Source organism: Canis aureus, chromosome 30 (genome assembly GCF_053574225.1).
Source record: "Canis aureus isolate CA01 chromosome 30, VMU_Caureus_v.1.0, whole genome shotgun sequence".
Taxonomy (NCBI): domain Eukaryota; kingdom Metazoa; phylum Chordata; class Mammalia; order Carnivora; family Canidae; genus Canis; species Canis aureus.
In genome coordinates, this window is record NC_135640.1 from 24,979,545 (window position 1) to 25,051,633 (window position 72,089).

A 72,089-nucleotide genomic window follows, 5' to 3' on the forward strand; every position below is an offset into this window, starting at 1 on the left:
CTGAACACCCATGGCCATGAATTCCCCTCATCAGGGATGCAAGGACAAAGACGGGCTGATGCCATTTTCCCCACCCCGACCAGCACGGTTGGGCCTCAGAGAGAAATACTACATCTGCAGTGGAGGCTGGAGTCTCCTACACCAAACCGTGCACCTCTGTGCCTGGCAGAGGAATCCTTGTAAGGGCAGGTCTGAGCCACCAACACAAGCCCCCCACATGTGCCACGTCTACTGGTATGGAGTGCTCCAAAGCATCAGTCTCAGTTCTGGTGGAAATAGGACCAGGGTTCCTTCCTTTTTTTTCTTATTTATTTATTTGTTTTTATTATTTCTTCTTTTTTTTCTTTGATATAAGACATTACAGTTTTTTGTTCTTTTGTTTATTTGTTTATAGGTCTCCTTTTCTGGATAAGGCTGCTGCTGTGCTGCTGCTGTTGCTGCTTCTACTGCTGCTGCTGTTCTTCTTCTTTTTCTTTTTCTTCTTCTTCTTCTTCTTCTTCTTCTTCTTCTTCTTCTTCTTCTTCTTCTTCTTCTTCTTCTTCTTCTTCTTCTTTTTCCCTCTTTCTTATTCTTTGGAATCAGGCTTATAGTTTTTTTGTTTGCCTGTTGGTTTTTTGGTTCCTTTTCCTTTTCTCTTTTCTTGGACCAGGCTTTCCTTTTTTGTTGTTATTATTGTTTGCTTTTCTTTCAGGCTTATCTTAACTAACAAATCAAAGCACACCTGGTTAAAGGTCCAAACACTCCAGAGTGCTGTGTGCATTCTGCTATTGTCTTTTGACTGCACACAGCATATGCCAGAAACACTTTCTGAAGCACCAGGCCCTTGACAGAATATGACCCCTTCTTGATATATAGTATTACTCTCAGTAGCAGGAAACATAACAAGCTTTCATAATATGCAGACAGAAATCTAGACATAATGACAAGATGGAGGACTTCTCTCCAAAAGAAGGATCAAGGCAAAATCACAGCCATTTATTTGCTCAAAACAAATATAAGCAATATATCTGAACAAGAATTTAGAACAACAGTCATAAAAATACTAGCAGGGACTGAAAGAAGCGTAGAAGACAACAGAGAAACCCTAACTGCTGAGATAAAAGACATAAAAACTAGTCAGGCCAAAATTTTAAAAATGCTATAACTGAGATGTAAAACTGACTGGATGTAATTAGAGGAATGGAAGAAGCAGAGGATGAAATAAGTGATGAAGATGAAATTATGGAAAATATTGAAGCTGAAGAGGGAAAGAAAACTATTAAATCACAAATACAGGCTTAGGGAACTCAGAGATTTCACAAAGCACAATAATATTCAAACTCCCCTCAAAATCAACAAATATCCACTGACTGATGAAGGGATATACATATGTATAATGTGTGCACACATACACGCACACACATGGGCATATTACTTGGAAATCAAAAAGAATGAAATCTTGCCATTTGAAACCACATGGATGGAACTAGAGGATATTATGCTAAGCAAAATAAGTCAGTTAGAGAAAGACAAATAACATATAATTTCATATGGTATAAATTCCATTCACATGTGGAATTTAAGAAACAAAACAAATGAACATAGGGGAAGGGAAGAAATAGGGCTCTAAGAGTGTCTATTATTATTATTATTATTGTCATTGTTTTAACATAAATGGAAAAAAAGATAATTACAAAGTGCTTGCAACTGCTAGATATTTTTAATATCTTGTAATTGATCTCAATGACCATGTGCAATAGGTAATATACTCAGTCCACAGAATAGGAAATTATGTCAGAATTTTTTCTGTAATAAATAATTAATAGCAATGCCAGATACTGCTCTTCTTATTTTACCTATGCTGCACTGTAAAATCTCAATATTAATGATTAAGTACTCCTTTCTTAGCCGAGGTATCTATGTATAATAGATGTAGGAGATAATGATGTATTAGTAAAGGTTTAACCCCCAGATCCACCCTCCAAAAATAGATACATATTTTTTTTACAAACTTTACTAATACAAATGATATACAGCATATAATTTACAAATGATGATAAAATAAATAATGCATTTTGTCAGAAATTCCATAAAGCTACTTGAATCTCATGGAATGCTTCGACTTTGTGTGTGTGTGTGTGTGTGTGTGTGTGTGTGTGTGTGTGAACTCATATACTCAATCATCCACTGGTCATATTAGTTGATATTTGTGTTTACATTAAAGACTGTGACAAAAGTGAATCAATTTTTTTAATTTTTTAATTAAAAACTTCCTTAATTCTCTAGTGACATAAATGATTTTCTTCTGCTGGATCAGAAGTTTATTTCTTCAATTTTTGTGCCATTCATAATGTAATGGGTACATTTTTTTTAATTTAATCTGCAGTGTTAATATTTTCTTGGTTCACTAAACCAAGCAATTAATTGAGCTCTGACTTGTAGCCAATTTCCATGGTGCACATACAGTAACCATAGCTGATTTTAAACTGTCAACATGACATCACTAGGTGTGAAGTAGCATTTCCACCATAGAGATTTAAGACTGTAGCAAAATGAGATCACTGCCATACTGTTTATGATACTCACACTGATCCAGGTCTATATTTTCCCAACCTAAATGGTCTTGGCTACTGCCTGTGTGATCAAAAACCCAAACTCAGAATAACTTGTGGCACATTTTGATCAGTTGGTAAGTATTTTATTATTTTAAAGGGTGTATTTATTTATTTGGGGGAACAGTGGAAGGGTGGAGGAAGAGGGAGAGAGAGAATCTTAAGTAGATTCTGTGCTGAACTCAGAGCCCTATAGGACCCTGAGATCAAGATGTGAGCTGAAACCAAGAGTCCACCCAGGTGCCCCGCCCCAACCTCGGATAAGTATTTTAAAAAGTGAATCCTGCATAGGTACAGAATTAAATTGTCACCAGAAACATTTCAAAAAACGCAGCTATTGAGCTAGAGACACGGAAGCCTTGTTTTTGAGCTCCCATATGACCTCCTAGGCAATTGCGTTCAGAGTGTGCCTTTGGCAGGCGACCCTCTGGGCATGTCATCAGGGCCGTAACAAACTAAGAGACATTTGGTTCTAACAAAGAGAGCCACGTCCATCTGCTGCTAGGAAAGGAGTTTTAGCTCCAAAAGCATTCTTGAGTTATGACAGTTAACCAGACAATTATAATTGTCTTCCACAGGCCCATTTCCAGCCTGCAAACACCTAAACTGGTATATCTAAATTGATCTATAGAAGCTTTCTTCTTCATCTTCTTTTTTAAAATAGTAACCTTTAGAATTTTAGTATTTTTTAATCTTATAATACACAGAAAATATGAATGGATAGTTCCAACTTCAGAATGACTTAATTTTAAAAGTACATTAATTTGATGTTTTGTGGAAACTAGAAAATATTTTTAGCATTAAAAGTATTAAAAACTACCATAATATTTCCCAAACTTGCTTGCCACAGTATATTTAAGCCAAAGCATTCTGGATTTTAATTTTATAAGTAAATGTTGAGTTCTTGGAAGCCTAGTTTTGTTTAGCTTCATTTATTTAAAAAAATAATATTTTTCTTAAAATTAAGTTCCACGAAATAAAATTGCCATTACCCTTCCTTTGTATATTTAACTGAGTCTATTTTTCTTTTGCTTATATACAACAGATACACTGCATTTATCTAAAGAGAGGCATCTCAGATGCCTGGGTGGTTCAGTGGTTGAGCGTCTGCCTTTGGCTCAGGGCGTGGTCCCGGAGTTCCGGGATCAAGTCCCACATCGGGCTCCTTGCATTGGAGCCTGCTTCTCCCTCTGCCTGTGTCTCTGCCTCTCTCTCTCTCTTTCTCTCTCTGTTTGTGTGTCTCTCATGAATAAATAAATAAAGTATTTTTTAAAAAGAAAGACATTAAAAAATAAATAAAAAGAGAGACATCATATGTTTTTAATTTATTTAATACAGATATTTTGAAGAATGTCCTTTAAATTTGGATGTATCATATATGTTCTCATAATCATATTCAGATGAGGCCCACCCCCCCACACACATAAACATGCAACAAGCATTGACTCCTGCCTTGCTTACCCCCATCCAGTGCATTTTGAGCTGAATTGTTATGGAAGTAAGGAAGAAGTGATGGAGAAGGGGAAAGAAGGAAGCCAATCCTATAGGTTTTAATTGGCTCATTAGGCAGACCTTTCCTTCATCAATTTCTTAGCAAATCCAGAGTCTAGATAGTTAACTCTAGCTTGTGCATTACATTACTTTTTAAAAAAGATTTCTCTAACCCAATTTAATGTTGACTTTTAAGCAAACCTTGTATCAGATTTATGATCTATTCGACCTCAATCATTATTGGAATTCTCTTTGCCTGTCTTTTCCAGACATATCTAAAAATACTATTCACATGTTTATGTCTTTAAACCGACACTGTCATTCATATATGTGATGGATTTTCACCATAAAATAAAATTACTACAAAATGATAATGATCCTAATATAGATTATTTCTAAGCATTGACCTTTTTAATCCTTAGTTTTGTGTCTTTGCTCCAGGTGGGAAAAGACTTTGTATATAAACAGAACATCACATTCTTTATGTGTTCCAGCTTGTGAATTTTGCTTGAAGTTATGTGTTTTAGATGCCATCAATTATTTTTATTTTTATGTTTGGGGTAAAATAAGCTTTTAGCTATATTTAGCAGTACTCTCTAACACATCTCCTGCAAAGACAATATCTTCTCCTTGTACTCCCTGCAAGGGTCAAATGAGCTGAAACCTAACTAAATTAGCAAGCAATGTAGAGCTTTGTGTCAATATCAACCATCTAATGCTTTCCTTTTCCTAATAGGTCTTTTAGGCTTCTATATTTTTCCGGCTTTTTGTAATAATACCTGCTTTTTATTGTTTAGCAAAGAAAGTTAAAAATTGCAGACTTAAGTACTCACTCTTCTTCCTCTCTTGGCTAACTTCAAGTGATTAAGTTTTCTACTAAAATGCTGGTGTATACATTTTCTCCCTCAAGCTCTGTTTTCAGCCACCAATCATAAGATATAGAGGTTTAGTGGCTAATTTCCAAACTCTCTAAATGATAAGAAAAGAGAGCTCAGAATTCCTCAGCCCAGAAGATCAGTGACACTGTGTAATATTTGAAATTAACTATCTTACTATTCCCATCTTCACAACCATACTACTTCAATCCCACCCTATTCCCAAATGTTTCCTGATATCTCTGTGTGTCCATCAAGAAAAATATCGTACATAGTCCATTTTCAGACCATTATATTCTTTAGCAGCTGTGTGGAATTTCATGATACATATCATCTCTACTTAGGCTGACTTTTTTTTTTAAAGATTTATTTAAAAATCCTTAAGGAGACTCCCTGCTGTGGACAGAGCTGGATCCATCCCAGGATATTGAAATCATGACGTTAGCCGGAAATAAGAGCCAGATGCTTAACTGACTGAGCCACCCAGGTGCCCTTAGGCTGACATTTTTGAGGATGGATTTGGTCTTCTACCTCACCAGAATTCCTGGGGCTGTTCTGTCTTGCCATTGCTTTATTATTGATTCATTCATGTTTTACTGCTCCACTAAATACTCCTGCGATGTCTCATGCATAAATGGGGATAGAGACCCATTCCAAAAACAACACTTCCTGTGATTTTAATCACATGATGCTTATGTAGCTGAAATTTCTCTTCAAAAAAAAAAAATGGTGTGTTCAACTGCTGTCTCTCTACATTCTTTCTAAAAGATTTGGGTCCGTTGGGATTTGGTTCGCCTGAGAAGGATGACAAAGGCTAAGTCATCTGACTTCAAAAATAGAGAATTCACCTTTATCTCATATAAAAGAGGTCTGGAGGACATGTCCAAGGGCAAGTAGATCCTTGTATCCTGTTCTGCCACCTTCATTCTCAGCAATGCATTTTGAAGCTCACACAGTCCAAGGTAACTCCCTGAATTTGAGCTGTCATACCCACACACCCCCCCACCAGGAAGAAAGCCTGAATAAGGGTGTGACAATTTGAAGAATTGTTTAGCAAATGTTCATTTGATATTCTTTCTTACTTTAGGCTGTCTATACTGCCTACCACATTGATGCTAGGCTGGGCCATATAACTTGCTTGGGTCAATGGAACACTAAGTAGATGCAAAAGGCAGATACCAGGTGCCTTCTTTTTTTTGGAACTGCATTTCTTTTCTATGCTATTAATGGATATTTCTGGATAATGAGATTAAAGACGATTGTACTTTCTCATTTATATACTTTTTTTTCTGTAAATCACTGCATTTTTTACAATGCAAATGTATTGCATGTTATTTAAAAACAAAAAAAGTTATCAAGTGACCTGGATAAAACACAAACCAGTTTTGTCTTCCCTCTTTGTAGAGATCATAAAGCAATTAATGAAATTACTTTGCTAGCATTAACAGCCAAATTGATTGAGTCTTTAAAACAGCTTTTTCGAAATCTGTTACTGTATTTAAACACTTTTAGATAAAAATATAGAACCCAATATAATCAGTACAAATTATAGGGATTTTAAGTTTTAGTATCATCAAATTTGCTAAGGGCAAATTGGAAAGCCCATTTAAAATCCTGACCCTTTAAGTGTTAGTAAAGATATATTAATTAAGAATTTCCAGTTCTTGACCCATTAATGCTGTTCTTTATAAATACATTGGGAAATATTCATTTAATACTTCAGTGGTTTTATTGTCCTTTCTATCTCATTTCTCATTTCATGCCAAAGAGCTCTAATTTCTTCCTTGATTAAACATTTGCTGTGATAATAATGAAAATTTATTTTAATTATGAGAAATCCTTATCCACAAGGATTTGATATCTTTCTTACTTGGGTTTTTATTGTCCCTTCAAGTTCACACCATCACTTTATTTCCATATCTTATTACATGTTATTTTCTTTTTCTAAAATGAGAATTAACATCTTTAGCCTATTTTAACTTATTTAGTGAAGCTCATATATTAATTTTCCTTTTCATTAAAATCAAGTCTACAGTAATTCATTGATTTAATTCCTAATTCATAAGTCTATATGGGGGGATCCCTGGGTGGCCAGCGGTTTGGCGCCTGCCTTTGGCCCAGGGCGCGATCCTGGAGACCCGGGATCGAATCTCACGTCGGGCTCCCTGCATGGAGCCTGCTTCTCCCTCTGCCTGTGTCTCTGCCTCTCCCTCTCTCTCTGTGACTATCATAAATAAATAAAAATTAAAAAAAATTAAAAAAAAGAATCTTAAAAAAAAAGTCTATATGGTGATGTACAGAACCAGAAATCCAAGTTGTATAGTTGCACATAATAAGGATTTTTCAGTATTTCTACTTTATTCTTCAATAATATTATCAGATTATCTATATCTACATAAATGTGTTTCTTTTTATAGTACATTTTGTGTCAAATGTGCTAAAAGTAGAGAAATATCTATGAGTCAGTATAGGCACAGAATATTCTCACATTATTTATTAGTAACCATCAAGACATATAATGAAGTAGAAAAAATTATTTATTTATTTATTTATTTATTTATTTATTTATTTATTTATTTATTTCTATTTCCTGGCTCTTACACTAGCCTTTTCTGTCCTCCCTCCAGGTCTCACTACTGGACACAGTTCTTCACTCTTTTTATTTATTTTTTTTCTTCACTCTTTTTAAAAGATTTTATTTATTTAGTTGAGAGAGAGTGAGTGAGAGAGAAAAAGAGAGAACACAAGTGAGGAAGGGTAGGTGCAGAGGAAAAGGGAGAAATGGACTCCCTGCTCAGTAGAATGATCCTGAGATCATGACCTGAGTGGAAGGCAGCTACTTAACCATCTGAGCCACCCAGATGCTCACTTCTCTTTTTAATATAGGAATTAAGCGATAGTCACTTTAATATGTATTTTGTCTTCCATTCTTCCTGCTTTTTTTCATTCTGTTTTCTCCAAATCACCTGCTCAGTTTTGTTGTTCAATGTTCATTCTTTCTTCATTCCATACTGTCCTCTTGGGTGGTTCTCTTCCATAACTATGGCTTCCAATACTATACACCAATGACTCCACTGCAGTCTAGAGCATGTCTCTTCTTATATAGTGAAGTGCCATAAAATCACCTTAACTCAATGAAATTTGTTCTCCACCTCTGTATTCTCAGTGCCACTGAATGGCAGCACATCCAAATTTTGTGTAGTGTTATAGGTTTCTCTTTCAGACATCTATTTCCAATCCATAATATCCTTTCAAGTGTGCCTCCCCAAACTTTTCAACCTATCCATTTTTTTCAAACTTAACCTAAATACTATCATATCAAACTTATATGCATGAACATTCTCCTTCAATCCTCTATTCTCACTGCAGAAAGACTTTTCTTATTCGCAGTCAAACCTGATTAAGATTCACCCCAGGTTTAAATAACATTATTGGCTTCTCAGACTTCATAGATTTAGAAGCAACATTTCTGCCATAGCTCCAAAGACTTTAGTAGATTTTCCCTGTGCCATGCTGGACAGCCATTCTACAACTCTTTATATACCAGCCCCAGTGAGCTTTTAATCTATGTTTCAACATGCCACAAAGATACAGATGCAATGAAATGCAGGGACACCTGTACCCCGATGTTTATAGCCGCAATGTCCACAATAGCCAAACTGTGGAAGGAGCCTCGGTGTCCATCAAAAGATGAATGGATAAAGAAGATGTGGTTTATGTATACAATGGAATATTACTCAGCCATTAGAAATGACAAATACCCACTATTTGCTTCGACGTGGATGGAACTGGAGGGTATTATGCTGAGTGAAGTAAGTCAATCGGAGAAGGACAAACATTATATGGTCTCATTAATTTGGGGAATATAAAAAATAGTGAAAGGGAATAAAGGGAAAGGAGAAAAATGAGTGGGAAATATCAGAATGGGAGACAGAACATGAGAGACTCCTAACTCTGGGAAACGAACTAGGGATGAGGGGAGGGGAGGTGGGCGGGGGGTGGGGGTGACTGGATGAGGGGCACGGAGGGGGACACTTGATGGGATGAACACTGGGTATTATTCTATATGTTGGTAAATTGAACACCAATAAAAAATAAATTTATTGTTAAAAAAAAAAAAACATGCCACACACCCTGTAGCTTCAAGTACTCCCATGGTTAAGTTTTACATAGTTAATTTGTATTTGTTCAAAAACTCTCAGCTCAAAGGTCACTAACTTAGGGAACATGAGATATGCAAGGGCATTGCTATCATAACGTAGTACTGAAATATCAAAGCTATGACATAATTTAATCATTCTGTTAATAACATCATACTAATAATGACAAGAACAACAGCTAACATTTATGGAACAGTGTCTGTGTATCAGGCACTTCTTTATGTGCTAACCAAACTTCATAAAAACCCATAAGGTAGTTACAAGTATCCTCATATTATACACATAAAAAAACTGAGGCTTAGAGATAGTAACTTGCCCAAGGTTCACACATTGAGCAAGTAGTAAAGCAGAGAAGCAAAACCAAATAACTGGACAATAGGGTGTGTATGTGTCTCACTACCATATAGCCTCAGAATCTAAATTCTATTGCAACTTTAAAAGCAAGAAAATGGGGCACCAGGGTGGCACGGTTGGTTAAGTGTCCTACTCTTGGTTTCATCTCGGGTCATGATCTCAGGGTTGTGAGATTGAGCCCTGCGTCAAGCTCTGCACACAGTGGAGTGTCTGTGTAAGACTCTTTCTCTCTCTTCCCTGCCCTTACCTCTTCTCTCTTTCTCTGTCTCTAAAACTCATTAATAAATCTTTTTTTAAAAAATCAATAAAATATGATCTGTATCACAATACATGTTAAATTAATTTAAAACTATTGAAACTGACAGAGCTAAAATGCACTGTAAACATTTAAAAAATCATCTCTATTTCTATATGTAATGTGATTTTGATTAGCTAATCTTTCACAGTGAAGATTTATCATTATCTTTGTGTTCTGGAGTAGTAAAAATCATGTCAACTTACATCTGAGAAAAGGCATTCCATTTGCATAAGAGCATGCTCAGCTTTTCTTTTAATATTCCTTGTTAAGTGATAGAAAAAATTGCAGTTTTTCTTTAGACCTTATGTATCAGTTTCTGTTGCTGTTTAGCCTCTAACTTACAAATTACTTAAAATTGGGGTACCTGGATGGCTCACTGATAGAGCAACCGCCTTTGGCTCAGGTCATGGTCCCAGGGTCTTGGGATTGAGTCCCACATCAGGTTTCTCACAGGGAGCCTGCCTGTGTCTCTGCCTTTCTCTCTGTGTCATTCATGAATACATTTTTAAAATATTTTAAAAGATAAAAATGAAAAGTACTATATTTTTAAAAATTACTTAAAATTAACTAAAATATTTTATTTAAAGGACATTTGGTAATGGGGATTTGGTTGCTCCTAGTATTCAAAATATATAATACTAAATGTAGTGTTATTATAGAGGACAATAATGTTCCTTAATAATCAAGTGATTATTGATAGCCTCCCATTCCTCAGGTCATGCAATAAAAGAAAGTAACTGTGATTGAAATTTGGTTACTGATGAGGAGAACGTGCATAGATGTTGGAGAGATGGAAAAAACCTAGATGTGCAGAATCAAACAAGCCACATGGTGTTATTTTATATTTAATGCTTGAAAAAAATATATAACACACAGATTCAGAGTTAAAAAGGAGAGAAATAGAGAAAGCTAGAGACAAGTATAGAAAGAGATAGCTATAGATAAGTGGATCTTCAAACCTGCAACGTAGTTTGTCATACATACATATGCCTGTATGTAGATGTGATTTCTAATAAGCTTTTACAGTTAATGTCATATTGTGTATATCTTCACTTAGCTTCATATTTTTTGTTGGTTTTCCCATTACTATTATATTTCAGTGAGGCATTTCATATATATCAATGTATGTTTTTAAGCTGTTTTTTGATATAATGCTAATAACCAGTGATCTAATGGCACCTATCTGTAACCTACAGAACAAAATCTTAGCCTCAAGTTAAAAATGGCACATTCCCCCCAAAATGGAGTACCAGTTTGTTGAGAAGGTAACACATTCATTCAGAGTAACCAAGAAAATATGATTTCCTGGGCCATCATCCCTAAGGACCCAGCTATATGCACCATTAAATTCTGTCAAATACTTGATAAGAAGTCATAAAGATACATTTCTTGATTTAGAATACCTATATACGAGCATGGATGGTGTCCAATGTTCTAGCAATGCCATCAACACTATGGTGAACATTGATGAAATTGCTTATCAGAGAGAAAGAATGGTGACTATTTGAACGTGAAATAAAAGCTTCTCCTTCAGGCTTCTAACATTTCACAGTTGAAATTCAGCATACATAAAGAACTCCTACAACGAAAGAAAATTTTAAAAAGCATAAGTTGGCAAGTTATTTGAAGAAACACTTTATAAAATTAAAAAAGATCAACAACACTAAATATTGGAAAGATGGTAGGACAACTAGAACTCTCAAACATGTGAAAATAGCACACCTGCTTAGAAAATAGGAATTTTTGACGGGAGAGGTATGATCCAGCAATTTCACTCTCAAGTATTTATCCAAGAGGCATAAAAACACAAGCAAAAGCAAAATAAAAATATATTTTCATAAAATAAGTTGTACACACAGGGAAATTGAAAATGTATCCATATTCAAAAACTAAAAGACCAGGTGTCCATCAATGGATAAACAAACTATATTCTATTCATATAGTGAAATCCCATACAGAAGTCATGAGTTATATATACATGCAAAAATATGTATGAATTTTAAAAATCATAATGGTAAAAGAAGAAACTTAAATAAAGGGTGCATTCCATGTGACTGTAATTTAATAAAATTCTAGAATATACAATACCAATCAATGGTGAGAAAATGAAAAAAAAAATGTTTGTATCCTGCAGTGTAGACACAGGCGTACATGAACTTCTCTAACTCCTTATGGGTTTGGATTATATTGTTATATTTGTCAAAATACACAACAAAAGGACATTTTAAGGTTAGTATTATAGATGCTTACTGAAAAATAAACACTGAACTATTTTTGTAAAAAGGATTTTATTTATTTATTTGAGAAAGAGAGAGTAGAGAGGGAGAGTGAGAAGGAGATTCCTCAATGCTGGGGTCAATCCCAGAACCTGGCTCATGACCTGAGCCAAAGGCAGACAATCGACTGAGCCATCCAGTCTCCCCAATGCTGAACTCTTATTAATGTAAAATATATACAGAGAAGAGTATGATCTTATCAACTTAAAATGTGTTGAAAGATGTATAAGTTAGATGAAAGGCTAGAAAGACAGATATGTAATCATATAGATATAGTAAAAATTGTAATGGTAATTCTAAAAGGTAAGCATATGGATATTTATTATAAAATTATTTTATCTTTGCTGCATATTTGAAAACATTTCAAAACCAAATGTTGAATAAATGAATTATTAGGAAAATGCCGTAAATGGGGCACCTTGTAGCTCAGTCTGTTGAGCACTGAACTCTTGATTTTGGCTCAGATATTGATCTCACGGTCATCAGATTGAGCCCCATGTCAGGCTCTGTGCTGGGCATGGAGTCTGCTTAAGATTCCCTCACTCTCTCTCCCTCTGCTCTTCCTCTGCCATAAAATAAATAAAAAGAAAAAGAAAATAAATTAGAAAAATGACACAAAAGACACACAATATTGTTTAACTAGTTTAATCTGGCATAAAATTTACATTTTAGTGAATATAACAGAACAAGAAACTTATAGGGAAATGATAATTATTACGAAAACTTTACCTGCAGAACGTTTTAGATAAATAAATGAATTTGGCTATTTTACTTATTTAAGAAGTTAGGACAAAATTGTCTCAAATTTTACAGAACAGAAAAGCTAAGTCTATCTATAGTTCATATATTGTCTAAAAAATTTACCTTTTGATAACCATTAACCCTCAGTAGGCGATTATAGTTGTTTGTAGTCAGCAACCATATTATTATATAGCAAAAAGAATGATTTCACCCTTAACATTAATCTTTACATAGTTCACAATTTTTACATTACCAAACTCACTCTTTAGTTCAGCTAACATTTTGTTTTTCATTCTAAGCTTTTCTTGATTAAAAAGCAATGTGTTAGTTCAAATTCTCACATAAATTCCTTATGGTGGGTGATTAATCTGGAAGGTTTCCTTGTTGTGGCTAAGACATTTAACTAAAAACTTAAACTCCAAACCACATTTGTTGATGATACCATCCTTCAGAATATGATATAGTTCAGGGTAGCCCGGGTGGTTCAGTGGTTTTGCACCACCTTCGGCCCAGGGTGCAATCCTGGAGTCCTGGAATCGAGTCCCGCGTCGGGCTCCCTGCATGGAGCCTGCTTCTGTTTCTCTCTCTCTCTCTCTCTCTCTCTCAAATTAAAAAAAAAAAAAAAAAAAAGAAAGATTATATAGTTCAGGGACACCTGGGAGGCACAAATTGTTAAGCAACAGACTCTACTTCAGCTGAAGTCATGAGCTCAGAATCCTGAGATTGAGCATTGCCATGAAAAGTTTCAAATTGCATAATATTGTTTTTGTTTTTGTTTTAACTTAACATGTTCCATTGTGATAACCAAGCACATTTCAAGTAGCATTGGCTTAGATGTTTGTGGAGGTAAATCTGCTGGTGGCATAACACTTAAGGGAGGCTACAAGTAACTTTTTACCCTGAAAACATTAAATAACTAGCACATTTTGGGAAGAACATATTAGCATTAGAATGTATATTAAAACCTTGTAAAAAATAAAAGTAAAAAGCTTTGCATTTTCAGATATTAGACACATTTCTCTGATCAAAACATTAGAAACAGTGGAATCCCATCTCTCAAAAAGCCAGTGCAGTTAATTTATGGATTGGGATAAGTGAGGGACACTCTACAGTAGTAAGTTTAGTAAAGTCATGTGGTCCTCATTTCCAACAGAGTCACATTGTGCAATGAAAAAAACAAAAACAAAACAAAAAAAAAAAAACAAGGAGAACCAGAGTTTGTGATTTGTAAGGAGATTGATAATATACTTAATTTTTCTCTTCTCTGACATTTGCTCATAAAGTGACCCTTTAGTGTTGGGTAAATATATGGGTTCTTGAAATATTAAAGTGAGGGAACTGGAGAAATAGAGGAGAAGAGAGGAGAGACTCCTGCTTTAAGTTCTGTTAACGTGAACAGAAGGGTCTCCAACAAATAATTTGGGCAAAAATGTTTTTACATTTTGATATTAATTAGATTTGATATTCTATTTGACCTTATATATCATCAAGTTACCTTTACATTACTTACTACTATAGATTGTGAGTAATAAATTATTGCATAAAACAGGATTTAAACACTTTGACAGTTCAATGGAGTTGGTTTCTATTTACAACTAGAAAACACTTGACCTCGTGACAGTAAACATGGCACAGATGGGAACTGATCCTGATGAAGAACAAACTACACCAAAACAAAACACAAACAAACAAAAAATATTCCAAGGATGTCAGCCCGATAGGAAGTATCTCTGGATATCGCCATTGCAAGCAGTGTGAACATGCTCTTTTAAGATATATTACAAATAGTGCCTGAGTTTAAATTTATATGAACCAATAAATGTAGGATCTAAGTTAGACACCATTCTATTCAGTTTTTTTACTATAATCTGTGTCAAACTGGATTATCAACATGTCAAAAATACTCATAACTTTAGCAGAGGTACTTGAAAAAATATAAGCTCTTTAAATGAATAGCTTAATGTTACTCAAAATTCCAGATATTTTAAATCATATTTTAAATATAAGAAGCCTTTAAAAAATATTTTAATATGTTTAATGTTGTAATAATTATATCACATATGGTCATATTGTAAGAAATAGTAAGAACTAAAGAGTTATTCCAATTTGGGAGAGTAGGTCTCCCTGAACTTTCAGCTTAATCTGTGTAACAGTATAGCATGAATAAATGTTTCTGTATTGCAACAGCCTAGGCATACAAAAGAGGTAACATTAAAGAGTAAGGAAAATATTTTGCTTTTTCTTGTCCCATTTATTCTTTTTAAATTTATCATCTATTTCTAAGTTTAGAAGTAGGTGAACTCACTCCTTTGCTCACTGTTCAAAGCCCAGACCTTTGTGTCATGGGCATTGTTGCCTACTGCTTCCAAAATTGCTGCTCTCCTACTTTGATTTGGCCAATGCTGCTTTTCCAGGCTCCTCAAACTTGTGGCACTAAGTGATACTGTTCTTGGAACTGTAGCTGACCTTTGTCACAGACTTTACAAGCATTAGCTCTAGATATGGAAGGCCTGGAGTATTCTTAACTAATACCAATGAGACCTAACATATTAACCAACTGGATTCAGTTCCTTGGAACTACTGTGCAGTTTTTTGTTTTGTTTTGTTTTGTTTCGTATTGTTTCTTTTTCTTTCTTTCTTTTTTTTTTTTTTGTGCTTAAGAGAGTGTAATCCCATTCTGTTTTATATATGTTTCTCTATGATATGGTTCTCAAAGCAATCCTACACATCAATCCTAAAATTTTTAAGTAATCCTGTCAATTTTTGGTACTTTTTCACGGAGCCCCAACCCTTGATTTCATTACCATGCCAGATAAAAGTCCACCAAGGCTGGTCTTGAGAACAATGTTAGTGACACATTGCTATATTTAAATATGTCTCTTCCTTCTGTTGATTAAGCTAATGTTACTGAATAAGTAGATATGCCTTACTCTTTTATCATAAGATGGATTATTACCCAGGAAACTTTTTCTTAAAGGCATAGACATGTCATGGAATCCCTCATGGAATCCCTCATGAATTCTCCAGCTGTTTGCATATATATATATATATATATATATATATATATAAAATAAGTGACTATAAATTAAAAAAATAAAATTTCTAGGAAGTATTGAGTTTCAGCTAAAGTGTTTGGCCATAATAAAACGAAGAATTAATGTTTGTTTCATTCAGTTTTTCTTCATTAGCCTATCACTAATTGTTTTTACACAAACATAAAGCACTTACTTTGGTTAATCCAGGCTTGGGATTTTTGCCAGATAGTTTTGACAAGGAAATAGGAAAAGCATTTGGTTGTTGCAAGATTTTAAAGTATGAATCATGGAATCTAAAACATCAAATGTGTTAAACATAAGAAAGTGAATTAAATTTATAAAAAAGGAGAAAGAAAGAAAGACCAAGAAACAGGCTCTTAACTCTAGGAAACAAACTGAGGGTTGCTGGAGGGGAGGTGTAGGGTGAGGATGGGGTAACAGGGTGATGGGCATTAAAGAGGGCACTTGATGTCATGAGCACTGGGTGTTCTACGTAAGTGATGAATCACTAAGTTCTACACTTGAAACTAATATTGCACTATATGTTAACTAGCTGTAATTTAAATAGAAACTTGGAAGAAAAAAATTAAAAAAATAAAAGAGTGAATTAAGAATTGTGTTGCTAGGGACGCCTGGGTGGCTCAGTGGTTGGGCGCCTGCCTTCAGCTCAGGGTGTGATCCCGCGGTCCTGGGAGGGAGTCCCACATAGGGCTTCCTGCATGGAGCCTGCTTTTTTCCTCTCCCTCTGCTTCTGCCTCTCTCTCTCTCTCTCTCTCTCTCTGTCTATCATGAATAAATAAATAAAATCTTTAAAAAAAATGAAATGAACCACCGAGATGAGTGTGATGAATATTAGTTTCAGAAGACCTCTGACAAAAGCTTCTCAGCTGAGTCTTACATGTATCTCTGATCCAATTGGGAGGTGAAAATCATTCATAAATACACTGAGTCTGGGTGTCAAGAGAGGAGTTCTGGCTTTTAAATAGTTCATCATGAGTCATTAGTTAGTTAACCCACTTACCTTCTTGGTCAAAAGCCAGAGGTAGACTCCCCTGGCTTCCTTAGAGATAAGGATAAATATCTCCCAATCCAACTGTAAAACAACCCTGGCTCCTGTACAGAGTGACCTTGTTAAAGTCACTTGCATTATGACATAGAGTTGGTGGTTGTGTAAGTTGCTAATTTCTATAAGGAATTTTCAAGGATTTGACGATAAAAACAGTGAGGATACTTTATAATTAACAGAGTAGAATCAAAAGTGCCAGTTTGTGGTATTCTGTTGTTGGTTTGTTTTGTTTTTTTGCTGTTGCTTTGTTTTACAATTATTTTATTTATTTATTTATTTTTTAATATTTTATTTATTTATTCATGATAGTCACAGAGAGAGAGAGAGAGAGAGAGGCAGAGACACAGGCAGAGGGAGAAGCAGGCTCCATGCAACGGGAGCCCGACGTGGGATTCGATCCCAGGTCTCCAGGATCGTGCCCTGGGCCAAAGGCAGGCGCTAAACCGCTGCGCCACCCAGGGATCCCTGTTTTACAATTATTTAAAAACCTCCCTAATTATATTTCTTAGTCTGTTCAGGCTTCCAAAACAGAAATACCGTAGGTCAGATGGCTTAAAGACAACTGAAATTTATTTCTTATGGTTCTGGAGGTTGGTGCAAGTCCATTTTCTGGTTCATAAATGGTGCTTTCATGCTGTGACTTTACATGGTAGGAGGAAACCCTGTGAGTGGTGAGGGGTCCCAAGAGACTCCTCTGTAAGGGCATTAATTCCAAACATGAGAGTTCCACCCTCATGACCTAATCACTTCCAAAAATCCCGCCTCTTAGTATCATTGCCTTGGGAATTAGAATTCGAACATATGAATTTGGGAGGTGAATTGGGGACACAAATATTCAGTCAATAGTATTATCCATTCAGATATATTTCATATCACCTTTTTAAAATTATTTTTAAAAAATTCCGTAGGAAAATTTGCTATTTACATACACACCATGCATGGATTACAGTTAGAAATTACTAAGCTATTCCTAACCAGTTATTGTATATAAACTATTAATACTACATTGAGTTCTCAGTACAGTGCTTTATACTTTTAAAATTATTGTTATACTTGTAATTTTAAAATATTGTTATACTGTTATATTTTGAAAGCAAAAATCATAATTTTGGAAGTTCATTTGGAGAAACATAGCTTGTTTCATAGCTTATGTTTGTTTACTGAAAGCAGTAACTAGTTCATGGTAGCTTTAAAATTTAGCTTGAAGTATAAATATTCCCTGCCTTATCACCAAAAATGCACTATTAACCAATACATTTGGCTTAAATCATAAGAAATTTGGTGATATTAATGTCACGAGTCTTTCCAGATGAAGAGGTTCCCATATATCTGTGTGTGGATAGATGATAGATGATAGATTAGATAGATAGATAGATAGATAGATAGATAGATAGCCATGAACTCATTCAAAACCCAGGAAAAAGGGGATCCCTGGGTGGCGCAGCGGTTTGGCGCCTGCCTTTGGCCCAGGGCGCGATCCTGGAGACCCGGGATCGAATCCCACATCCGGCTCCCGGTACATGGAGCCTGCTTCTCCCTCTGCCTGTGTCTCTGCCTCGCTCTCTCTCTCTGTGACTATCATGAATAAATAAAAATAAAATCTTTAAAAAAAAAAAAAAAACCCAGGAAAAAGCTAAGTAACATCAAGCAGTTGGCAACTCTGCAGATCGATCAAAGAACTACCTCATTGCTCCAGAGACGACAGGAACTCATGTTGAATCTGTCAGGTTCACTGACATTAGCTCTAATAAGAGACCACATTTCAATGCAGTTGCGTTAGGCTACAAACAGAACTGCTCCCTGCTCATAGTCCTTGAGGAAAAGATGTGACTCATACCATCAGATATTGCACAGACAGGCAATGAGCGATTACAGCTTACATGAGGTGGCGTAGACATGCTTTATACTCTCCATAATCTTCTTTGAGTTGCATTAGTCCAAAATATTCCACTATTTTAAACACATACAATAGCTCAAAATATGTGCCCATAAGGTTGCTGGAAACTCTAAAGGGAATCGTAAAGTATAAATTATGCCCTAGCCTTCATGGATCTTGGGGAGCTATTTGTCTCCTGGTTCCAGCTCTTACAGATTTTAGGGCTTCAGCTTTTGGATCTATACTAGTATTAGATATGCATAATTAGCTATACATCAAATGTGTGATGTTGAAAGAAAATGTTATCTGAAATTCAGAGAATGATTATCTGTATGTAAACAATGTATAATGAGGGTTGGCATTGAATTAAGCTTTAATTGATGATATGACTGGGAAATGGAGTGATGGAAGGGAGCAGTACATTTCAGAAAGCAGAAAATGACACATGAAGCATAAAAATATGAAAGACTGAGCACCTGGGTGGCTCAGTCAGTTAAGCTTCCAACTCTTGACTTCCGTTCTGGTCATGATCTCGGGGTCATGAGATCAACCCCATTTGGGGTTCTCCACTAGGCATGGAGCTTGCTTAATGTCCTTTCCATATCTGGGACACCTGGGTGGCTCTGTGGTTGAGTGTCTGCCTTTGGCTCAGGTCGTAATCCCAGGATCCTGGGATCGAGTCCTGCATCAGAATCCCCACAGGGAGCCTGCTTCTCCCTCTGCCTGTGTCTCTGCCTCTCTCTGTGTGTCTCTCATGAAAAAAATAAATGAAATTTTATTTAAAAAAAAAGATTCTCTGCATCTCTGCACCCCCTCCAGCACACACACATGCTCTCTCTTTCTTATTAAAAAAATTATAATAAAAGAATGAAGGACTAGAACATGTTACATGCTCTAAGGGACACCTGCTTCGAAAGGAGCTGTTTGCAATTTAGGACTACAAATAAGAAAATTTGAGGGGAGTAGAGTTGGATGAATTGAATGAAGATCCCAAAGGCCTTGAACAGCAGGAAGGAAATCCCAATTTCAGTTATGTGTAGTTTTCTCAACTATGAAAATATTTAAATTACAGTGGGAAGGAAGAGAAAATCATAAATGTTCAATAGTGCTGATCATTGAGTATTGTGAAAATTGGAGATGAAAGAGCCAGAAATTAAGATGACAATTACAAAGCCACTTTGCTTCTGGGCAAGTTTTAGCCTAAGACATCAGGAGAAATAGGAAATAGGCAATAGACATGAATGACATTGCAACAGATGAATAGCGTCTTATGATTTATTAGAACAGTGAGAATAACAAATAAGCTTTGTTCTTATTTTCTCAAGTGCTTTTTAATCATGAATCAAATATTAGCAAAGCTAGAAACGTGTGTGTGTGTGTGTGTGTGTGTGTGTGTGTACGCGACTACTGGGAAATATGTTTGTTTTGTTATTGAAAGGCCTGCATGCCCCCAGATTTAAAGAGCCTATCTAGTTTTTTTTAATAATTTTAATCTGTATTTTATACTATTCATCTCAGATCAAACATTAATCCTACTGCTTTTCTATTCTTTTAGTTTTTTTTTTTTGCAAATTTAACTATATATTGTAGAAATTCTCAAGCATATTCAGAGAATAGTATCACAATCCTTAATATCCCTATCATATAGCTTCAACAATATGGACTATACCTTCACTCAATCTCTGTCTATATTATATATATTATATTATATATATTATATTATATTATATTATATTATATTATATTATATTATATATTTTTAAAAAGATTTTATTTATTTATTTGAGAGAGAGAGTGCACACAAGTCGGGGGGTGGTGGGCAGAGACAGAGAATCTCAAGCAAACTCTGCACTGAGTTGGGGGCCCAATGAGGGTCTCGATCTCACAACCTTGAGATCATGACCTGAGCCAAAACCAAGAGTTAGACACTCAACCAACTGAGCCACCCAGCACCCTTCTCTCTTTTTAAATTATTATGATTATTTCTAGAGGTTTTTCTAGTGAATTTTAAAGACTTGTCTTTTCTATCAACTTTTATTGCCTTGCTATGACATATTTGGCTTACTTTTATACATTATTGCTATTGAAAAGGAAGACAAGGTGCATTAGATTTTGGTAAGGAGGAAAAAAATGTTGTGGAATACCAGGCACCAACTGAGGAGAGAGTCTCCTGGCAAATTGGAAAAATCTTAGAATGAAAGGATATAAATAGGGCAAAAATAAAATCAAAGGCTCACTGTACAGTCTTCAAAACTATTCAGAGCTTCCTTGAATCCCCCTGCTACAATGGTTTAGAGCTAGTGGAGGCTGTTAGATAAGTGGTGTTACACTCAGTCCCCTTGTTGTTTATATGTTTATTTGGACTTTCTAATTCTTAATGATTTAGTCTTGGTATGTTTTGTTTTTGTGGCTGGATAAACTGGAAAGGGCCTTGTTCCCTGAGGACTGGAACCAACCTGTCCTGAAGATGTTACCAAAGGCTCTTGGTCTCCTCATGAGAAAGATTTCAAGCATAGACAGTGCAGTGGAGGAGGAACACAAATGGGAAAGTTTCATGAAAGTACACCCTTGAGATGTGAGAGTGGGTGAGCTGAAGAAAGCCACATCCTCAGAGGGCTTGGGTTCCTATCTTTTACTGATAATTGTTAACAAGTAGGTGAAATGTTTATCCTTGGGGCAGAGATCTCTTGGAAGCTGAGTTTTGTGCTTCTTCCTTATTTGGTCAGAGATTTCCTGTCATGGCACCTGCCATCTTGGGCCCCTTTGGTTTGATCAACTCCTTGGGGACTGCTAGTGGGGGACTCCACTAGCCACTGACTTTTCCTATAGCTGCCAAGACTTCTGTTTTGCTGGCCTCTGGATATCCTGTTAGAACCTAATTTACTGCCTCTAACATTTGTAGGAATTCATCCATTTCTTCTACATTATCCAATATGTTGGCATATAATTGTTCATAGTAGTCTCCCATAATCTTTCTTATTTCTGGAGCATCAGTTGTAATAACTCCTTCATTATATTTTTATTTATTTGAGTCTTTTCTCTCTTTTTCTAAATAAATCTAAAGATTTGTCAATTTTATCTTTAAAAAAATCAACAGATTAGTTTATCTTTTCTGTTTTTCTTCTAGTCTGTATATCATTTATTTCTGCTTTAATCTTTATGAAATTCTTCCTACAGTTAAATTTGCATTTAGCTTATTTTTCCAATTCCTTGAGGTGTAATTGCATTGTCTGAGCTTTTTTCTTTTTGTGTTTCTTTTTTCTTTTGTCTCAAGATATTTTGATTTCCCTTTTGATGTCTTTGTTGACCCATTGCATGTTGAGGAATGTGTTGTTTTATTTCCACATTTTGGTAATTTTTTTAGCTTTTCTCCTATTTTTGAGTTCTAATTTCATAACACTGTGGTCAGAAAAGATACCTTGATATGATTTCAGTCTTTGTAAACTTGTTAAGACTTATTTTATGGCCTAACATATGATCGGTGCTGAAGAATGTTCCATGTTTGCTTGAGAAAAATGTGGATAGGATATTCTATACCCATTTGTTAGGTTCATTTGATCAACAGTGTTGTTCAAGTCATCTGTTTATTGATTTTCTGGTTGGATAATCTATCCATTGTTAATATGGAGTATTAAAGTCCAGTACTATTTTTTTAGGATTTTATTTATTCATTTCAGAAAATGAGGGAGCACTTGATGGGGAGGGGTGGAGAGAGTGGGAGAGAGAGAATCCCAAGCAGATTTCGTGCTGAGCACAGAGTCTGAATCCGGGCTCTATCTCAGGACCCTGAAATCATGACCTGATCCAAAATCAAGAGTTGGATGCTTAACTGACTGAGCCACCCAGGTGCTTCTGAAGCATAGTACCATTATTGTATTGCTGTCCATTTCTCCCTTCAGTTCTGCTAACATAAAGTTCAGTTTTGCTTTATAAATTTAGCTGCTTCCATGTTGGTTGCACATATATTTCCTATTTCATAGCCTTTTCAAGACCTGACCCATTTATCACTTTATAATGATCTTCTTTGTCTCATGTGACCATTTTGACTTAAAATCTATTTTGTCTGATATAAGTAGCCCTTCTGCTCTCTTTTGGTTACCATTGCATGGAATATATTTTCCATCCCTTCACTTTAAGCCTATGTATGTCCTTACAGCTAAAGTAAGTTTTTTGTAGGCAGCATATAAATGGATATTTTTTTTTTATTTATTTACCTATTAGCTAGTCTATGTCTTCTGATTGGAAGGTTTATTCTATACATTTAAGTTAACTATTCATAGGTAAGAACATACTATTGATATTTTGTTCACTGTTTTCTGTTTGTGTTATCGTTCTTTTACTCCTTTCTTCCTCTCTTATTATCTTCACTTCTGAATTGATGATTTTTTTGTTTTTGTTTCACAGCAGTTTAATCTGATTTCTTTCTTTTTCTCTTTTGTAAGTTTACTACAATCTTTTTGTGTGTATGAGGCTCTCATGAGGCTTATATAAATTATCCTATAGTCATAATGGCCAATTTCAAGCTAATAACCACTTAATTCTGATTGTGTACAAAAAAAAAATCTGTACTTTTTTCTCTCATTCTCACATTTTGTAATCAATGTCACAATTTATGATTTGATATTGCATATCCATTAACAAATTATTATAGCTGTAGTTATTTGTAATCTTTATGTTAGAATTCAAAGTGTTTTATGGACTATCATTGCATCAATGAATGCAAGATAAGTAAAAAGATACCTGTAGCTGTGCTTTCTTTAGGGATGCATATAGATAAAAGGGATGACTAACAAAGTTCAGTGGGACATATAGGAAAGGAAATAGTTAAACTTAATCTCAAATAATAAGACCAGAGATTTACTGAAATTGCTTGGAATCATCCATAAAAATTATAAACAATGAAAAATATATTTCCTTTTTCTTTTCCTACTCCTGATTTTATCTACTTTGTTATTCATACTCTAGATTTTGGCTTTATTTTTTTTTAATTTATTTTTTATTGGTGTTCAATTTACCAACATACAGAATAACCCCCAGTGCCCGTCACCCATTCACTCCCACCCCCTGCCCTCCTCCCCTTATACCACCCCTAGTTCGTTTCCCAGAGTTAGCAGTCTTTACGTTCTGTCTCCCTTTCTGATATTTCCCACACATTTCTTCTCCCTTCCCTTATATTCCCTTTCACTATTATTTATATTCCCCAAATGAATGAGAACATATAATGTTTGTCCTTCTCCGACTGGCTTACTTCACTCAGCATAATACCCTCCAGTTCCATCCACGTTGAAGCAAATGGTGGGTATTTGTCATTTCTAATGGCTGAGTAATGTTCCATTGTATACATAAACCACATCTTCTTTATCCATTCATCTTTCGATGGACACCGAGGCTCCGTCCACAGTTTGGCTATTGTGGACATTGCTGCTAGAAACACTGGGGTGCAGGTGTCCCTGCATTTCATTGCATCTGTATCTTTGGGGTAAATCCCCAACAGTACAATTGCTGGGTCGTAGGGCAGGTCTATTTTTAACTCTTTGAGGAACCTCCACACAGTTTTCCAGAGTGGCTGCACCAGTTCACATTCCCACCAACAGTGTAAGAGGGTTCCCTTTTCTCCGCATCCTCTCCAGCATTTGTGGGTTCCTGCCTTGTTAATTTGCCCCATTCTCACTGGTGTGAGGTGGTATCTCATTGTGGTTTTGATTTGTATTTCCCTGATGGCAAGTGATGCAGAGCATTTTCTCATGTGCATGTTGGCCATGTCTATGTCTTCCTCTGTGAGATTTCTCTTCATGTCTTTTGCCCATTTCATGATTGGATTGTTTGTTTCTATGGTGTTGAGTTTAATAAGTTCTTTATAGATCTTGGAAACTAGCCCTTTATCTGATATGTCATTTGCAAATATCTTCTCCCATTCTGTAGGTTGTCTTTGAGTTTTGTTGACTGTATCCTTTGCTGTGCAAAAGCTTCTTATCTTGATGAAGTCCCAATAGTTCATTTTTGCTTTTGTTTCTTCTGCCTTCGTGGATGTATCTTGCAAGAAGTTACTGTGGCCGAGTTCAAAAAGGGTGTTGCCTGTGTTCTTCTCTAGGATTTTGATGGAATCTTGTCTCACATTTAGATCTTTCATCCATTTTGAGTTTATCTTTGTGTATGGTGAAAGAGAGTGGTCTAGTTTCATTCTTCTGCATGTGGATGTCCAATTTTCCCAGCACCATTTATTGAAGAAGAGACTGTCTTTCTTCCAGTGGATAGTCTTTCCTCCTTTATCAAATATTAGTTGACCATAAAGTTCAGGGTCCACTTCTGGATTCTCTATTCTGTTCCATTGATCTATGTGTCTGTTTTTGTGCCAGTACCACACTGTCTTGATGACCACAGCTTTGTAGTACATCCTGAAATCTGTCATTGTGATGCCTCCAGATATGGTTTTCTTTTTTAAAATTCCCCTGGCTATTCGGGCTGGCTTTATTTTTTTGAGGCTTAAGTAAAAGCTGGTTTTTATAGCTTTAAAATTTCTAATTCAGCTTTGACATTTATACAAATTTATAACATTTGTAAGTTCCCAATGGGGAAAATAATTTATAATTTATATTGATGACAATCAATGCTTTATTTAAAAAATAAATTCATATTAACAAAAGCTATCAAACTATTTCTAAAATATTGAAAGCAAAATAATTTTTTGCTTCTTTCAATAATTTTTCTGCCCTATCAATTCAAATAGTTTTAAATATCATTGTATTATAATATAAATAATGCTTATATATTATAGCAGGAGATTTTAAAGCCCTCTGTTTTTCCTAATATAATGGCAGAAATGAGCCATTATATCAGAATTTTTGGTCACTTGTGTAGAAGAGGGAAAGAATCTTTTTACCTCTCCCCTATAGGTTCTTTGGCTAAGGCCTATAAATTGGCTAACAATGGATATTAGCAAAAGAAAAACAAACTGACATTTATTAATATGAGCATCAGGCAAACACTCAAGTGGTTAGAACTTGGGCTTACATAACATTTTAACAAAGGAACAATATGTTTTTAGGGGAGTTGACAAAACAAAGTAAAAACACTATGAGCTCCTCTGGGTGTCAAATCCTAGGAAGAAAATATTTGGGGTATAACAAATGATAGTTAAAGATTAGTTTATCAAGGTTTGCTATGTAGATTCCTCTGGTGATGCCTCTGAGCTGATAAGGATATAGAGTTATCTCTAGTGATTAACTTCTATCTTTCTGGGGTGTGGATGGGGGTGCAGAGGGAGGGAGCACAAATGTTGTCTTTCCTCTAGGCAAATCAGAGGATGGCAGAGAGTGTTCTTGTATTTGCATCCTCTTAATTCCCTTCAGTTCAAAATAATTCTCCTGCCAAAGGAGTAGCACATTTCATTCCTATACTCTTCACTTGAAACTACAGAATAATCTGTAAAACCATTTAGATAATAAGAGTTTTGCTTATATATGGCTTTTGAAATGTAATAAACCAGGAATACATTAATAATATTTTTGTATATTGTTTATTACCTGTCGCAGTTAACTCACTTGTTCAGAATTCTAGTCATTCATATAACATTTAGAAATAAACAGTATTAATGTCAAAAGAAAATTTCAAAGAAAAGTTAAAAAAATGTATAAGGAAAGAAGGAAGAATTTTCTCCTAGGGTATGTAACTCAATTATTTATAAAACCATTCCCTCAAAGCAGTGAGGACTCCTGGGAGGCCTTCTTTGCTCTCTTTGTTTGAAGTGAAGAACTAGAAATAAAATCAATAGGATTACTCCTCCTTACATCTTTCTTGGAAGTAGCAAACAAGCTCTGCCCACTTTTCAGACTTAGTGAAAATTCTAGTGCTAGCATGATACAGATGAGCTGAAAATATCACAAGACAGTCAAAGTTTGAGGCATGGACCTCTAAGAAATATTCTGACAATTATAGTCCCCAATCACAATTTCCACTGTATAGTTTTATTTAAGAATGATGAAAATTATGAAAACATGAGAGATTAAAAATTCTTCCAGGCATAAGTAGTTTATATAATTTCCATAACTACTATGGATTTTCTTTTGATAGTTGGGAGTAGAAGAGACATCCAGAGCTATTCTAGAGGTTTTAGCCAATCACATTCTAAGGAACGCACACAATTCTAAAAATTAATAAAGCTAGTGCTGGAAATATAACTATACCTTAAATAAAATTTGACAGGAGAGGAAATCTAATAATAATTAATATGGATATCTAAATGCAAAATAAAAATATAAGACCAAAATTTATTTTTTTAAAGATATGTATTTATTCATGAGAGACACAGAGAGATGGAGGCAGACACACAGGCAGAGGGAGAAGCAGACTCCCTGCAAGGAGCCCGATGCAAGATTCGCTCCCACGACCCCAGGATCATGTCCTGAGCGAAAGGCAGATACTCAACTGCTGAGCCACCTGGGCGCCCCAAGACTGAGATTTTAGGGCAAAAAATGGCATTCCCCAATCAGCAAGGTCCAATGGAATGCACAATTTCATCATTTTATTTTAAAGTCTGCTTAGCAGGCACATATTCTCACATTAGAGATGGAAGCATTCTGCGCTTCTTACAACCAGATGTCATTAAATGTTATATTCCTTTAGCCTGATGTGATCTGCCTCAAACTTCTGATTAAAATACATCTTCAAACATTTGTTTCTTATAATGAAGAAATGTACTGGTTATTCTCATGAATTTTATACTGCTCATTACAACTCAATAAACTGGTATATTGTTTAATGTCAGTTTGCAAATTTTACTAACATGAGCCAATTCTAAGACACTGAACCTATCTTATCCGTGCCATAGCAGTAAGCTGAGGATCAGGCTATGAGCAGTGATAACTGTCTTTATGTCAAGCCAGGCTGTTCAGCAACCTTCTAGGCAAAAACACTTAGACTTACAGTCTCTTTCAAATCACACTCTTTACACAGTGGACAAATCGAAGGGAAACATGAGGAAGAGTATATGTTATGACAGTCAAAAGCACTGGTTTCAAATGCTTTAATCCTCCAGAAAGTTAATGTAGAAAATTAGGCAAAGAAATTAAAACACTCATTTGTCATCCACACATAACTGACAGAGCCTTTTGTTACAGAAGTAATTTTTTTTTTATTTAAAATGCAGGTATAGGAGCACCTGGGTGGCTTGGTGGTTGAGTGTCTGCCTTTGGCTCAGTTGTGATCCTGGGGTCCTGGGATCGAGTCCCGCATCAGGGTCCCCATGGGGAGCCTGCTTCTCCCTCTGCCTATGTCTCTGCTTCTCTCTCTGTTTCTTTTATGAATAAATAATAGAATCTTTTTTAAAAATGCAGGTATAGGATTATCTGACCTTTATTATGGAAAACTTTCCAGATTGGTAGAAGAAATTTCAGTTTGATTGAGAGCCAGAGCAGATCCAATTGCATTAGAAATGTATATAGAAGGAGAGATTAGAAACAATTATCCCAACCTTCTTAGATGTCAATTTCGATGTAAATTAATTGTTTATGGTCTAATAAAACTGAGGATTCAGTAAGTGAAAAGGGATAAACAAGTTAGCTTATCACAGTTCAGTACATTCTGGTAGAAGACACGAAACTTCTGGGTCAGACAATGGATATTCTTACTCGTGGCACAGAGGCCACATGACTTTTATGTTCACAATGATTTCCCTTGTCATCAAGTTCCACCAGGAGATGCAGAGCAGCTCAGATACATGCTGTACACCCTATATGCTTGTGTTCCTGAGGGGCAGCCCCACGTTTAGGAAATCTCCATCTTTCAAATGCAGCTGCTAGGAAGCATGTCCAACCTTTGTTCCAGAAAGAGATTTTTTTTTTAATTCTGGAGAGAAAAACATCTGTCTTTGCATCCCTGGAGAGAAGTAGCACTTCTAGCCTTCCAAACAAATGTATCAATGATCTCATTATTTCTATTCAGAAGACATTCAGGACCACAAGGGACCATTTGAGATTTGTCTCTCAATTCATGGACAGTGTTCATTGACCTACACTCCAGTGTAGACATGCAGTTTAAAAGGAACGAGAAAATAGGGGAAATTCCACAGAGAATCATGTAATGGTATTTTTATTGTTTTCATCTTCATTCTTTTAATATATCACACACACCCACACCCACAATGAACTACAGAATTATTTCCAACATATTTTGTTAATAATCTGGAACTTTCTGCACTGTATGTTACTTTTGCATAGAAGAAAGGCCAAATAATTTTTTATATATATATACAGTGCCTTGACATTGTACTTTCCAGCCCACAGAACTGTGAGAAATACATGCTTGCTTTTTATAAGCCACACAGTCTAAGACATTTTACCTATACGTGGTATTCTTAGTTCCCTGGAGTGTGTGGGTGTGTACTTCATACTCAATATCAGTATATTGTCCTTTATTTCCCCAGACATTTCTTATCTGACTTAGAACAGTAGAAATTTCTAAAAACTCAAATGAAAAAAAATCTTATTATTTTTTTCTCTAAGTGTGTACTTAAATTCCAGTTAGTTAGCACAGGGGTAATATTAATTTCATGTGTACAATATAGTGACTCAACACTTCCATACAACATCCAGTGCTCATCACAGCAAGTGCCTTTCTTAATACCCATCTCCTGCTTCACCCATCCCCCTACCCACCTCCCCTCTGGTAACCATCAGTTTGTTCTCTATAGTTAAGTGTCTGTTTCTTGGTTTTCCTCTCTTTTCTTTTCTTCCCTGCCATGTTCCACATATGAGTGAAATATGGTATTTGTCTCTCTCTGACTTATTTTGGTTAGCATAGTACTCTTTAGCTTCATCTATGTTGTTGCAAATGGTAAGAATTCATTCTCTTTTATGGCTAATATTCCATTGTGTATATATACCATATCTTCTTTATTCATCAGTTGATGGACATTTCAGTCTTTTTCATTTTTTTAAAGATTTTATTTATTTATTTGAAAGAGAGAGAGAGCGTGAGTGAGAGGTAGGGGATGGGGTAAAGGGAGAGGGAGAAACAGATTCCCTAAGAAGGGAGCTTGACTTGGGCTCAATATCAGGACCCCAGGATCTTAACTTGAGCTAAAGGACAAATGCTTAACCAACTGAGCCACCCAGGCACCCCAAGCTTTTTGCATTTTCTTTTTTTTTTTTAATTTTTATTTATTTATGATAGTCACAGAGAGAGAGAGAGAGGCAGAGACACAGGCAGAGGGAGAAGCAGGCTCCATGCACCGGGAGCCCCATGTGGGACTCGATCCCGGGTCTCCGGGATCGCGCCCTGGGCCAAAGGCAGGTGCCAAACCCCGCTTTTTGCATTTTCAAGTCAGGTTTTCTCTAGGATTCATGCTTGAAGAATAGTTTATTTTTATGTAAAGTTATTTACTTAAACTTTCTCTCATTGAGTATATTTTTGGCTTTGTCTTCTCTTGGTAAATGTGACTGAAGAAATATGTAACTTCATTTTTTTAATCTTAGAAAAGTTGCTTCAAGATTTTATTTATTTATTTGAGAGAGAGAGAAAGAAAGAGAGAGAGCATGCAAGCAGGCAGAGAGGCAGATGGAAAGGGAGAGGGAAAGAGAGACTCAAGCAGACTCTCCATTGAGTGCAGAGCCCAACTCAGGGCTGAATCTCATGACCCTGAAATCAAGACCTGAGCCAAAATCAAGAGTCAGACACTTAACTGACTGAGCCGCCAGGAGTCCCTCAGGAGAGTTGTTTTAAATAATAATTTCAAATACTTGTTTACTCCCATTTTTCCATATATTCTTTACCTGGGACTCTGTGTATGTTGGATGACTTTTGTCTGTTTCCATTAGGTTATATTCGGTCTGTAATTTCTCTATTTCAGAATGAATTATCTTATGTTTTAGTAATAAACTTGAATATTATGCTAATCTAGAACAACTTCTGCTTTTTTGTTAAGTTCTGATAACTGTTTTATTTTTTCTTGTAGCTTTATTAACTCTATTTTGAATTTTTAAACATTACTGTATATAGTATATATCTATATATGTATGTGTGTGCATTATCTACATATACATTTATGAGCTTATTTTACATCTACTAAAATTTGAATGTATGTCACACATATATGCTCACACACTCATTTCAGGTTTGAGTGTTTAATGACTGTTTCATTTTATCTGATGCCTGATAGAAATACTTTGCAAGTACTCCTTGCCCTCTTTTTTCTTAAAGAATCTTTCAGTCAGCATAGTTCAAGTTCCTTTAATATTATTTATTGGTGATTGAGTCAGAATTTGCCAGACCAGCTACATGGGGAAGATTCCTTGGAGTGAAGAAGAGTCATGGTAGCCTTCCACTCTTCACAATCTAAAGTTGCATTTCCCTGTTGCAGACTGTTTGGACTGTTTCAAACAATCCTGGCCTTTTGATGAGTTTCACTGTGTAGCTCTTTTTCTGCTTTTTGGAACCAAAATGGGTGTAGATAGCTACTTCCACCAGCACAATTCACCCTAGATGCATTCTCAAGTCTTCATCTGCTAGACCATCTCTCTCGTCATTCTTGACATTTGTGTGTGTGTGTGTGTGTGTGTGTAAACCTTTTTTTCTGTAAAATTTTCACCTACTTCTGTTAACCCTTATTTACATTCTACCTACTGTATTTGTTGTCTAGTTAAACTGAGAATGGAGCTTGTAAGGTTATAATTTTTCATTCTCTCTATGCTGTTCTATGATTTTATTTATAGAAGGGGAAATAAAACTACTTTGAAGCAATATTATTCATTCATTCACAAAAATTTATTTTTCTTTCACTTGGATCACCTAATTATTAACAGATATTAGCAATTATATAAATGCATGCATATACATATATAGTTACTTATATTCATATTTACATTTATATATTTTACTTTAATATCTGTTCATTTTTGTCCATTTCACACATTATACTAGTTACTAGTTAGAATTATACTAGTACATATTAATGTTTTCTTCTCCATTAATACAACTGTATCATCTGTTCAATCTATAATAGTTCTAATAAAGTTTACTTTTGTTTGCAGTAGTTCCATAGTTTGTCATGTATATTTCCTTCTCAAAATCTAACTCTGAAAAAAAAATCTAACTCTGTATTATTATTTTTAGGAGATTTATATTTTAGGTTTAGACTTGACAAAAAGTTATAAAAATAATACAGAGAGTTCCTGTATATCCCTCACTCAGTTCTCAATGTTAACATGTTGTATTACTAAGGGATAATGTCACAAATAGGAAACAAATATTGGGAAAATTCAGACTTTATTAGAGTGTTACCAGTTTTTCAATGGTAATATTTTTTGTGTGAATATCCAGGCAAGGATATAACACCCTGTCTTCTTGATCTCCTCTAATTATGATTGTTAGTCAGTCTTTTCTTGTTTTCAAAGACTGTGAATTTAGAGGAGTACTAATCAGTGAAGAATGCCTCACAATTCGAATTTGAGTAATATTTTTCTCATAATTAGGCTGTAGTTATGGAATTTGGAGAAGAATACCACAAACAGAAAGTACACTTTTCGTCACATTTATCAGAGTATACATATACCAAAACGATATATCACTGTTTATATTAATCTCAGTCATTTTTTTAAAATTTTTATTTATTTATGATAATCACAGAGAGAGAGAGGCAGAGACACAGGCAGAGGGAGAAGCAGGCTCCATGCACCGGGAGCCCGACGTGGGATTCGATCCCGCGTCTCCAGGATCGCGCCCCGGGCCAAAGGCAGGCGCCAAACCGCTGCGCCACCCAGGGATCCCAATCTCAGTCATTTGGTTACGGTGGTGTTTGTTAGGTTTTTCTCACTCTAAAAAAACTATATATTATTTTCTCTTTTTGTATTCTATGAAAACAAATCACCAAGTCCAGTCCATACTCAATGGGAGAAAAGAGTCATATTCAATCTCCTGGAGCAGGGCATGTCTATCCATCTATGCATCTGTCATCTACCATCACCATCTATATTATTGTAATTTTCTGTAAGTAATATGCATTTCTTTACCTCCATTTACTTATTTAATCATTTATTATAACTATCAACTAATGTATTTTAGTTTTATACACTGCATTATAATCTCATGCCACCTTACTTATTTTATTACTCAAGTTTCTCCAGTCTTTGCCATTGAAAGTTCTTTTAAATTGGCTCCTATATCCCTCTGAAAGATTCCCATCCTCCTGCCTTTTGATCAATACCTTGTTTTCTGCCACAACATGATGCCAAAAGTTCATCTTGGTTTTGCCCTTCCCAACCCTAGAGTTGGCCATTTCTTAGAGAAATCCTATTTCCTTTTATTGAAAATCAAGATTAGGTCTCTAGGTTTGCCTGTTGAACACAGTTTATAAAATGGGCACAGATGCTCTAATTAAATCACTTCATCTTTTGCTACAAATCACAGTCTTCACTGATAAAGATTAAAAATACTGTCTTTTGACAAATTAAAAAGAAAAAAACTCTTCTATACAGGGGACAAACTGGTGGTTGCTAGAGGGGAGGTTTGTGGGGGAGAGGAGTATCTTGGTGAACTCTGAGTAATAATGTATAGAATTATTGAATTACTGTTTGTACACCTGAAACTAATATGATACTGTGTGATAACTATACTTCAATAAAAATAAATAAATAAAACATTATCTTTGGAGATTATATTATATGTAGTAATCTGTTTGTACTGTCATAGCAAGATATCATAGACTGGGCAGCTTAAACCACAGAAATTTATTTTCTCACAATTCTAAAGCCTATAGGTCCAAGATCAAGATGCCAGCAGAACTTGTATCTGACAAAACCTCTCTTCTTGGCTTGCAAATGGCCACCTTCTCCCTTTGTTCTCACATGACTTTTCCTCTGTGCACAGAGAGAGATCTCTGATGTCTCTCCTCTTACTATAAGGTTATCAGTCCTGTTGTATTAGGGTCCCACTCATAACTTCATTCAACCTTAATTATTTCTTTAGAGACCCTATTTCCAAATATAACTACATTGGAGTTAGGACTTCAACACACGAATTTTGAGAGAGGACCATTCAGTCCATCATATTAGGCAAAAGCATAATGGTTGAAGTGCAGTACATTATTTTATGCCTTGTAAAACATTATCTACAAAAGAATCGATACTGTTATAATTTCGCTGCTTCAGCAGTGGAAAAAAATTGGAAAAAAAATAACAAATGACCTGTGTTTGCAACAGTACTTTAATTTTCTCTTTTGTTTTATGTAAGCATTTTTATAAATCAGGTACTATTTGACATATAGTGACAATCTCAACTTACAAAGCTTTGTATTTTTTTAAGTTTTGTATTTTTTGATATTTTCCTCTGATGTATCAGTGCTACTCTTGAAATCTGAAAATATGAATGAAAAATCAAACATTATCCACCACTGGAGTCCCTGATATTATTTTGAAATAAATTTTTGGCCCAACTGTTTCTAATAATTATGAAAGAATTAAGTCACCTCTGTTTTATTTGGTAATTATATGGCATTGTGTGCATTCTTTGAAATACTGAGAGAAATATTTCATTTTCTGCTAAAGCAGGTAAGAAAGGCATCAAACTGAACATAAAATGTGATCAATTTTCCTTTCACTGTACTTCTTTTCCACTAGATTTTTTTTTTGTTCAGTCAAAGCAAACAAATAGATGTTTTATTAATAATTTTATAAGTGCTTTTGTAAACTCTGATAAAATTTTGGCAACAAATCAAAGGAAATGAACAAATAATGAGACAAGCAGATGCAAACAACAATAAAAGCAATCAACATTGATTCTATTTTTGCATGATGGTCCTTGGTGGCTTGTCTGTAGTTTCTGATGATTAGTGCCTCAGGAAAACAATTTAGAGAAATCAGCATTCCATTTATTTTCTGTATCTTTTCAGTGGCTAGAAAGATTGCTAAAACTGTAAGTGACAATGAGCAAAATCTACATACATTACAAAACCTATCAGTTCTTATACTTTAACTATTTTCAAATTTAGTGAGTGTGAAAGAAAGCTACTGCAAAAAATATATGAACTTAAAATCTGTGTGATATTTTGAGAAATAATTTAGTAAATCATATATTTCAAATTAATCATTGCTGTTACAAAGTTATATAATAAAATATTGGTGTATAACTATTTGTTGTCTTATTTGTATTACTTATCATCATTTATTAATCTATTCTGTTTTAAAAGTTTATTGGTGGAGACATTTGAATGACCTTATCCATCTGCCTTTGCAATTGATTGTAAAGGCACATCAATTACATATAACTAGAATATCTTATAATTTTTAAGTTATTAATGCCTCTTTTTTTCTTTTCCATTATAGTGACTCTTGGGATATTGTTATTTTTGACACTTATTCACAAGAAGAAATATATAAAACAAATTAAATATTGATGTTCACAGTTGCATAATACAATACTTCATAGACTTCTACCAAATAATACTAGTAAGTACTTCCTTGCCAGGATATTCTCTGATGAAAATTCTTTATCATCTCACCCTGTAGGGAAAATAGACAGATAATTTTAACCCTGGTTATCTGGTATTGCACAGTTCCCTTACCCCTCCCCCAACCCAAGTGGTCAAAGACTGTAAAAACATTGTTGATAGAACAAGGTTTTAGGGAGTTTTCTTAAATTAATTTTTTCTGATTTTTAAAAGCCTTTATATTCTTTATAAATATGCCAATATTCATTCTAAAATGATTGTAATATTTTATGAATAGGAGAAAATGGACATTTTTATTTAGCAACTGATTTCTCTTTCCTACTATAATACAAAATTTTAAAATTACATTTAAGACCAAAGAATGAATTTATTGAAGTCTGAGGATTGACACTTTCATAGTCTATTTGGACTTTCATAACAGGTTAGCATAGACTGGGTGACTTATAAACAACAGAGACTTATTTCTCCCAGTTCTAGAGGCTGGGAAGTCCAAGATCAAAAGCAAGACAAATCTCTTGTGAGGGATCTTCTCCTGGTTCATTTTTGCTGTGTTCTCACATGGCAGAGAAGACATGGCCCTCTCTGAGGTATCTTTTATAATGACATTGATTCCATTTATGAGGGCTCTGCCTTTAGGACCTAATCATCTCCCAAGCCCCCATCTCCAAATACAATCACACTGAGGTTTGAATATATGCATTTTGGAGGATACAAGCATTCAGCCTATAGTAGATAACAAATAAGTGCATATATATATATATATATATATATATATATATATAATGTTATGTGATTCCATTACACATCATCTTTAATTTGGTAGTTCAGAAGTTATTTTTATAAAGAATCTGTTAACCATTTTTTAAAATATCTCTCAGAAGTACATTTTAGAAAATTCTGTCAGGAATTTATTGGATTTTCCAGAGTAATAGCATGGACTACTTGAAAAGAATCTATTAATTACCTCACCTAGCTTATACATCTTGTTCTGTATCACAAGTTGTTAAACTCATTGTGACAGGTAACAATGGATATATATATATATAGCTGTATGTACATTCACATATCTTGATAATTGACGTAATCAATAAGATTCTCCATGAGGGTGGCAAAGAGGGAAGTGAGTAAGAAGGCAAAAGAGAGAAAAGAAATAGTATATGTTTGGGAGCAAATATAATTGGAATATCTCCAAGGTCTAGATATTGATGAATAAATTAAAGTACACATATTTATGATTGCTTATAATATGTTGCCCACATATTTCCCTTTATGCAGTCTTTTAGTTATTTTCAAAGAATGGTTCAAATCAAATCATTTTAGACTCCTCAATGCAATTTGAGAAGTTTTTGTTCAATTACTTTATGAATTCTTGGCTAAAGACATTGTACTGAACACTGGGAATTTAAATTATAGGACACGTTATTTATCTTTAAATATTGGAAATTCCAAACTAGTTTGGCATATCATATATCATCTATTAGGTGGGATATTATAAGTTGAGTCTATGATAAATAAATATACTGTGTTTATTATTTGTCAGGCTTTATCTTAAACACTTCACAATTATGAAGGTACCATATGTAGCCTGCATAAAGGAATAAAGTTATTAAATGATAAAGCCAGAATACAAACTAAATAAATAACTGAGCCTGATTTCTTAAACCTGATGCTATTGTTTAAATCACCTCTGAAAAAGACATTACAATGGAGATATTTAAGGCATAGGATTGTTTTTTATATTGATTGTTCATACAATGTATGGTAAAGTAGGTGGGAAAAAGGCTAGAAGGACGGATCAAAATCATTTTACATCTGTGAAACCCATAGTAAAAAATTGTGATTTGAACATGTAGTCAGTAGCAAAAATCTTTGGGAAGTAAATAAATTTTTAAATGATGGCTTACTAGTACAGCATTGGTGTTTATTTATTTAGTCATTTATACATATTGTCATAAACAAATTATATACTGGGTGTCTATCATATGCCAGACATACAGTGAACTATAAAGTAAAAGTAAACTCATAGGTCAAACAAGAAATTATAGAATACTAAATATAAGTAATTCTGGGGAAAATGTGGGCCTCTGATAGAGGGAATAAAAAGACCAGTGTGTGACTGAATCATGCAAGGTTAATTTCACACCCATATTTATACTCTGACTTGAAGCATGAGGTGCCTGGATCAGAAAACAGATGTTTTATTACTCAGAGCAAATGAGCACTAGAGTAATATCTTGCATTTGTTCTTGTGCCCAAACTTCTCATAAGGCAAAACAGTGAGGGTAAGATATTTACTTGTGCATGCAGTAAAATTTGTACCAAAGGGAGGAAGCTTGAAATTATGAGACCCAGAGTTTATCTAGGGCAGCTGGCACATTGTCTTCTCCTCATCTCCAAAAAGAAAGAAAGACCTTCAGACAAATTCTCTCTGTGAAGTGAGTGGAAGTTCCCTTGGTTTTATTCTTCTTAGAATGTAAACAAGGGTCTCCAGGAGAGAGTTTAAAGGCATCGAAAAGTTTATTATTCTTAGAATACACCACCCAGTAGCTGAGCAAATGTCTGGAGAATAGCTTCAAATCCCAGAGGAAGGACTCAAAAGGCTGAAGGAGGCCTGAATAGCTTTTCTAAGGAAATAAAACTCCAGTTAATTTCCGTAACAGGGGACAGAGTTTGTGTGATTATATTCAACAGAACCATGATGGGAGAAGTTGGAAACCCTGTCTGATCTTGTCATCTTCATTATGTCTAGCATTTAGCTACATCAACAACTTGGCCAGAGGTTAATATGTAAGCAGAGGAAAATAGTTCCTTACTTCCAGTATACACACATACCAAACAAACAAAAACAAACAAACAACAAAACCTGTTTGTCAAGACAAAATATCAATGACTCATGAAAAATAAAACAATTGTTGAAAGGATAGATAATCCCTATTTCCTGGAGCTAAAATTAAAATTTAACCAAATTTTCAGTTAGTTGAACTAAATAAAAAGTATTCAATGCTATAATCCATATTATAAACTCAGAGAGAATAGACATGAGGCATATCACAAATCATAGAGCAAAAATATAGAGGTAGAAATAATGAGGGAAGACATGATATAGTCTTTGCACCCAAACCCTTCCCCATAACATAGGTCTACTCTGCAATGGAAAGTGTTTCAACCTGCCTGATTGGAAGGACATTTATTGAATTCCAGTCCCTTTTGAACTTATTGTCTTACCAAAAGTGAGATGAAAAACAACAACAACAAAGAACCCACATGTGATGGTCACTGTCTACTAAAAGATTAAGATTTAACCGTAAGACAATAGATTGCTTCCCTTTCCTACACCTTACCGTTATAATAGGAATCCAGTATAATAATAGGGATTATAGTTCAAAGAGCTTCAGAATGTATATTGTTGTTAAGGGAGAGAGGAAAAAAAAAATCCAGACACCAGAGAAATTTGAAATTTCTGATACCTACAGCTACAGCAACATTCAGTATAGCCTAGCTCCTAGAAACATTAACATGATACCTCACAATTACCTTATACCATGTTATAGCAAATATCCATATCAAAAATTCAACAAAAAATTGATGTCATGTTAATAGGCGAGAGAAAATACAGTCTGGAGAGAAAAAGCAAAAAACAGAATCAAACTCATATATGACATAGATGTTGGAATAATAATAAAAAATTAAATAACTATGATTAATATGTTAAGAGCTCCAGTTAGAAAAATAGATAATAGCAAGAAAAGAATAATATAAGCAAAGAGATGCAAACTCGAAGAAATAACAGAAGAAAATGTTAAAATCATTGTGACAGAAATGAATGCCTTTGATGAAATCATCAGTAGACTAGATACACCTTACAAAAGAATTGGTGCACTGGAAGAACTTCCATAACTTAAATGAAAGGGGGAGAAAAAAGAAAAAAAAAAAAAAAAAGACAACACAAAGCACTTAAGAATTGTGAGATAATTTTTACAGGTGTAACACAGGTGTACTTGGAATACCAATAGAAGGAGAAAGCATGAAAGAGAAAACAAGTTTGAAGTAAATATGATTGAGAATTTTAAAAAATTAATATAGTCACCAAAGCACAAATGCCAGAATCTCAGAGAACGTGCAATAGGACAGATACCAAAAAATTCTACACATAGGCATATATGCCAAAAGTCAAAGAAATAGGCAAAGTTTTGAAATAGTTCAGGACTTGGAAGTTGGGGGAGAAGGAAGGGTATCCATAGAGGAGAAGGGAAAGAGTAATTAAAGTTTTTTTTTTTTAATTTTATTTATTTATGATAGTCAGAGAGAGAGAGAGAGGCAGAGACATAAGCAGAGGGAGAAGCAGACTCCATGCACCAGGAGCCCGGCGTGGGATTTGATCCCGGGTCTACAGGATCACGCCCTGGGCCAAAGGCAGGCGCCAAACCGCTGCGCCACCCAGGGATCCCGGAAAGAGTAATTAATAGCAGATCTCTCATCATACACAGGCAAGCAAGAAGAAAGTAGAGTGAACCACTTGAAGTGATTAGCAAAACAAAACAACAGCCCCTAGAATTCTATATCCAGTGATTTTTTTTTTCCTCAAAAGATAAGGAGAGGGATGCCTGAGTGGCTCAGCAGTTGAGTGTCTGCCTTCCACTCAGGGTATGATCCTGGAGTCCCCAGACTGAGTCCCTGTATGGAGTCTGCTTTTCTCCCTGTCTATGTCTCTGCCTCTCTTTTTGTGTGTCTCTCATGAATAAATAAATAAAATAAAATCTTTTAAAAAAAGATAAGGAGGTATAAAAGCTTTTCAGACAAAAATAGAGAATACATCATTGGAAGATCTACATTGTAGTAAACACTAAAGGAAATATTTAAAAGAAAAAGTATACATATATATCAGGAACTCAGATCTAAATAAAGGAAGATTAGAGAAGGAATAAAGGTTAAATAGTAACTTGTTTATGCATAATTATTCTAAAAAGTATTTGCTTAAAATAATAATAAGAATTTATTGGGTGATAATAGTGTAAGTGAATTACAGAAGTGCCACAGAGATAGGAGGGAGGAGCTTCAAATGCTCTGTTATGAAACTATTATAGCATGAGAAGCCACATGAGGTTAATTGGACATGAAAATATGTATTGGAAAGTCTCGGGCAAACACTAGAAAGTTTAAAAATGAAACATAGTCCGTATGTTGGGAAAAGGTATTAAGTGCAATCATGTAAGTCCTCAAAACCAGAGAAATAGGGAAGGAAAAGGAGAAAGAACAGATGCAATGAATAGAAGACAGTTATAAGAATGGCAAATACCAATCTAACTCTATAAATAATCACTCTAATCATTAATGATCTACATATACCAATTAGAAGATAGACATTGGCAGAATAGATAAAGCAGAAACTATATTTTGTCTACAAGATACCCACTTTAAAATTGACTCAAGTTAAAAAGTCAAGTGGTAAAGATATACATAACACTAATTTCAAGTAAGCTAGAGCAGCTATATTAATTTCAGATATAAAAGTCTTTGGACCAGGTAAAGTTATCAGGGATGAAGCAGGTAATTTATACAATGATAAAGAAATTAAATTCTCTAAAAATTACAATAATCTAAAACATACTTGCATTTGTCAACAAAGCATCAAAAATCATGAGGCAAAAATAGATAAACTAAATGGAGGAATAAAACCCCCTATTATGGTTAGAAAATAACATTTCTCTTGCAATAACTGATGGATAAGAAGGTAGAAAATGAGTAAGGATATAGTTGACTTGAAAAGCACTACACTCAATTTAGTTGATATATTTAGACCATTTCACCAAAAAACAGCAGAATACATTCTTCTGAAGCTCATATGGGAACATTCACCAAGATAAACTGCATTCTTGACCACTCTTTATCAAATAATACTTTAAAAAATAGAAGGCATACAAAATATATTCCCAAATCTTAAAGGAACATAACTAGAAGCTAATAATGAAAGCGCTGCAAAATAGCAAAATATTACATATTAAGGAATTTAACAACATTTTGGAATAGTACATTGGGTTGTAGAAGTTTCAGGACAAATTTTAAGATACATTGAAATGCATATTGAAAAAAATACATTAAGAGGAACTATAACTTACCAAAATGTATGGAAAGCAGCAAATACTGTGTGTTGAGGAAAATCTACAGCATTAAATGATTGCTTCGGAAATAGAAGAAATATTTAAAATCAATAATCTAAGCTTCCATTTAGGGAAACTAAAGAAAGAAGAGAAATTTAAGGCTAAAACAAGCAGAAAGATAGAAATAAAACCAAGCAGAGCTTGGTGTAGGAAAGCAAATACATGCAAATCATGGCCAGCCAAGAAGGCCTGGGTCCTTGAATATGTCTTATTCAGAGACTGAGCTGGGCAGTGCTCTCACCCGGCACCCAGTCTGGTGTAAGGACAAGTTTCCCTGTTAGGTCCCCTGGATAAAGTCTTTCTAACTGCATAGAGTCAAGCCTCAAAAATGACATCGATTTTTGGTCATGAATTGGATTCCTCACAAATTTTAGAGAATTTGGGTATCTTTAACTGTTTATTTTAGGCAAAAATAAAAATGGCTGAAACTTATATGTTAAATGCAGAGTGAAAAAAAGAAATCCAAAGGACTAGGAAAGAAGAAATGTGTGAAAATTACTTGATAAGAATGTAAAAAAAAAAAAATCAAAAGTTTTGAAGACACTAATTAAAAAGTGAAAAACCTTTGGCAAATGGTTCAATACCTCACAATTATTCTGTATTTTTAATAACAATAGGGGAAGAACAAGTAACATTAGCATATATGTAAATACACATATACACAGATATTTATATATTTCATATATATCATTAATACATTATATTATAATATATTGCATATTATGTATATTAAAGTTGACCCTTGAATAATGCAAGGGTGGGGGTGCCAACCCACCATGCAGTGGAAAGTTTACATATAACTTGGCTTTTCAAAAACTTAATTATCGGAGCCCCGGTGGCGCAGCGGTTTAGCGCCGCCTGAGGCCAGGGCGTGATCCTGGAGACGTGGGATTGAGTCCCACATCAGGCTGTGTGGTGCCTGCTTCTCCCTCTGCCTGTGTCTCTGCCTCTCTCTCTCTCTGTCTCTATGAATAAATAAGATAAAATCCTTAAAAATAACTTAATTATTAATAGCCTACTATTGACAGGGAGCCTTACTGATAACTTAGTTAATTAACATATATTTTGTATATGTACCATAGGCTGTATTCTTAAATAAAAAGAGCTAGAGAAAAGAAATTATTAAGAAAATCAGAAGAAAAAAATAAATTTATTTTATTGCTCTGTAAAATATCCACATATAAGTGGACCTGCACAATTCAAACCCATGTTGCTCAAGAGTCAACTGTAAATACACGTGTATATACACACATTGAAAAGTAGCATTTTTAAGAAAATTTTATTAAAAGTTTTGTGTGAATAAATTTGAAAAATAGGCCAAATCTCAAGAAACATAGAAATTATTAAGATGCAACTATGAAGTCCTAAAGCTGACAGAATTTTTAATCCATTACTAATAGTCCCACAAAGAAACAATAGGACACAAATGATTGTACAGATAACTTTACTAAGTATTTAAGGTCTAGGAACTTGAATATTACGCAAAATGCTACAGAAAATAAGACAGAAAGGGAAAACCTCAACTAATTTTGAAAACCAGTCAAATATTGTTATCAAAACCAAAGAAGGATTGTATGAATAAATAAAATTACAGAACACTATCATTTAAGACCACTGGTGCAAAATTCTATCTCAGATGGATAAGAATGAGATTAGGTTATGATTAGATTGGGGATTATAGGGATAAAATGTTAACACAATATTATAAAATTATTTACATTAATGTGGTAAGCACAGAAGGATAAATACCATAAATTATCTTAAATGCAAAAAAATCTATAAAACCAAACATTTATTTATAATTTTTAAAGTATAAAATAAATCCTTTTCATCAGTAACAGAAGATAACTGATAAATTAAAAAACAACAACAACAGTAAACATCATCCTAAATGAATCCATTGCTATTATAATCAGGTACAAGACAAGGATGCACTCTATCACTCTTCTATTCAATGTTTTTTTGCAATAATTTTGTGTTGTTGTAGTGATACCAGATGAAAAGGAGATATCTATATTTCTAGGGTCGAAAATTAAATAAAATGAGATTTATGGACCCGATATGAGCTCTACTGCAATAAAAGGGAATAATCAATACAATCATTTTAATAGTTGTCCTGGGAGAAGGGGGGGGGGGACATGACACAACCAGGAATCTAGAATAGGGCATTTTAGAGACATGACATCATTGTTTCTTAAGTTGAATGGTGAACACGCTAGCTTTCATTTTATTCTTGGTGTCTCAATTACACACAGAAATTATCAATGCATGGGTATGAATAATATATTTCATAAGAAAATTCTACACTGAACCAAGAGGCAAAAACATATGAGTTTAAGTTCACCCAGTGCCCACTTTAGGGCTTCCTTCCACTGAATTATGTAGCCTATAAATTATTTCGATTCCAGAAATTTTTCCTTCATGCACTACAATATTTCACTTAAGGATAAAATCTTTTTAAATAATCTGTGTTTCAATATATTTGAGCATCTTCTCTCATTCATTATCTAGCACCCGAATGCGGTAGATCCAAGAATAAGATTTGACCTAACTCACTGCAAGTCAGAATCAGGGAACTCTGTCTGGATCACCATAAATGTAGGATTCTTTTCACCTCATTATGGATAAATCTTTCAAAGGATGCTAATAATGCATTCAGAAACAGTAATTTTGGTTTAAATTCGAGTATGCAGGTTGGAAAAGGAATGATAAAGCCCAGGAATGTGTGTAAATCATCTCAATACTATTTTATTTTTAAATTTTTAAAGTTTAATTATAAAGAACATACAATGTTATATTGGCTTCAGGTGTACAACATAATGACTCAACAATTCCATATGTTACTCGGTGCTCATCACAATAAATGTATTTTTATCTAAAATTATACTTTAAAATTAAACAAATGTCTACTAAAACACATTAAGATATGAAAAGGTCTCAATTGCATTTTTCATACTTTAATAGATTTTACACTGAGAATTCTGTTGATTAACTAAGGATTTAATCTTTGACCGTTGTCTAAAATCAATCATCCATGTTACATGCTTAAGTATATAAGTTAACATGATTTTAAAACAAATTAAGTAAAAGTAACATCCACTTTGAAAGGTACTTAAATTAAGCAGCATGTTCTTATAATATTCATTATATTCAAATTCATTTCTACTCAATCTTCCCTGGAGATTGAAATTCAGAAACATATGTGGATCTATTTTTAAAATTTTCAGTACATTTGTGAAGACATACTGCCCTCTTTTGAACAAAAGCAGTTAATTTTCAGGGGAAAAAGCAATGCAAAATCAGAATTCACTGAATGGAATAGGGAGAGGATGTCAAACAAACCAGATTACCTTTCCCTTTTAACAAAGGGTTAAAGAAAGACTGTTGTATTGGATTTTAATTTCTCAAAGCCAAACTTTCTTTTGTATATTTTTTTGTCTTTTGTTTACTTCTATGGATGCATTTGAACACAACTTACTGTTTAAAGAATTTTTATACAATTGGAAATTCTTGTCTTAAATACATCTAATATTTATAATAATTAATTAAAAACCTTGAAATTCTCTGCAGAATCTCTATAACTTACCTGAAGTGTTTATGACTGTTTTACTATTTGCTATCATTCATCTCAATGAATGCTTTGTCCTTAATAAATGAGTACCCACAGTTTAGTGGCAAGGCCATTGCAATAAACCTGTCAGTGTGAGGTATACTGTGTGTAAACAAGTTTATAAGATGGTCTCTGTGGTAGATGGCTACTTAAAATTTATTTCTTGAAAGCTACATCTATATTAACTTTTTCTCTTATTTTGTAATCTTTGGAAATTCTAAGTTTAAAAAAATCAAATATAGCATACAAACTGAATGGCAATTTCATAATTGTCAGTTGTTTCTAAGAAAAATATTGAGACTCAGCATGACAAAGGAGCAGTTTCCATGCACTACTGATGTTATAGATGATTCAAAGATAATTCTTGAGTGAAAGTCGATGAATACAGAATATGGTAGCACTATAATAAACAAATGTAGTGCAATTATTCTCTTTAATAAATATCATACTCATTAAATTTTAAGATAAGCGTATTATTAGCATTTGTTAAGTCCTATTTTCCTTCTGTTACCCAAAAGTATAGCTCTTTGGGAAGAGTAAACAAGAGATTTTCTTCTGCCCTTTGGATTTTGTCCTTCCCCAAGATGGAGAGTCAAACCAGCATATCCTTCATTGTGGTCATATGTGAATGATTTAATAAGATAATTAATAATTAAGAAATTTTGTTGAATATAAAAAAGAAGATAAGATTGAATGTACAACAAAGTATCATCACTTCTATTGAAAAATAACAGTTACCTTCAGTTCCTGGACAAGAAGGTTAAGAGAATCACCAATGAGTTGGTGGTTCCAACAAGTATCTGCATGGTATAAAGAGGAAGTAAGGTAGCAAGTGCAGGAAGCTAACCAAGAAAATAGCAATCTAGTATCATTAAGAAGAGGCTGCAGAGGGAATGGAAAAACACAAATAGAAAATCGGGTAGAAAATGGATCATTTATCATTTACTCACACTACTAGGAAAAACAAAACAGAACTTAAAGAATCTGACAGCAACAACAAAAACCTAATGTCCATCACTGAGGGCATGTCCTACCTAGAGAAGGAAAATAGTCTCTCCTGATTGATAAAAGACTTTCCAAACTTATATTAGACACCTCGCAAAATGAGAACCAAAAAAAAATTCTTACAAGTTTTAGCCCGTTCAGGCTGCTATTACAAAATACCATAGAGGTGCCTAAGTGGCTCAGTGGTGGAGCACTGGGGTCCTGGAATCGAGTTCTGGATCAGGCTCCCCGCAGGGAGCCTGCCTCTCTCAGGGTGTCTCTCATGAATAAATCAATAAAATATTTTTAAAAAATACCATAAAATAGGTGGTTTATAAATAACAAAAATTTATTTATCACAGTTTGGAGGCTGGAAATACAAGATCAGGTGCCAACATGGTCAGGTTGAGGTTCTATATCTGGTAGGGGAGTGTAGATGGCCTTTTTTTGTTCAGTGTGTTCTCATCATGGAAAAAGGGGAGAAGGAGATCTCCTAGGCCTCTTTTATAAGGTACTAATCCCATTTATGAGGCTCCACCCTTATGACCTAATTGCCTCCCAAAGCTCACCTCCGAATACCATCACTTTGTGGGTTAAGTTGCAAATATGGATCTTCTGAGGACACTCAAAGGTTTAGATCACAATGCTGGGTTTAACTAGATATTGTTGAAATAAATGTCGATTTCTTCTAAGATTCTAAAACCTTTCTAGTTGACTAAGTCCACATTAAAATTCTCTTTGGGGAGCCTCCACATGAACAGAACTTCAAGAACCCGGAGAATATTGTTCAACAGTCGCCTTCTTTGGGCATTCCTACTGCAAAAGTCTTTTATATATGAATGGCCTGGTATCCTTGGAATTTTAACTCAACTTCATGGCAAACATAAAAACCCATGCTTACTGTGACTTCATCCTTGAACAAATTGCAAAGGCTGTGTCCTTTGTTTTAGGGCAATAGCTCCAAGAATTATCAATGCTCTAAACTGAATTAATTCTAAGCTCCCCACTTGATCTCATGGTTGTTCACATGGCTCACATATTACCTTTACTGAGGAAACAAGACTTTTAAGCCAGTATATTAACCCGTTAACAGAATCTATTGTCACCTCTCTCTCTCAGTACTCTTCTCTATTATGACACCTTGAATCCTGCCACTCTCTGGGCCTTACCAGAGCAGGATACTCACTAATGTAATATTCACTTAGGGATATTTATCTTGCTTACATTAAAAATTCCTGCTGAGAACACTGACCTATTATTATTTGCTGATGGGTCATGCTCCAACATTGAAACCACCGATTATTAAAAGCATCACTAATAAAAACTCCTTTGTTATACAGTCCTAAATCTGAGATAAGATTAGTTCAGATGGAAGAAGTATTGTACAAAGTAGAGAATAATCATCACTGTTTTCCTGCCTTTGTTGAACCTCCAGTTTTTATTGACAGAGCTTATTATTTGCTTTGCTGCATAGTGGAAAAAAAAAAAAAAAACTAAGACATTACTTTAAAGAAACAAGAACATACATTGATGCTTAGTATATTAACAAAATCTTTGATGACTAATGTCAACAAAACAAGGGAGATTATTTACATAATAAAAATAGACATGAGCTTTGTATTCCCATTCCCAAGCATTTACATTAGTATGAAGTAATATAATAACTTGCTTCTGTATGTTATCTGGAATCAATGGTTACTTTTAATTAACACCATTAGTCTTATAAACAGAGATGTATGTTACAGTGTTTTCTTTAAAAGGAGGTTGTATTTTTCAAAGGAATATAAAATTGCACAAATGTTCAGACAGGTAGAACTCTGAAGTTTTATATACAGAATTTTCCTTATTTAAAATAAAAAATGAATGATATTCCCATTTAAATTTCCACCCAAGTGTAGAATGCAAAAATCAAAAAATGAAACACAGGAATATGGTTTTTATCTTCAGTTAAACACAATACAGTTATCACTGACAACTTAAAGATTTATAATAACCACACTTTCAAAATACTGTGTGGTTTTCTATGATGGTAACTTAATTTATTAATCACAGTATGTAAGATATTAGGAGTTTGACGTGGAGAAGCATACTAAAAGCATTTTTAAGTTGCTGAAACCAAAACATCATGTCCACTTTACATTTTCACTTTTGCAGTAAGAACAGATTTCTTGTGGTAATGGGAAAAAAAGTGTTACAGCTTACAAAGGCAGAATGTGCATATTATGCATTTAAGTAGAAAAGTAATAGTATCTTTTCAGTACTACAATTTCTCAAAAACTTTTTGTTCTCAATTTCTCAAAAACTGATTGTTCAGTCATATGAATGTTATGTCACACACACACACACACACACAAACACACACACCTGATAGTTTTGTTGGTTGATGTTGCTCTTGTACAAATACTGGAGCAGACTGTGCTATAAAATTATATAAAGTGGCATGCTCAATTTGAGTGGGAGGTGTAGCCTCTCTTTCTAACATTCCATAAGGATATTTGTAACTGCAACCTTCCTGTGCCAAGCTTGGGGACATTATATTCATTTTGCTATTTATAACTCAGTTGAATAGAACATAATAAGTAAAATTCTGTTCAATTAGTAAGTAGTGTTTTTGTTCAAATACCAATAAAGTAAATTCTCAAACCAAGTATGTATCATTCATTTCATCTAATAAATTTATTATTATAATTTTTCTACTTAGTTAAAAATTAAGTTCTTATCATTGTAATTCTTCTAATTCTCTTCTTAATAACAGAAATTTACAATTTTGTCAATGGGCCCTCGTTTTTTGAATAGTGCTTACCTCTCTGTTCTCAAAAAGATAGATCCATCTGAAAATCTCAATATTTGAATCATAACATTATGCAGTGCTATTTGTTTTTTTTTATTTTTAATTTTATTTATTTATTCACGAGAAATAGAGAGAGAGAGAGGCAGAGACACAGGCAGAAGGAGAAGCAGACTTCACGAAGGGAGCCCGATGCGGGACTCAATCCGGAGACTCCAGGATTATGCCCTGAGCCGAAGGCAGAGGCTCAAACACTGAGCCACTCAGGCGTCTTATGCAGTGCTATTTGTGAAATATTTTTAAGTTCTCTGTTCATGAGCTACCCAGAGATTTTGAAAAGATTGAAGATTGTGCTTTTCACATTTATGTTCTAGAGACATGTAGAGTATGATTTCCAAAGAACAAGTCAAGAATTTTTGTTGTTATTAATTAGTGTACTTTTTAGGATATCAGAAAAAATATTCATCATAAAACACAAACCCTTAAAAGTCTGTCAAAAACTCAGTCTTCACCTTAACATTTTTGACCATTTTACATCAATAAAAATGTAATTATTAAATTAATTTAACATGCTGAAATACAAAGCACATTTAATGGGACACCTGGGTGGCCCAGTGGTTCAGTGTCTGCCTTCGGCTCAGGGCATGATCCCAGAGTCCTGGAATCAAGTCCTGCATCAGGCTCCCCGCATACAGCCTGCTTCTCGTCCCTCTGTCTCTATCTCTGCCTCTCTCTCTCTCTGTGTCTCTCATGGATAAATAAATACGATCTTTTTAAAAACGTACATTTAATTTTTGGTCCTCTAAACCTTTAAAGCAATACATTTAGGCTAATATTAATGCTGAAATTCCGTAAACTTGCACTAAAACTTACATTCATTAATTTTTAAATAATCTGGAAAATTTATTTTAATTTTCTTAATGTATTAGCCTCAGTGAATCTAGATATCATTGTCTGATAAGTATTATAGATCAAAAGTATTGTTATCACTTCAAATCACAAATATGACAAATTAAAATGTAGTTGTCTAAGTTACTTATTAAGATAAAATTGTAGAGAATGTGAATATCTAAAATCCTTAAAATAAATTTTACATTTGGAATTAACAGAAGTAATTCTGATAACCAATACCAAGTGAACTCATTGTATGGTAAGTAAAACTGCAATTTTTATTCAAATACAGGAAATAATAATCGAACAAAATATAATTTCATTCGATTTTTTTATTTTTAAATTTTATATATTAGCAATATCAAAAGAAAAATTGGATTTTTTTAAATTAGCAGTATTAGTTAACTCATAGGAATTTAGGTGTTGAAATGGTTGCCATAAACTTAACTATCTTCCTTTGCCTTTGTTCTATGGAGTATATTGAACTTTGAATTACTTTGGAGTCTACTGAACTTTGAATTATTCCTATTTTTTTTCTTAAAAAAGAAACTAAAAAATATATGAGAATACTTAAACAGAGAATGTGATATATATCTTTTCATATGAATTTAGTACTGTAGTAATGCAATTTGTCTTATACTTATTTAATGTATCACTTATCTAGAATTTTCTACATGAACAATTATTAGGCTTTCAGGATGGTAATCATGTTTTATGCTTTTAAAACCATAATACAATGCTTAGCATTTTACTTTAGAGTTTACAGACATATCCAGAAAAATCTTTTTTTTTAAAGATTTATTTATTTATTTATTTTATGATAGACACAGAGAGAGAAGGAGAGAGAAAGAGGCAGAGACACAGGAGGAGGGAGAAGCAGGCTCCATGCCAGGAGCCCGACATGGGACTTGATCCCGGGTGTCCAGGATCACGCCCTGGGCCAAAGGCAAGCGCCAAACCGCTGAGCCACCCAGGGATCCCCATATCCAGAAAAATCTTAAATGCAAATTAGGAAGCCAGTATGAAAATGTTCAAGTCCTAGGAATTTTTTTTATGGTTAGCTTTTCTAGAATAATTATGTCAGGAAGTATTGTATAACTTACTGAAATATTTTTCCTAGAACAAGCACCGTATTCTTTTTTATTTATATGGTTATCACATATTTGGGGGAAGCTATTTAATTTATGGAAGCTGGCTTGTTCTTCCTCAAGTTACTAATGAATATTAAATATACTAACACATGTACATCTCAGTGCCTTGACTGACCAACACTGACCATTCGGTACATATTACCTATTGTTATAATTACTCTACACATCTGTATATTAGATGTTTTTTTTTTAATTTTTATTTATGATAGTCGCAGAGAGAGAGAGAGAGAGAGAGAGGCAGAGACACAAGCAGAGGGAGAAGCAGGCTCCATGCACCGGGAACCCGATGTGGGATTCGATCCCAGGTCTCCAGGATCGCGCCCTGAGCCAAAGGCAGGCGCCAAACCGCTGCGCCACCCAGGGATCCCACATCTGTATTTTAAAATGCACTGAGGCCTGATTATATTAAAGTCAATATTGCCTTCATTTTCCTCCTACCATCCTGCATATAGTTCTATTGCAACATTCGCAAGATGATTATCATATTCAGAGACTATTTTTAACTCTGAGATATTTATCGTTTCACGTCTAAAATTGCCAGGTCTTGGGGATCCCTGGGTGGCTCAGCGGTTTAGCGCCTGCCTTCAGCACAGGGCGTGATCCTGGAGTCCCGAAATCTGGTCTAGCATCAGGCTCCCTGCATGGAGCCTGCTTCTCCCTCTGCCTGTGTCTCTGCCTCTCTCTCTCTCTGTCTCTCTCTCTCTGTCTCTCTCTCTCTTTCTCTATCTCTCATGAATAAATAAGTAAAACCTTTAAAAATAATAAATTAAAAAATAAAATTTTCAGGTCTTTTAGTTCTCTTTTGGGTTAACAGTTAATGAAGATTCCCAGCAGAGTGCAAAGGTGGCAATTACAGCAGAGTTTTTGAGCTTCAGAGCTGAGTTGAAAAGCAAATTCTATCTTAATCAAAGCACCATCAAGAAAGTGATAGCAAAGAGTAATGCAGTAGCTACACTGGATGGGTATTTGTAATGGAAATACTGCTGCTCTTACAGCTCTGGTGATATCTAGTCTCAAATAGCCACATTGAGGGGAAGATACATGTTCTTATGTTCATGTATTTGTTCTGTTTTTGAGATATGATTTACTTCAAATTTTTGATAAGAGATTAATAAGATTATTCTTTATGTTTTTTTTCTAATCACTAAAGTAAATATGGGCATTAAAAATATTTGAAAATCACTGGAGGGTACGAGGAAGCATTAAAAAGATTGTATATGCCATGCTATTTACTTATTCTTAAAGTCGCCTCAAAATGTTGATATTTCCATGTATCTATATATATTTTATATAACATTCATTGGAATGCAGATGAAACAGCCAACTTCCATCAATTAAGTAGCTTTCAAAAGACCCAAATGACAAAAATATGAAAGCAGAAAGTTGATTCTAAGTCTGATTCTAAACTTTGATTTATAGAACATGAAAACTATTTTTCAAATGGAGAATAATTTTTAAAAATGAAAATAATAAGCCTTCATTATAAATTCTCTCAAAGGTAGAATAAGCATTTCTCAGATGTCTCATTCTCAGGGTAAATATTGGATAATCTTTAGCATATTAACCACTCTTTGTCTAAATAACATTTTTAGTTACAGTTCAAATTAAAGTAGTTTGATTTACAACCAGGTTGTGGCAACCAGGTAATCTTTTTCCTTAAAGGCTATAAATCACAAAGACTTTGGCATAAATTACTTGGCTGTCTCCAGACTTGCAACCAGTGTCTGGAACAAATTTGTCAATGTAGTTTCATTGACACTTTTAAAGGAATTGATTCAACACTTAAAAATGTCTGCTTAAATGCAAAAAGGATTTCATGATATTGAAAGAACTTCCAAGTTCTAAATGTTAAAATGTATGATACCCGCATCAAATTTGTATTTGAATAAATAAAGACTTTGCATAACACTTAAAAAGGTTATCATAAAAGGTATAAAGTAGTGAAACAAAGATGGAGTGCATTAACACAATGTGGTTATACAAGTTGTTTATACATTAAAAATATTAAATAAATATATTAGTTAAAAATTAAATGGGTGGAACAAATTCTCTAAGAATAATATATACAGATGGTCAAAGGTAGAGCTTGGGTTAGAACTCTTCTCTCTTGCTTCTTTTTCTGGCTGTTTCATCAAAACAGCCATATCAGTTGTATTTTCAGCTGATCATTGAAAATTGGTACATTATACCTAATATAAGCAACATTTAGTATTTATCTATAATATCACATACAAAATATACTTCAAGATTATACTAAATTTTCTGAAAATTGAGATAGAGTTTGCCTGTCGAGATCATCGCCACTTATTTGTAAAATTGTGTGCATCCCAAGTATTTGTTTGCAAAGATACAGGCAGGGTCAACAACAATAAAACCACAAGAAGATGAAGAAATGGACAATGGACCTGAATAGACAGTTCTCCAAACAAGATAGACAGATGGATCATGATCAAATGAAAAGATGTCCATCATCACTAATCACTAGAGAAATGTAAGTAAAAACTATTAGATACCACTTTGCACCCATTGGGATAGTTATTAAAACAAACGAACAAAACAGAAACAAACAAAACACCCAGAAAATAGCAAATATTGGCAAAGACATAAAGAAACTGGAACACTTGTGCATTGCTGGTGGGACTGCAAAATGGTGCAATCACTGCTAAAACAGAATGGTTTATGATTCCCCGTAAAATTCAACATAGAATTACCAGAAATTCCACTTCTGAGTATATACCCAAAAGAATTGAAGCAGAGACTCAGAAAAATATTTATATGCACATCTTCATAGCAGCATTATTCTCAGTGGCCAACAAGTGGGAACAAACCAAGTGTTTGTTGACATGAAATTTGGTATATACATAGAAATAAATATTGTTCAGCCTTTAAAAGGTGGACAAATTCTGACACACACTGCAGCATGGATGCCTCTTGAAGACAGTATGCTAAGTGGAATAAGCCAGTCCAAAAGGACAACTGATGTATGAGGTTCCTAGAGTCGTCAAACTTTGTAAAGATAAAAAGTAGAACGGTGTGCTAGCTAGGGACTGGGAGGAGGAGGAAATGGAGATTTAGTGTTTTATGGATTTAGAGCTTCACTTGGGAACGATGAAAAACTTCTGGAGCTGGATGTGGGTAATTGTCACCCAACAATGGGTCTTTATGTTACAAGACTGTACACCTTAATAAATAAAATGGCAAATTTTAGCTCATGTATTTTATACATATTAAATACATACGTATGAGAGAAACGAACTCCACATGATTTTAATTTATGGTATAATCTTATACCTCCTCCCCCCAAAAAACTATACTTCTTAGTTTTATTCTAATAAGCCGAATAAACTATTTAGCAGACAAATGTTTTGATTTTTCATGAGGAAAATTATATAAATGTATGAGAATGATTGTCCTATAAAGTTCCCAAAAGAGTCCATGTGGAGAGTCCTAATTGTCACTTCCAGAAAAGAATTTAAATGATCATCAGCATCTTTGTGAACTGAAGTAATTAAGATCTGTGCTATTTCATTCTTGCCTCAATATGTAATTAAAGCTAGCTTTTTTTTTCTTTCAGCTGGTTACATTTCTGAGTCAAATAACAAATCTTTATATGAATTATTCTTCAAGTTAAATTGGTGCCACTCAAAAATATTTCTTCTCAGGAATGCAAACTGAACATCGCCTTAAACATGAACCATTATGTGGGAAAAAAATCAGAATGTATATGGAATTGAGTTGAATGTAAATGGTCTGCTCATCTTACAAATAAGTTCCTCAAGTGTCCTGTACAAATGTTTGCTTTACTTGTAAAAAAATATATTGTACTGGTTAATTACAGGGGTTTTGCCTAATATTTTGCTTTGTTGATATTTTTTGATAAATGTACTACAGTGACTATGAGTGCAACATCCAATATCCTATACATTTTTGTTTTTCTTTAATTATTGCTTTAGCAAAGAGATGCCATGCATTATCTTTAAATATTTGTTTCAAAATAAGAGAAACTGTGTCAAAAAAGGATTGTCAAAAAAAAAAGATATATTGATATGACATGATGAGAAAAACAATGTGAACCAAAAATTGAAAATTCTCAGTTCTCATCACCATAAATTAACTTTGTGGTCCTGAGTCTACTAATATAATATCTCAGAGTGACACTTAAACTTGTTAAATAATCAGAGTAGACTTGAATAAAAAGGTGTGAATTTGATAAGAAGCCCCCCTTTTTGGCACTTAAAACATTTTTTAAATATAAAAAAGTTGAAAATTTTTATTTTCTCAGCCATTCTATATAATTTGACAAAGTTTTGCGGTTAAAAACAACAAACTTGACCCATTCTCTCATAGCTCAAGGACTTAAATAATTTTTCTGTATCAGATTTTCTAGACCAGCTGCTGTGTTGGAACATTTAAGGAGAGATCATTTCTAAGCACTTGAAAGGTGTGTGTTCAATCTGTAGAGTAAGATAAAAGCCCTGATGCAAAACTCAAAGGGATGGCCCCAACCTCGTCAGGGAAACTTTACAGGTCAGCACCAATATTCTCTGGGTTTTAATCTGAAATGGGACTAAGAAAATTGTCCTAGTGCCATATACATGTTAAATATGACCTGAGGCCCAAAGTTGGAATTCACTATTGTCATAAACAAATAAATAAAGCCAGAGACAAGAAAGAGAATAAAATACAAGGTATATGTTGTTGCTGTTTTTCCTCAAAGAGGTTATGTCCCTGAACCTATATTTCCAAGTATTACAAAATAAATTTTAGAACTGAAAAAAAATGTCTCTAAAGCTTTATGGCAAAGCTATAAAACAATTTTTGGTTTGATGTTTCCTGCAGCTAAACTGAGGAAGAGAAGTAGGTCAAGGTGAATACTCCTACTTGGCCTTCTTTGAGAACCTGAGTGAGATAGTGAGCCTGTCAGTGTAAAATTCTACTCCCAGCAAGGGGGTAAAAGATTCTATGAAAAGCATGGTTCATTAAGAACATACACATTTTTGCTGTTCTCTTCGATCTGTGCTATCATTCAGCACTTTTCCTTTCTTTAAGAGTAGAAATTAGCAGACACTAAACTTTCCTGTTGCAAGAATGCTCAGTTTTAAGTCATTTGCCTTCTGACACTTTTGCCTACCATGGGAAAAGTATATGTAAGTGTCCCAAATATTGAATTTTCTTGTGATAATGCGATGCTTTCTTGAATGTTATATCAAGGAGGTAAAAATGTATTTTTTTAACTCAAGCATAACCATTAGCAGGTATTAGACCAAAGGTTAAGTTGACTTTGGATGATATAACCTAAATATTTAGAGCTACTGACTTATGATATCTCATTAGAAATCTGAAATTTCACCTTTTTTTTTTCATCCAGGTAATTTGTGATGCAGTTGATTCATGTATTGTGTTCTGAGAAGCATCAAAATAAATAAAAACCAAGAAATAGAACAAATAACCACAAGACAACCAGGTAGACATTTCCCACATGAACAACTGTTGCTGTTTGTTCCAGAAAGCTACTGTGTCAGCTTCCCTGAGATGGTCTTGTGATGCTGGTCTCCAACCATCGACATTTCTCATTTTATCAATTCTTTTTGAGGGAAACTACCTGGAGGATGTGATTCTTTCTGTTTGAAGAAGTTCAAAGTAGTCTATAAGATTTAATCATAAAGACAGAACTTTACAATGTTTTGCCCATTCTTTTTATTAAGTTGTATGGAAAACTTACTATGTTAAATTTTGAAAGCTGCACTTAAGCTATTTAAGATAAGTAGTCAATTACCAGACCTCTAAAGGAATCTTGAATCTTTTTGAACTAACTGTATAAAACGGTACCTGGAAATAACATCTTAACTCAATAAATGAGTAGAGATTCTTGGTCTTATAGCTTTCTGAGAATATCAATAATAAGCATTTGAAATAGTTACTGGAGCTGGGTTTATTAATAAAACTGTCCCTAATCAAATATTTAAGACAAGCCACCCAGTGCTCTCAAATTTCTCTCGACTTTTTCATCTCATTGTAGAGCCGTAAATAGTTTATCCCATTTACTTTCTTGGAAAAAGAGTGTCAGGTATTATCTTTCCATTTTTTGTCCAATTTAACAAATCATATAGGTGGCTGACCTGTCCCATTCTGTTAGATTGTATTAATTAAATACTCCTCATCCCCGTTTTAAACTTCCTCTAGCAGTCAAGCTCCTGGAAATGACATGATTACTCATTCACTATAAGTTGCTTATGATTAATGTGTGATTACTGGGTCGCCTCTTTATTTATTTATTTTTTTATTTATTTTTTTTAAATTTTTATTTATTTATGATAGTCACACAGGGAGAGAGAGAGGCAGAGACATAGGCAGAGGGAGAAGCAGGCTCCAAGCACCGGGAGCCCGACATGGGACTCGATCCCGGGTCCCCAGGATGGCGCCCTGGGCCAAAGGCAGGCGCCAAACCGCTGCGCCACCCAGGGATCCCTGGGTCGCCTCTTTATTGGGAAACTGCACTCATTAAGGGACAAAGATTCATCCTAAATAAATTCTAATCATATTATTTCAGGTATCAGTAATAGGCTTGTAAATGAAGAGATTTGGGCCATTTACATTTGGTTATTGTGTAGATGTGTGTAGTTTCATGTAACAAAATGCATTTCTAGCGTTGCCTGGGTGGTTCAGTGGGTTAAGTGTCTGCTCTCTGCTCAGGTCATGGTCCCAGGGTCCTGGGATTGTGTCCCCCACTGGGATCTTTGCTCAGCCTGCTTTTCTCTCTTCCCCTCCTCCTGCTTATGTGTTCTCTCTCTCTCCTCTTTCTCTCTCTCAAATAAATAAAATTTTTAAAAATATAATGTTTGTTCTTCTCCGATTGACTTATTTCACTCATAATACCCTCCAGTTCCATCCATGTCGAAGCAAATGGTGGGTATTTGTTGTTTCTAATGGCTGAGGAATATTCCATTGTAAATAATAATGCATTCCTATTGTAACTATATAGTTAAATATAATTTTAATCATATTCAATATGAAGATATATTTTCAGCTACATGTTTTTAACTAAAATATTTCTATGAATAGTATTTCTAGAATGCTATTTCTAAATACTGTTACAGTTGAAAAGAATCACAGGGATAAATCACTTAAATTCTCCGGGTAATGTACATTAAAGAATAGATAATGGGAATAATAAAAGTGACTGCTCCTTGGCTCCTTTAAAATCTGTGTGTATAAATATACACATATGTATATATATTATATGTAACATAGTATGTACAGTACTATATGCATTATATTATAAATAAAACACACACTAAATAAACATTGCCTATGTACTAGGCAAATGCATAGTAAAGCACAATAATACCTATATGCACATCATTTATTCATACATGTGTGTTCATATGTATTATACATATATATGTGTGTGTGTGTTCTTGATACCATAGTGAATCTTCAAAAGCTCTATTAGTATGCAAGTATTGTGGGATATTAAAGGGCTCTCTCTATGCAGAATAGCAAAATACACATTTCAGAGGTTCTAAAATTGTTTAGTTTTTATGGGCTGAAATCATAGGCAGTGTATTGGTCAGATTCTTAGAAACTAAAGTGATGAATACCTGCCCAAGTGTATCTCAGAGGCTAAAGAAAATTGAAAGGCCAGTATAAGGCCTTTAGCAGACATATTTCATAGTCTTCTGATAGTAGAAGTGGCATTAAATGCAAAAGAATGACAGACCTTTTTAAATTCTTGCAATATTAATGTATTTTTAATTTTTAAAAGATTTTGTTTATTTTAGAGAAAGAGAAAGAGTGACCAGGGGTAGGGACAGAGGAAGAGGAAGAGAGAAAGAATCTCAAGCTGACTCCTCACTGAGCCCAATGTGGGACTCAGTCTCATGACTGAGATCGTGACCTGAGCCAAAATCCAGAGTCAGATGCCTAATCTATTGAACCATCTGTGTGCCTGTTTAATATATTTTTAAAGAAAATTAAAATGGCACTACTTCACATTTTTTTAGATAAAAATTTTATAACAAAACACATTTTAAATTTTTTTTAAATTTTTATTTATTTATGATAGTCACACAGAGAAAGAGAGAGAGAGAGAGAGAGAGGCAGAGACACAGGCAGAGGGAGAAGCAGGCTCCATGCACCGGGAGCCTGACATGAGATTCGATCCTGGGTCTCCAGGATCGTGCCCTGGGCCAAAGGCAGGCGCCAAACCGCTGCGCCACCCAGGGATCCCACAAAACACATTTTAAACTTGACTCAATATTTGCATTTGTCCAATGAGTTTGTAATTTGGAATTTGACAGATGTGATAACTCTAAGAATAAGTGAAAAGCATGTATGCCAACAACAAGCAAATTAATTTATGCAGAATTAAATATGTGTTAATCACTGTACTAGGGATTTCACATATGGTTTAGTCCTCAAACAAATATATGACATAATTGCACCACCTACTTTGTTCAACTAGCACCAACAACCTCCTCAGGCTAACTATTGAACTAAACTCATAAACACAATATATTTCATCCACCACCACATCTACTTAAATCTATAAAAGAATATAGATCATTAAAAAAGAATATAGATCAAGTGGTTACACAGCTGAGTAAGATCTTAGGACTTAAGGACCCAGCTTCAGATGTCCTCATCATTCCATCTATGTGATCACACACACACATACACACACACACAAATTGAGTGGGCGTGAGTCATGTAGTTAGAGAAATTATCCTAAGTTTTTTCTAGCTTTTGTACATGTTTAATAACTTGGCCTCATTGGTCCTGGCCAGGACCATTCATTAAATTCTCAGTCAAGTCAGCTCTTCATGGGTGGTCAAGTATATGAAAAACCACATAAAGTTGTATTTTTAAGTTTGTTTTTGTACACTGTCAGCTTTGAATTGAAATAATCTGATGAAGTGTACACTCAAGACAGAACTTAAGACCCAATGTGTTGTTACATTTAATGGAGTTTTCGGCAGTGTCACAATGGAAACTCAAAGTGGAAAATGCCTATTCATATCAGGATCTATTTAGAGCTGACAAGAACTACTTCAAAAGCCCCTCTATAATTCTCTGCTTTTTGGGGGAGAGCTGACTCATTCTTGGATACTCTTTATCCAATGCCATCTTTAGCTGATTTATTTCCTGTTAGAATTCTGCAAATGGTTTTAACCAAATTAACCATTTCAATGAGCAACAGGGAAATATGTCTCTTTTCAGTGTACAGATACATAACTTAGAATCTGAAGGACCAATCACAACATCTTTCCATGTAGGAAAATCCAAAGACCAGAATAAGGTGTCTGTTTTTCCATTCATTTTTTTTTTTGTATTTTTGCTTTTCTGAGTAAATAAGTAACTTTTGCTAGTTGGCATCAGCATAGCACACTTTAATTCTTCCTTGGAATTCTCATGGAATATTCATAATTTTATTCCCTTCACATAAATATCCTGCCACCCAAAAACCTAGGATTCCTGTGCCTCACAATACATTGAAGCCATAAATTTCTAAACATCATGTAGGAATTGAAAGCCCAATTCTTCCTTTAATGTCAGCTATACTGTCAGTTCTGCCCAATGTATAGACTTATTCTTGCCTACTGAACTTTCCCATCTACAGAATGAATGCCAGCAGAAATGCAAACAACCTCAGATCTTTCAACTTGTGAACTTCTTTCATTAAAGAAGGTGACATGCTTTGCTTTACTGGTGGAAAAAAAAATCTAATTTCAGATGATTTAACAATAGAGGCTATCAGTTCTGAGGGTTTTAGTTTAAGTCCCAAATATAGTTCTGATCATGGCTGTGATGTTCTCAATCAGAGCCACTGGTAATGACTTACTTCTATATATACCATTTAGATTTTGTCTTTGAGCTTTTGCCAAGCTGTTCTATCCTTACTGGAATATAGCATTGATGTGATCCTTGATATAATAGATTTTTTTTTAAAGATTTTATTTACTTACTCATGACAGGCAGAGAGAAAGAGAGAGAGAGGCAGAGACACAGGCAGAGGGAGAAGCAGGCTCCATGCAGGGAGCTGACGTGGGACTCAATCCTGTGTCTCCAGGATCAGGCCCTGGGCTGAAGTCAGTGCTAAATCACTGAGCCACTCGGACTGCCCTATAATAGAAATTTTGAATCCAGGGCTGGCTACAACATTTATGAGCCTTGGGGCAAAATAAAAACATTGGGTCCTTTGATGATTAAAATATATTAAAAATTTCAAGCCAATGGCAGCAGAACATAAAACATGGTGCCCTTCTGAATATGGTGCTATGTGCACAGCACAGGTAGAGGGTCGTGAACCTCAGAATTATTTCATGCCTCTCAGTTATTGAGCTGTCTTTACCAAAGCTATGTAACAGGCCAACAATTGACTCTCAAGAGGATTATAGCTAGCCATGGCATAAAGGAAGTTGTCAATCCAAAATCCCTCTGGAAGTTTTGTGACAGTACTTCTCTGCCACTGCCTCCAGTCTGCACGTCCTCACAGAGCGGCAGATATTCCACATTACTGTGTAGAAACCAATAAATTCTACCCGGAGATCAGCTGAAATTGGGCCTGAGTCTCTTGACGAGGAGGGTTGTTTTGCTAGGGGATCTTACCTGAAGAAGCAGAATAAGAGGAAATCTTTCCAGTAGGCCAGTTTGAGGCAATATGTATCTTTCTTTGAGGTCTTTCTGACACCACATTATCAGTCGACATAAACTGCTAAACATCATGAACAGTTTCACCATATATGTTGAAGCAGAGGCTGTCAGTGGAACCAGATTACTCAAGTCATAAAAGGTATCCAGGATTCATCTGTTTTTCTCATCGTAAGCAAGATTGTTTTACAGTGTTGTTGACAATTAAGTCCTCTCTTCTAAACATTTATTTTATTACTAATGTTTGATATCCACTATAGAGAAGATGTGGGACAATTCTACAGTTTCCTAATCAATGTGATCAGTTAAAATTGTCAAAAGTTTAAAATGTCCCCTGTCTAGCTTTAAAACTGCTATGTTCTCTATTCCTACAATGCATCTACTTCAGTTACACACTCACAAATACATATCTCTTCAGATTTTTCAAATGTTCTTTTTATCATAATTATATTACCTTCCATTACACAATCATCGTACCCTTTAAATTTTACCTCCAATCTTCTATTACTGTTCTTTTATCCTCAGCTAAGAATTACAATTCACTGTGTGCCGGTTTCGAATAACCCAAAGGACTCTGTTTATCTGCCCTCAGCCATTCAATTTTATTTATTATAGATGCAACTGGGCTACTCTGCTGAGGATCAGTTGTTGTCTTATCCAAATTCCACTTTTAATATTTAGCTCCAGGAATCATTGACGGAACTTTCACCACATCAAACCAACAATAGTTTATCAAATACCCTTTCATCAAAGTTTTGTCTGAACTTCTCTCTCCAAACTTTCACTTATTCAAAGCTGCCTTTGACGTATTGATATGAGGATGTAACAAGCATTCCTGCTTGTGACCCTACTCTGTATCATGCTCTCACTCTATAAGCACCAACGGTCTTTAGATCAAACTGACAATCAAACTGTCTAGACAAAAGAGGCCTCACACAGTGCTACTTAAAAAAAATAAGATTTATTTGTTTATTTGAGAGAGAGAAAGTGAGAGAGAAAGCACTTGAGTTCTCTCCCTGCTGAGCATGGAGCCTCACTCGGAGCATGATGCTGGGGTCAGTCTCACAACCCCAATATCATGATCTGAGCTGATATCAAGAGTGGGTCATTCAACCAACTGAGCCACCCAGGGGCCCCAACTCTTTCTTAATGGTATGAAAGCATATAGAACAGGAAAAAATGCTGCATTCACAGCAACAGTATATTGGATCTTGTAATCTCCAAAGAGAGCTTCCACAAGTCCTCAAGTCACTGAGGTTGGGACACACATGGTCACGAGAGAAACCTGAGTGCATACCAAGAGCACCAATACAGAGAGGAAGCCATAAACTCAGGGAACCTCTTGGATCTCAAACCCAGCTAGTGATGAAGCCTCTCAGAAATACCAATTAGAGCCATTTTTTTGGCACAGCTGAATCTTATTACTTTCAATGCATTTCTTGATTTTAAAAAATCTCATTAATGGGCACAAGTTCACAGGTACATGAGCCAAATTCTCACTGATCTTGAATTCCTTAAGAATCATAAGAAATATTCTGCTAAGGACCTGATCCTTAGGCAACTCTAAGCAGGACACATAATTACTAGAATCAGTGGTTAACCAGTTCCCGCCACTAACTTGCTTGACAATTTTAAATATCATCTTTGTTGTATAGGAATTTGCTAAATAAGATTAAATATATTTTTTTCTAAGCAATTCTGCCTAAACCTCCGTAAATCCTTTCACTCTGCATACTTAAGCATATTCTTCACCTCAGAGAATAATTCTAGTATTTAAAAAAATTAATTCACCATCTCTTTCCATCTTACACTTCTTCATCTTTCATTACTCTCACGTCACACAACACACCTTTAATATTTCTCCTGTCTTTGTTTTTTTCCCCAGTAATTGCCACTCATTGTATATTTACTCCAAATCATTTATTTTGCTTGACCTCCATTCTCCTTATCCATGTCTCAATATTGAACATCTCCCTAGTTCAACTAAATAATTTTCCTTTGGGCAGCCCGGGTGGCTCAGAGTCTTAGCGCCGCCTTCAGCCCAGAGCATGATCCTGGAGTTCTGTGATCGAGTCCCATGTTGGGCTCCCTGCATGGAGCCTGCTTCCCCCTCTGCCTGTCTCTCTGCTTCTCTCTCTCTGTCTCTGTGTCTCTCATGAATAAATAAATAAATAAATATTTTTTAAAATAATAATTTTCCTTTAATAATTTATTAACTTTATCTTAACAAAGGTGATGTTTTTCAAAAGCACACTCAAGCAGGCGGCATCCACCCATAATTCTGAGGTACTTAATTCTGGAGGACTGTAGCAATTCGAGGTCTCTCTGGTGCCTTCCTCAGAACTTTCTGATACATCTTCCTACCTTCTCCTGTGATGCAGAGAAGAAAATTTCTATATTGATCTTCTTCTTCCTGACCAAAGCAGAACTTAGAGTACCTCCCACTCCAGGATGCAAAAACTGTTAAGCTAAAGGAGATACATAGATTAGATTGGAATTGGGGAGAAATGACATTGCCATATCCCTTGCCATATTGCTGTAGTCTTACTATATATTTGCTTCTTTGATCCTTAGAAAAATGTCAGAGTCCTGTGCAAGTCGAGCATCTATTAGAATGCCTGGGTAGTGTAGTTGCTGAGGTGACTGACTTTTGGTTTGTTTCAGGTTGTAATCTCAGGGTCCTGAGATTGAGCCCACCTGAGGCTCCATGCTCAGGAGGGAGTCTGTTTGGAATCTTTCTCCCTCTCCCTCTGCTCCTCTCCCGTGCACTTGCACTCTCTCTCTCTCTCTCTCAAATGAATAAATAAATAAATCTTTTTAACAAAATTGAGCATCTATTTCTTACACAAATATGAAAAATCTATAATTTTATTTAAATCCCCATAGGCTTTAATGAGTCAAGATATTTTGCTGTGCAACTGAACATGACCATATTTGATGTGTAGATCATTAGTTTTTCAATGAAATATTTAAATTATGGTAAATACGTTTGTAAAGCAAAGTAGAAGAAAAAGATCATTGAATCTTTTTCTTTAAAAATTGAAACACTCAAGTGAAATATTTAAATAGTTATGCTTATGGGGTGCCTGGGTGGCTCAGTCAGTTAAGCACGGGACTCTTGATTTCAGCTCAGGTCATGATCTCAGAGTCCTGGAATCTAGCCCTGGATCCAGCTCCATATTCACTGGGGAGTCTGCTTGGATTCTTTCTTGGATCTTGTTTTAAATGAAATATCTTCAGAAATATTAAGGCTTTAAATACTTAAAGAGAAATTTAAAATATGGTCTAAGTTAATCAGGTAATAACATTGTACAATAAAATATTAGTTAAGCTAATTAGATAATATTAAAATATATATTTTTGTCTAAATAATATTTTAAAAATATTTGAAATAATAATATACACTTATCAGTAGCATGGGCTTTGGAATCAGAGAGATCTATGTTTCAATGCCAGGTTTATTTCTATTTTTGTGCCTTTAGACAAGTACTTACTTCATATGGCCTCAATATTCTTACATATAAATTAGAGGTAATAATCCTACATTAAATGTTAGTCCCTCCTTCTTTGTCCCTAATCCTTCTTTCTTTTCCATATCACTAAAAGAAAGAAAGAAAGAAAGAAAGAAAGAAAGAAAGAAAGAAAGAAAGAAGAAAGAAAAAGAAAGAAAGAAAGAAAGAAATAGCTATTCGGTTGTAACAAATCCTCTTCTCCTCCTCCTCCTCCTCCTCCTCCTCCTCCTCCTCCTCCTCCTCCTCCTCCTCCTCCTCCTTCTTCTTCTTCTTCTTCTTCTTCTTCTTCTTCTTCTTCTTCTTTTTAGATTTTGAAATTTATTTATTCATGAGAGACACAGAGAGAGAGGCAGAGACTTAAGACAGAGGGAGAAGCAGGCTCCTGGCCTAGACTGGGATCATACCCTGAGCAGAATGCAGACGCTCAACCACTGAGCTATCCAGGCATCTGGTAGCAGATTCTTAAAAACACAACTGTTCCTTCCATACAGAGAAAAAGTAAGTAATGTGACCCTTTATTGTTTTCCTTTACCATGTACATGGTTTGAAACCAGGCAACAGATAGTATTGGAACATGGTATTTAATTTAAGGAATACAAAAATCATCTCCACCAAAATCCAGATCACTATTTGCTCTAATGGATACAATTGTCTTAAGAAACTAACTTGGCGATGATTGAACCATATCACTAACTTAGGTAGATAGCTAGAGTATGGCACTTTTAATAATTAGTCAGAAAGCATACATATGAACCCACATCTTAATTTTGGACTAAACCTAGATTTAAATCTCAAGGGCCTCTCTCTTTTTTTTTTTTTTACGTATAGGAGAGATTTTTTGAAGGAAAATTGCAACGTGTTGAACTATATAAAACCTTAATTTTCACTTATACAGTATAGAGTTGATATAACACAGACAAAACAATTTTTTTTTAAATCTAGAATGTACAAAGTACTGCACAATTTGATCACTAAGTCATTAGTTGATAAGCAAACCTCACAAAACAACTTCATATTGGCCAAGGCCAACAACTCCATGTACAACATATTTGAACTGATGAATTTCAAGATGCTGAAAATAAAACACACATGTACTTTGGGAATCCCTAGTCCCAGAAAAAGGGTGACGTGAAGTCAAATTGAGTCTAAAGAAAGACTATTGAAAATAATGAAATGTCAAATTAGCACAATGTGACTACTTACATAGACATCACAAACTATAATGATCAAACACAGTGAAATGAACTTTAACAATTGGATTAAAGAATAAACTATATGAATTTTTAGCTAAAAGAAATATATGATTCTTGAAGTCAGAAGTATCCCCAAATTTTTCATACAAAATAGGAATATCTCTTTTCATGAAAAAAATATAATTTATTTTCTGACAAATACCATGGCAGCATAATATATTCCCACAGAATTAAAACAAAGAATAAAGCTGCACTGACCTAAGAGAACATCTATTCCTGACCAATAAGCTTGTGCAGTGTGCATCTTCCAGAGCATATTGAAAGATAATAATTATTCCAGTATGTGGAGACTTTATAGATTTGTGCCTTTTGCTACAATATATGTAGATTTTATACTTTATGTATGTCCATCTTCTAACATACATTTTGGAACATTGCATTAATTCTGAATTTTAAAATCAGATAGCACAGCAATAGATAAGCCCTACAACAGTAATTAGTATTTATATCATCAATATATAGTTCTTGTTTTATAATTATTAGTAACATAACAATAATGAATTAGTAAAACTGTATCATTTGTTTAACTGGTTGGAGAGAAGGAGGGAGAGAGAGAAGGAGAGAGGGAGAGAGAATATGCCATGTGGGTATGTACTTACTGTTTGAAATGCATTAGCCAAATTTCTCACAAGTTTTCAGTTTCCATATAAATAACTTTATTTGGTTAATTATGCTGTACCACTACAGAGTAATAGTATTTATTCTCAAATTATTACATGATACATCAGAATTTTCAGCTATAACTGATATGATTTAAAACAGTTCTCATTCTTCCATTTGAACAATTTTAGATGAATTTTTAAAAAAAGCAATACACTAATGTGCAAGATGTATTTTTTTATGTTTCTTTTTATTTAAATATGTTGTATCTTGTTCTGCTGTACAATCACAAATAGGATCCCACCCTCTATTTTCTTTAAAACCTCCAATTTAGATCCTATCTCAAAGGACTCATGAAAGCATATCCTTTCAAGATTTTTTCCTTTTCCATTGGCTCACCTGTGAAACACTATGCTTAAATTCATTTAAGTAGGGAAAAATGTATATGACAACAAACAGATATAAAATCCTTTCTTTTGAGATTAGAAAAATATTCTGCCAATTTACTGGTCATAATTCTTGTTTTATTTTCTGTTTACACACAGGAAGGCACTTTGAAATAAGAGTCTGTATTTTCCTTGAAAATGAATATTAGCCTTACTTCATACCATATCTTGGCAGTCGGTAGACAATTTACAAATGGTCTGCTTCTGAGCATGAGAGATAACAGGAATCCCACTGGGACCATTGTACTATTGGCCAAGCTGATTTGCTCACAGCCAAGGGAGACGAGGAAAGACAAGTAATGCAGTAAAATTTCAAAAAGTCACACAACCGAATAGATAATTTTCTATGATTTTATGCATTTAGAAAGGTATCTTTGTTATAAATGTAATAATCTTTTATTATAAGTATATTGATGTGAATATGAAAATGTATGCATGTATGTACACATATTTAAAAAGAAGCAATCTTCACACTCTGATCCAACACGTCCCACCACAAAACTCAAGAAATAATCACTTTTTAAAGTTTAGTGAACATTTGTACCAACTTTGTAGCTTGTCACTGAAGGAGCTAGGGAGAGGGATAGTAGGGTTACTAGACAGATTTAAGACAGAGATTTTGTACTCTCCTCACAGGATTTGGGTACCTGACTAATAAGGTTGCCATGAGGACTGGAGTTGGCACATGGGAACTCCAAGTATGTAATGAATACTATGTGGTGTTTCACTAAAAAACAAAAAAATGAAAAACAAAAACAAGGAACTAATTAATTAATTACATAAAGAGTATTTAGTGTAAAATTTTAATCAAAAATTTAAAAAACTGCTTGGAGTGGCAGCCTAAGCTCAGATTTCAGATCTCCCATTTACTGACCATGTGACTGACCTAGGGACATTCAACCACTGAATCAACCAGGCACCCCTAAATTATTTTCCTTATATTAAAATGTCTATTGTTCTGTGGCTCCTTCTGCTTTAATTCTTTCTGCTTGTCCCATAGAATTTTTTTATGTGCTCAATTGTTAAATGAGGTTTTAGTTTGGTCAGTATCTGCAGCACGTGGAACATACATTAATATTGTATAGGTCACCGAAATCAATTCAAATCTCTCTCTCTCTCTCTCCCAGCATTGTCATAGTGTAGTAGAAAGCTTTGACGATCCTTGAGAAGGATTCACCCTTCATGAAATGGCCAGTTGCAAATGGATGAACTTGCAGGCTTCTCTTTGTGCCCTAAGAAACCTACAAGATTCAGGGCAGGAGGGGGCAGCCAGTGCAACATGTCCTGCCAACATCACCACCATCGATTCTTCACCAAGAGCATCATGATCATTAATGTTCCAGTTATATTATTTATGGAGTAGACCCTTAGTTCCAAATGTCCAGTGTTCTCTGTCTGCCCTTGTCCATAATATGCTCACTTGGCCAGAACCTGCTAGTGAGATTTCAGAATACCTGTGCCTTGTTAGAACACAATCACCAGGGGAAACAGGAAAGCAGTTATTCAAGCAGGGACTATCAGAGGCGTATGCTTGCTCTAACTCTGTTTACTCGGATTTTCTATTTGCCTGTTTGCCATCTGCTCATCACAAGGCTGACTGTATCAACTTTATTTTCTTATTTATGTATTTTTGATGTTCTGAGATTTGGGAGAATACAGATATAAGGAAAAACAGTCCTTCCCAGGGATAATTCCTAAAGATAAGATCATTACAATTTGCCTATGAGCACGTCATTCCTATACAAACCTCTTTGAGTCAACTTCACACAGCAAACCATATTTCCCCTGTCTCCAACATGAGAGGCCAGGTATCAGACAGCTAGGGAAAGCCCTATGTCCCAAAGACCTATTTGACTTTCCCATGGAAACCCCGATAAAGGCTCTAACTCAGATTTTCCTCTTGCTCATGTCCTCTGTCTTTGACCATCTGGCCTTTTCCCCTATGTCCCTGTGTGGTGTGGCATGTCTTCTCTTAAGAAATGCAAGTAATATATTCTCCTTTCTTTTTTTCTTCAGTTTTATTGGGATATAGTTGGCATACACTGCCATATAAGCTTACAGAGTATAGCATAATGATTTCACTTACATATATTGTGAAACGATTACCACAATAAATTAACATCCACCATTGCACATAGGTAAAAAAATATAAATTTTAATAATTTTTCCTTGTGATGAGTTTTCTTAGGATCTAATCTCTTAATATTTGTAAAGTCTTTATTTATATATCTGAGAGAGGGAGAGAGCATGCAGAGGGGCAAAGGGAGAGGAAGAGGGAGAGAATCTCAAGCAAACCCCCTGCTAAGCATGAAGCCCAAAGTGGGCTCCATCCCACAACCCATGAGATCATGTGCGAGTGGAAATCAAGAGTCGGTCACTTATCTGACTGAGCCACCTGGCACCCTTCTCTTAATATCTTTCATATATGGTCATACAACACCAAAAATCCTTTCAATGTCTGATGACATTGGCTTCTGCGTGTCATCAATCAATCGTATCTCCATAAATTAAACCCTGGGGGCAATTTGAGAACAGTTTCATTGTGCCACTCCATCGTCCTTCTGCTTGCACTGACAGCTTACAAGTGGCTTTCTCACTACATACTCTCTGTATAATATATTTGTTCGGTTTAAGCAATATAATACAATTTTTGTCATTCTCTTGATTTGGATGATTCTAAATTGTGTTACAGTTAATACCGTATCACATTCTCCTGGAGAGATGACTGAGGCTGGATTGGTCTCATTTCCCCTAAAATTTCATACTAATAAAGATTTCTGATTGGAAAAGAGTTTCTATATTCTAATATCGAAGTGAATTCAGACATTATATGCCTCATACCAAAATGCTCTCAAGAAACCACTGCCTGCTCAGGGATCCCTGGCTATTCCCAGGTTGCAGTAATGCAGCCCACCTCCCCATGCACTCATATTTCTCCTTTAAAAAAAATAAAGATTTTATTTATTCATGAGAGACATAGAGAGAGAGGCAGAGACATAGGCAGAGGGAGAAGCAGGATCCCTGTGGGAAGCCCAATGCAGGACTCGATCCTTAAACCGCGGGATCAGGCCCTGAGCTGAAGGCAGATGCTCAACTGCTGAGCCACCCAGGCGTCCCCACATTTCTCCTTTGAAGCAAACCCAGCTTTCCCACCTCCCCTGCCCCCCCAGTGTGCTCTCTCTGTTCTCCCAGGGAGTTGTATTGCACACAGCTCCTTGCCTGAATGACAGCCCATGGAGTGCACAGCTTGGGCAGCAGTACCCGATGACGTGCCACAGACACCAGACTTGACAGCAGGAGTGCAATGAAGTGCAAGTAGAGAATGACGCTGAAATAAAAATGCAGGAGAAATAAGATCAAGGGCAGACAGATGGGAGCCTGTGGCTGCCCAGGTAATAAGACCGGACCTAGTTTTAGGATGAAAGGAAATTTCTAGTCCCAGTGAGAAGAGAATTTTAGGGTAAGGTGAGGTAATAGAGAAGATTGGGATTGAAATTAATGTTCTTAAATCAGTTTTGTTACTGAGAGCCCTCCTCGTACCCAGGATAGCAGAGTTTTTTGCGGGCATTAAAGACAGTAACTTGAATTGTATTTTTAAATGTTCGGAAAGCACATTTGCCTCGTTTCATTTTCTTTGAAGTTCATCGTCATTGAAAATGCCTACTGAGACCCTGTTAAATGCATGTTTGATTAAACAGCACTAAAATTAAAATCAAGAAAAATCTTCCTCCCCAGCTAATATTTTGTTGGCTAAGCAAAGTCAGTTATTGTCTATCATTCTAATTCGGTTTTCGCCAAGTTTATTTTTGTTTCTTTCAGTTTTAATTATGCTTCCAATCCATCCACTTTTATTTACACTTATATTTTAAATCAATGTTGTAGATCATTTAAAATTACATGTTTTAAAACATCTGGTTTAATTATGCTTTCTCTCTTATTACCCATCTTGGCTGCAGCTGTTTTACTCATTGACTGCTATCACAAGTTTATGCTGCCTTATTTTTCAATTTTGTTTTCCTCTTTCATGCAGAAGATTTTTGGCCCTCCCCCACATACATGAGAGCAACTATTTTCTTCATTATTTTCTAATAGTTGATTATGTGTTGTACAAGGAAGAAATAAGCCATAGGGGAAAACCAACAGTGAGTGAACTCTATCAGGGGGATGACTGTATGCTCAGCTGTGTGGTGTGGCTGTAGCTTTTACCTTCCCTGCGGGACACCACTGTGGAGGGAGCTTTAATGCAGATGGCCTGGACCTGGGGGCACAAAAGATTGAGATGATCTCATTTGTATCTGACACTACCCAGTCACCCTCACTGAGACATAGAATTATACAAAGAAATACTTGTAAAATAGATCCATCCAGAAATTTCCATCTTTAGAGGTACAGTTTTCTAACTCCCTGAGCTGGCAATCTGGTACCTAAGAAGAAGCAAAGAGGTAAGAGTTGGCCATTACCTCTTCTAGCTGAGGTAGGATATATTGTTTCCATCTTCCCAATAGACCATTGAGTCCTAAGCTCAGATGGCCAATAAGACTTTGAGACTAAATATAGATCATATGTTGTACCCTTACATGGGTACATATAAAACTAAAATATTACTTAATGAGACAGGCAACAGTACCTCCCTATTTGTAACATTATATTAGAAACAACTCCAGTAAAAAAAAAAAAAAGTCCATGATATTGAAATAACTGATACTTAGTAGCACTAAAACAGTTCAGAAAGCAATTATATATAGATACAAATATATAATGTATTAAGATTTTATTTATTTATTCATGAGACACACACACACACAGAGAGGCAGAGACACAACACAGGCAGAGGGAGAAGCAGGC